This window comes from Leiobunum rupestre, chromosome 3 (assembly GCF_980474605.1).
Source record: "Leiobunum rupestre chromosome 3, qqLeiRupe1.1.hap1, whole genome shotgun sequence".
NCBI classification, from domain to species: Eukaryota; Metazoa; Arthropoda; class Arachnida; order Opiliones; family Sclerosomatidae; genus Leiobunum; species Leiobunum rupestre.
The window spans coordinates 73,766,032-73,838,120 of NC_143386.1; the positions used below are offsets into that span (position 1 = coordinate 73,766,032).

At 35.5% G+C, this 72,089-nt stretch overlaps 5 protein-coding genes and 1 long non-coding RNA gene across 6 annotated transcripts; 1 reads left to right on the top strand and 5 right to left on the bottom strand.

Annotated features, from left to right (window-relative positions):
- Nucleotides 1-728: 728 nt before the first annotated feature.
- On the bottom strand, nucleotides 729-2,079 carry LOC149954593 (uncharacterized). The gene is made up of 2 exons (XM_090169973.1): nucleotides 1,655-2,079; nucleotides 729-1,389 (listed from the first exon to the last, which is right to left on the bottom strand). The coding sequence occupies exons 1-2, from the start codon at nucleotides 2,077-2,079 to the stop codon at nucleotides 729-731; spliced, it is 1,086 nt and encodes a 361-aa protein (XP_090026099.1).
- Nucleotides 2,080-2,094: 15 nt separating this feature from the next.
- Nucleotides 2,095-5,002, bottom strand: LOC149954594 (uncharacterized). Its single transcript, XM_090169975.1, has 5 exons — nucleotides 4,714-5,002; nucleotides 4,563-4,661; nucleotides 3,852-4,446; nucleotides 3,413-3,599; nucleotides 2,095-2,523 (listed from the first exon to the last, which is right to left on the bottom strand). Exons 1-5 carry the CDS (start codon nucleotides 5,000-5,002, stop codon nucleotides 2,095-2,097), a joined length of 1,599 nt encoding a protein of 532 aa, XP_090026101.1.
- A 171-nt stretch (nucleotides 5,003-5,173) lies between these two features.
- Nucleotides 5,174-6,253, bottom strand: LOC149954595 (uncharacterized). The gene is made up of 2 exons (XM_090169976.1): nucleotides 5,609-6,253; nucleotides 5,174-5,497 (listed from the first exon to the last, which is right to left on the bottom strand). The coding sequence occupies exons 1-2, from the start codon at nucleotides 6,251-6,253 to the stop codon at nucleotides 5,174-5,176; spliced, it is 969 nt and encodes a 322-aa protein (XP_090026102.1).
- A 218-nt stretch (nucleotides 6,254-6,471) lies between these two features.
- LOC149954596 (uncharacterized) lies at nucleotides 6,472-8,690 on the bottom strand. Its single transcript, XM_090169977.1, has 2 exons — nucleotides 8,570-8,690; nucleotides 6,472-8,519 (listed from the first exon to the last, which is right to left on the bottom strand). The coding sequence occupies exons 1-2, from the start codon at nucleotides 8,688-8,690 to the stop codon at nucleotides 6,472-6,474; spliced, it is 2,169 nt and encodes a 722-aa protein (XP_090026103.1).
- A 16,212-nt stretch (nucleotides 8,691-24,902) lies between these two features.
- LOC149954597 (uncharacterized) lies at nucleotides 24,903-43,469 on the top strand. Its single transcript, XM_090169978.1, has 5 exons — nucleotides 24,903-24,930; nucleotides 26,225-26,442; nucleotides 27,043-27,338; nucleotides 30,885-30,997; nucleotides 43,108-43,469. Exons 1-5 carry the CDS (start codon nucleotides 24,903-24,905, stop codon nucleotides 43,467-43,469), a joined length of 1,017 nt encoding a protein of 338 aa, XP_090026104.1.
- A 26,014-nt stretch (nucleotides 43,470-69,483) lies between these two features.
- LOC149954598 (uncharacterized) lies at nucleotides 69,484-70,318 on the bottom strand. Its single transcript, XR_016479797.1, has 2 exons — nucleotides 70,140-70,318; nucleotides 69,484-69,697 (listed from the first exon to the last, which is right to left on the bottom strand). It is a non-coding gene; the product is annotated as an uncharacterized LOC149954598 (long non-coding RNA).
- Nucleotides 70,319-72,089: the final 1,771 nt, after the last annotated feature.

The window sequence follows — 72,089 nt, forward strand, 5'->3', positions numbered from 1 at the left end:
AAACAAATGCGCCGAAAGAGAAAACGCGATATTTATTGAAATGACTCGCGGATTCAATTTAATACCAAGTATTAACTAACAAAACAACGTTTATTTTACAAATTCACACAGCACACTTTTTTCCGTTCGTAATTTACGAAGTCTCCTTCTTACTAACCCTTCGTTCTTTTTTTTCCCATCTCCACGATGCCCCTTACCCTCTTTTTCCTAGAAAAATGGGGGTCCAACGGCATACCAGAAAGGAGGTCCATTATTACAATAGGACAGTTTCCAAATATAGCTCAAGGTCAACCGGTTTTAGCCTCGTTTAGGAAGACCTTTGCTTCCGTATATTCACAGAACAAAATAACAAATACCAGAAGTAATATACCACCATTTTTAACATTCCCGCCCGATGAACTCTGAAGGAGTTTATAAAAACATTACATAAGTCCGATTAACCTTAAAAACACCAAATTCCTTTTTTTTTTTCAAATCTCTAAGTTACACAAAAGATTGATATGTCTCTTCACAATTATTCCATTTGGTAATTTCACTGAGAATTGCCTAATCTTTTCATCTCGTCCTTGATGAACTTCTTCTATTAGTCCCATCTTCCATGCTTGACGAGGAAGCTTGTCTTCTCTGATTAAGACGACGTCACCTATCTTCATTTTTTCTCCTTGCTTCGCCTGGCGCACCTCGTGTGCTGACTTCAGATCCAGTAAGTATTCCTTTCTCCATCGATTCTAGATGCGGTCAAGAAGAGTCTCCTGGTAACTCCACCTTCTCCGTAAATTGTCTCCGTTGGAGTCCGTTGACCTCAGACCTTCAGTTGGTAGGGAATTGCTTCGGTTTGGGATAATAAAATGGGAAGGGGTGAGTGGGGAAAAATCACCGGCGTCGTCGTTAATGAATGTAAGCGGTCGAGAGTTTATTATATTTTCGACCTCTGCTAGAACTGTACTAAGCTCTTCAAAGTTCAAAAGAGCCGAGCCCAAGTTCTTCCTTAATACTCGCTTCGTCGAACGAACCATTCGTTCCCTCCATCCTCCTGTCCAAGGTGCTAGAGGTATGATATATTTCCACCTTAGTCCCTTATTGTTGCAAAACTCCTTAACTTTCTTGTTGTTGGCTATAGTATAGAGTCTGGCTAGTTCTTTCTCAGCCTTCTTAAATGTTTGGGCGTTGTTTGAATATACAACTTGTACGACTCCTCTTCTCGACATGAATCTTCTTAAGGCCAGTAAGAAGCATTCCGTAGTAAGATTAGATACCAATTCCCAATGTATAGCTCTTGTCACCGCGCAAGTAAACAAAGCTATATACGCCTTCGTGGTTGGGATTTGGCCTTTTCTACCTTTCATCTTCTTACTGCGAACTCTGGCGATATCCCTTATGATTAAGGACCTGCAAAGTCAATACCTGTTATCGCAAAGGGTTACGACTTGCCGACCCGATCTCTAGGAAGAGGAGGTGTTTCTTCAATTAAAGGCTTAGCCTTCCATCCAAGGGCGTATCCAGGATTTTATTTCAGGGGGGATTTTGAGGGAAAATATCAAGGGGGGGGGGTGCTGACGGAAGTTTAACTGATTTAAATTAGGCACCCCCCCAGTCATCAGCATTTCGGGGGGTCGGGGGGGGGGTTGAACCCCCAAAACCCCCCCTTAAATACGCCCTTGTCCATCTCCGACATGTGATGCACTGGTTGAGGGCCTTTTTCGTGGCTTGTCTACCCTTGATAATCCAATACCTTTCTCGAAGTCTGGTTAAAGTAGTGGACAATCCGGCGTGTATCAAGTTTTCATGTTCCTTTAAAATGATTAGTTCCGTTAGTCGGTTCTTGTTCGGCAAAATTATTGGATGTCTTTCTGAATAAGTAAATTCTGTTTCTTGTAACCTTCCGCCAATTCTCAAAATGCCATCCTCATCAATAAAAGGGTTAAAGGTTGCAGTTTCCGAATCCTTTGGAAGTGGCATCTTCTTAATAATGGCTTCTAGATCTGAAGGAAAGGCAAGTTTCTGAGTTTTAGAAATCCAATATCTTTTCGCCGCCTTGATTTCTTCTGAAGTTAATGTTTCAGACTTTCGGACATCCATCTTCTTAGAATTCTTCTAGAACGGCTTAATCCATGCCGTTACCCTGAAGACATAATCCACGTCGCTATAGTCCTCGAGTTCCATGAACATTGACTCGGATCCGACTAAGCATGGGTTTACCGATATAGTTTTAAAGCCCTTTCTAAGTTCAAATTCGGCTTCCGGTTCTATCGGATCGTCATTTTCAACTTTATCTTTCTTGATTGGCCAATATTTTTCTTCCTGGCAAAGCCAATTAGGTCCTGGCAACAATAGGTCACTGTTGACCAATTTATCCATTCCTATCCCTCTTGTTAAGAGGTCCGCAGGATTTTCCTTGCCGCTAATGTGGTTCCAACTTCGGGGCTCAACCTTCTCTTGAATCTCTGTGACACGATTGGCCACAAACGGCTTCCATTTTCGGGCACTGCCTTTTATCCAATTGATGGTGATTGTCGAATCACTCTAAAGGTATACGTTTTCATACTTAATCTTGAAATTACAATTGATTTTGGTTTTCAATCGAGTTTCTATCAGTGCCGCCAACAATTCCAATCGAGGTAAGGAAATCTTTTTAATTGGAGATACTCTTGATTTAGACGTAACTAATGTTACTCCGATCTGTCCATCCTTCGTCACGTGTCTTACGTAAATAACTGAAACATAAGCTGCTTCACTGGCGTCAGTATAACAATGAATTTGTAATTGCTCTAATTGATCTTCTGAATGCTCAGAGAAGTATTGTCTCGTTATCCTCAATAAACTGATTGTCTCTAGTTCAGTGGTCCAATTATTTCACTTTACTGCGAGGTCTGTGAAAACGCGACTAAATATGAGTTTCAACTAAAACGATGCGAGTACTGAGAATATCTAAAGGTTCCCAAGAAAAATATAAGTCGGAGTATAATTCCCAGTAAATCTGGACTCCAACAAAAAAATAAGACTCCTATTCAAGTCAAAACCTTCACAACGACTCTTTTTTATTCTTCCAAAAAATATTATTTCAAAACGCGTGAAAATTCAAACTTTAACCGTCGACTAAAAAGCGTGCGAAAAATTGATACTAGAAAGTTGTATCTCCTCAGCGCGTGTCTATTTTTAAAGACAATATTATAAACGAATATTATTTATACATTTGTTTTAGCTCTGGATTTTTAGGCAATAAAAAACGAAAATACGATAATACATATCAGATGCGAAAAAATACAATTTTGTTTGTTATAAGTAACTGAGCCAATATGAAGTGGGAAAAAATATGTTTTAACATAATCCCCCGAAAAACGTCCAATTAAATTTCCAATTTGTAGAGTAGTTGAATTGGTCGGCGTAGTCGTGTCTTGTCATGCAGTCTTACTATACAATTACGAATGCATCCATCTGCTCCCTTGAAAGTTTCGTCGATGACTCCCATTTTCCAGCGCAGCCTCGGTTGCTTGTTCTCGGTGATGATAACGACGTCTCCTTCCTGAAGCGGTTCCGTCGGTTTGTTTGGTGTGCGATGATGCGCTGATCTCAGCTGGAGTAAATATTCCGACCGCCATCTACGCCAAAAACCATCTAGAATTGTTTGACGGTATTTTAGGCGTCGTGTTAAATCTTCCTTGGTAGCTGAGTGTCCGGAAAATTGTATCGATGGTAGACTGGTTATACGGTCGCCCAATAGAAAATGTGCGGGCGTGAGCGGTCTTGGCTCACGAGGGTCTTCCGAAATAGTAGTGATAGGGCGGAACTTTATTGCGGATTCTGCTTCCGCGAGAACGGTCTCCAGTTCTTCGTGCGTCAGCCTTGCTCACCCAAGTACTTTTCTCAAAGCTTTCTTGATCGATGCCACTAGCCGTTCCCAGAAACCACCCCACCAGGGGGCTCTGTCTGCGCTGAAAGTCCATTTAATTTGATGGTTGGCAAAGAATTGGTGTGCTTCAGGACTGGCTATATTTGCGAACAATTCACTTAGATCACACTTGGCTCGTTTGTAAGTTTTCGCGTTGTCAGAGAATACGCGTTTTACTAGTCCTCTCCTAGCAGTAAAGCGTCGGAAGGCAAGCAGAAAGTTATCTGTAGTTTGGTCTGATACGAGTTCCAAGTGTACTGCGCGAGTTACTGCGCAAGTAAACAATGCGATGTAGGCTTTTTGACCATCGCAACAGTATAACGGTCCAGCGAAGTCCATACCGCAAACTTCGAATGGCGGAGCTTGCGTAGTACGTACTTCCGGCAGCGGGCCCATGATTACATCTGACGCTTTCGCACGGAAGAATTGGCAAATGGTGCAAGATTTTAATATACTTTGCACTGTTTTTCGACTTTTCAATAACCAGAACTTTTCTCGTAAAACGACTGTAGTGCTTGTAACACCAGCGTGCATCACTTTTTCATGTGAGCTTTGCACTAAAAGCGTGGTATACGGGTGATCCGGTGCGAGAATCCATGGGTGGGTCTCCTCGTAGGTTAGGCCGCTTCCCTGAATTCTGCTATTCACACAAAGTAGACCATTTGCGTCTAACTTAGGGTTGAGTGTTCGACTTCTTCGGGAAATTGTTCTTTTTGTGTATTCTTTATCCAGTATATTTCGGCTTCATTAATTTCCTCAGCTGTTAATTCTTCTGATCGCATACATCTGTTTCTGTTAAAGTAATTTTGAATATATCGAAATACCCAAGCCGTTACGTGGTGAAGGGTTTTCAGTGTGCGATACATTTTGATGTTTATAGGGTGATCGCTTTCTTGTTGATTCGTGACTTTGAGAGCATGCATTGTTACGTAATTCTTCCTGTGGTTCTTCAGGTGTCTCGTCGTTGGTAACAACGTCCCTTACCAAAACCTGTTCTTGTAAAAACGTCGGACCGTGCCACCAGAATTCGTTATGTGCTAGATCGTTCATTTTACAACCTCTCGTTGGGAGGTCTGCGGGGTTTTCCGCACTTCTGCAATAGCGCCAATTCATTGGGTCCGAAAGGGTTTGGATAGTGCGCACCCTATTAGCTACGAATGGCTTCCATCTGGACGCCGTCCCTTTAATCCATCCGATTGCAATTTGCGAGTCTGTCCACAAAAAAATTCTGCTAGGTTTCGTTTCAAACGTTTTCATGAGATGGTTGGTCAATTCGGCGCCCAATTAGGCTCCCATCAACTCGAGTCGGGGAAGTGAAAGTTTCTTCAGAGGTGCCACTCTGGATTTGGACGTAACCAATGTTGATCGAATTCCTCCATCTCTGGTCTGATACTGAAGATAAACGACGGCGGCGTACGCTTTCTGACTCGCGTCAGTGAAACAATGAAGTGTGACGTTTGCGATGTCCAATTTTTCGACCTCATTAAAGTAATATCGTGCGATTTTGATTTCTTTTAATTCCTTTAGTTCGCTGCACCAACAATCAAAGACACCTTTCAGCTCAATAGGAAGGGCCTCATCCCAACCGATTCCTTTCTCCCAAAGTTTCTGGAAAAGAATTTTCGCCCGAACTATGAAAGGTGACAAAAGTCCAAGCGGGTCAAAAACCTTGGCCACGGATTTGACCACCCAACGCTTGGTGCTGGCTCAATTCTGTACAAAGTCTAATAGTTCTTTAGTGTCAAAAATAAGATTGTCGCGTACGCTGTCCCATGAGAGTCCGAGGGTGAAATTGATAGGCTTGTCACTGTTAGTTTCATCGTCCCCTTCATAAAGAAGTTGTCTCAACTCAGAGGAGTTGGTTTGCCACTTCCTGAGAAGCATTCCCGCCTCGCTCATAACTTCTTTGGCTTCAATGATCAACTGATACGCGTTGCTAACTGTCTCCGCACCAGATAAAAGATCGTCTACGTATAAGGAATCGTCGATAATTCTGAAGATTTCTGTTTTCGTTTCCTGATATTTTCTCGCGTGCATACGTATAGTGGCCGTTAATAGATACGGACTAGATGTGACTCCAAATGGTACTCGTGCGAATCTGTAGATTTTAAGTCTCATAGTTGCTTTTGGGTTCTCGACATCGATCCATAGAAATCTCAATGCATCGCGATCTTCTTCTCTAATTTCAATTTGGAGAAACGCCTTCGCGATGTCTCCTGTAAAGGCAACCTTGTGTTCACGGAATCGTATAAGAATATCATAAAGATCCGGGTTTAATTTCGGGCCGACTTCGAGACAGTCATTCAGCGAAGTGGTTTCGAACGCTTGTGAAGATGCATCGTAAACAATACGAATTTTTGTCATTTCGCTATTCTCTCTTATTAAAGCTCTGTGTGGCATGTAATAAACGAGTTTACCTTTTTTCATAGTAGGTTTAACTTCCTCAATTATGCCGTTTTCAAGTTGCTCTTTAATAATTGAATTGTACTCTTTCAAAATAATGGGCTGCTTACGTAGGTTAAAGAGTAAATTCGAAGTGCGTTTGGAGGCGACTGAGTAGTTATCTGCGAGATTAGATGCGTTTAACTTCCACGGCAATGCAACAGAGTAGCGACCGTTTGCGTAGGTCGTAGTTTCCTCAAAGTTTTTTGTATATCCTCCTTCGAGTGGCATTCAGGTTCGTTTTCCACGATACCAAAGGACTCCAATTCCCAGAACTTGCGAAGTTCACTCGATAGTTTATCATCTTGCTTCTCTTTAACGTTAACACGCATAATCGCCACATTGTTAATGCTGATCGCTCGTGAAGCGACTTCTACTGGACCTTGTAAAGTCCATCCAAATGTTGATTCCAGTGCGGTTAGGAAACTTCCGATGCGTTCGGATCTTCCGCTTGCTATCGCCCATAGATAGTCTGCTCCAATTAGTACGTCAACTGCGTGCGAGTCTTGAGTATTGTTGTTAGCTAACGCTGCATCGGCCAATAGAAAGCCTCTTCTTTGGAATTCTTCGGATATATCGGGTCCTGGAAGTGAGAACACTGAGCCACAGATTTCGGGAGCTTCGTACGCTTCGATTATCACACTTTGTTTTGGATCGTGACGGCTTCTCAACCGCAGTCGTACTCTCTTTCTTTTCACTTTTTCTGGTCTCGTACTACCAAAACTGCTCAGCTCCAGATGGTCTTCGCTCACGATTTCAAGCCCAAGTTGTCTCGAAATACTTTCTTTGATGAACGTAACATGACTACCATTGTCAAGAAGGCAGCGCACCGGTAAATCTCCTTTATATCCTGGTTTCTGAGCTATGGCTAGAGCTGTTTGTAGTAAGACCACTTCTTTTCGGCTACTCGTGACCGCGGCGGACAATTGAGTTATTTCCTTCACTCTCGTTAAATCTGATTGCGAGACTGGTTTTGAATCACTTTGCGTTTGTAATTTTTCATAAGCTTTGTTTTCAACTTCTTCACAGAGGCTTGTATGATGACGACGGTTACATTTTCTGCAACTTCTAGCGTTCATCCTACATTCTCTGGCTTGATGATTTTCCCTCAGACACACGAAACATCGTCTCTTACGAAGTAGAATGCTCTTCTTGTCTTTAACAGTAAGATTATCGCACTCCGTAGTAGAGTGATTAGTTTGTTCACAATAAAGGCAGGGTCTTCTCTCGACACCTGTGGTTAAGGCGGCGGCACTCGAAGGGTTTTGGTTGTATCCGATTTCTTTCCGAAAGTTGCGATAGTGCGGCGGTTGCGTATGTTTCGTTTTCCAACGCGTATTCAGCGGATGCGTATTGTGAGATTGCGGTTTCTCTGGTTCAGCTGATTTACCAAGAACGAGGGCCCGTTCTCTACTTGCGATTTCTTTTTGTAGAAAATTCAATAAATTTTCTACTTTTAGAAGCTCTTCACCAGCGTGGTGTCGACTGAAGGCTAGTGTGATGTCTTCGTGCAATCGTTGTGTAATTATAGGACAGAGGAGGCTCCCATATGACTCATCAATAACTCCGAGAGATTTCAGACTTCTCACTTGTACTTGGCAACTGTCGTACATCTTCCTGAGGCCAGCGATGTCGTTTGACCTTCTCACACTTGGCAGGTTTAATAAAGCGTTCATGTGCTCGCTAATTATTATGTCCTTGCGTCCAAATCTCTCCTGCAGTACGGCGACAGCGTTGTCGTAGTTTTCTTCCGTTAGTGATAGCCCTTCGACGGCTCTTAAAGCGGCTCCCTCCAAATACGATAGTAGATAACTATATTTATTTCTTTTCGATATACCCTCAGCGTTGTGGATGACGTTTTCGAAGTGTGTCCAAAATGATTGCCACTCACTAATAGTTCCGTTAAAATGACAAACTTCCAGCTTCGGGAGTTTGACTGTTGTTGTTGGTGCGATCGGAGGGTTAGGTCTTACCCTCCTGCTCGATCCGCTCGCGGTGCTATCATCATCCGAATCACTGCTATTTGAATCGTTGAACTGACGACGAATACGACGCTCATCCTTCTTCTTCCGTTCCACCAAACGTTTCGCTCGTACAATAATAATTTCCAATTCGTCGATGTATTCTTGCGAATCTCCGTGGTCTGTTTCCAACTCGCCCTCCGTTGTAAATAATCCAACCAGTTCTTCTTCGTAGTTTTTTAAAATTGCACTTTTTGAATCAATACCATGACGTAACCTTCTAACTTGGAAACATCTGGCTCCTCCAGTTCTATTTCTGTCGCGACGAGGTTCTTCACTTTCGTAGCGGCCCTCTTGGTAGCCGCTCGTCTACTCTTGATGACCTTTAAGTCGTCCATCTTGTAATTGTTGATAGGTTCCGATGATCAGCGATATCTCTATACGCTGCGGATGGCAAATTCTTTGCTGTAGAATCCAACTTTCACTGAGTTCCCGGGTTTCGGCACCAAAATTATGTGAAAACGCGACTAAATGTGAGTTTCAACTAAAACGATGCGAGTACTGAGAATATCTAAAGGTTCCCAAGAAAAATAGTAGTCGGAATATAATTCCCAGTGAATCTGGACTCCAACAAAAAAATAAGACTCCTATTCAAGTCAAAACCTTCACAACGACTCTTTTTTTATTCTTCCAAAAAATATTATTTCAAAACGCGTGAAAATTCAAACTTTTAACTAAAAAGCGTGCGAAAAATTTATACTAGAAAGTTGTATCTCCTCAGCGCGTGTCTATTTTTAAAGACAATATTATAAACGAATATTATTTATACATTTGTTTTAGCTCTGGATTTTTAGGCAATAAAAAACGAAAATACGATAATACATATCCGATGCGAAAAAATATAATTTTGTTTGTTATAAGTAACTGAGCCAATATGAAGTGGGAAAAAATATGTTTTAACAAGGTCCTGAGGTATTTCTTCGTCCCAGTCCATTCCTCTTTCCCAGAGGTTCTGTAAAATGATTTTGACGCGTATCGTAAACGGCGTTAGGAATCCTATTGGGTCAAAAACCCTAGCTGACGCTCTTAAGATGCATCTCTTCATTGTGCAGGCCGATTTTAAGTATTTCAATAGTCCGTCTACTTCGAAGTAAAATTGATCTTCGTGGTAATCCCATGCCAGTCCGAGTACCTTGGAAGTATCTTTTGAACCAATGAAGGGTCTCTCTACCTGAGTCTCATCGACGAATTTTTCTTCTTTCCAACGTTCTTAAAGTTCCTTGGAATTTGTCAAGGTCATTCCAGCGTCTGCCAGTATATTCTTCGCCTCTTTAGATATCTCGAAAGCCATTTCCACATTGTTTTCCCCAGAAGCATCAGTTTCGATGCATTTTCCAAAATCTTATTTAAATGTTCGTTGATAGAATTTTCGTCCAAATTTACTCCTATTAATATTTAAAATGAAATAGTGCTTTAGAATTGTTTGATAAAAGCATAAACGTGTTTATGATGCATTCCTGATAAAGGCATAAAATTTCATTAGATAACCCAATATTATATACCTCACCTTTAGTTTTCTTTCATTTAGAAACTTTTTAGAGCTATAGGCAATAAGGCATGGTCCATTATTGTTTTAAAACAACAAAACGCAAAAATATCTTGTATCTTGAAAACCGCAAGTCCAAACCCACGGCGCAATTTTCACTAAAACTTAACGTTCTAACTAGATGACGGTGGGGTGGCGGTGTGGTTAGCACTTTCGCCTCGCAGCAAAAGGAACCGGGTTCGATCCCAACTTGTGGCACTGGGTGAAAACTCGGAACAACCCCTTCTACGTTGAGTTTGCAAGTTCTTTCCCCACTGGTTTAAGGGGTTTTCCCCCGAGCTCTTCGGTTTCCCCTTCCATAAAACCAATTGAGGTTAACGGTAACAGTTAGTGTAGGGGAGCTGTTGGCTCGCGTGGCATGCAGGGCTGGCCACCACCCTCATTGTACGCATTGTAACCCGGCCACCTGATTTAAAGGCTTCAAAAGTCGCTTGATGACTTAGGAATAAGGTGGTGCCTTGCTGATAACTTATAAGGCTTTTCTCGCATCCCCCGTCAAAAAGGAAATCAAATAATTAAACTTGTTTAACTTTGCCATCGGTTTGTCATCTACCATAGCCTTGAATCTGAAACTTAAATCTTAACGGGCCAGCTTGTTTTCGAGGCATGAATAAATGTAATACGAAGAGTGGTTTTTAACTTACTTTTTTATCCATATATTGTACATTACCTTTAGACCAACTTGTTATTTTCACGCCTCGAAAACCAGATGTTGCGTATGAAAATTGTTAACATTTTTCGCTGTGGCCTTCCACTCTATGTGAGTGCTGCTAAGTGAGGAACAATGGTGGTTTTGGCACTTTCTCTTTAGACAAATTCTATAAAATAAATCTGGAACACCTCTAGAAGGGGCTATTTCTTATAAGAATTTTTCGAAAACCACTATTCTTTAAGTTAACATTATAAGAAGCTATGGGACGTCAGTAGACAAACTTTCTAAATATCTAAGTCTCTAAATGTTACAAAGCTTTTGTAGTTCTATAAGAGATTCTGTATAGATTCTGTAGAAAATGTTTTATAAGGCTGGAATATCAAGCGTTGCTGTTGGGAACGGGAAATTACAGCAAGAAATCACTATTAGGATTATATGTCCGTCCAACTAATAGGAGGTACAATTCTATAATTTTTTGATAATATATATCTCTTAAAAAATGACCATATCTTAGTCAAGAGAAATCCGCTTCTTAACGGCGTCGAAGAAAATGTAACTGAAAACCAAATTTAAACTTTCCAAAAGAAATATCTTGAATATATTAAATTGGTCGTGTAACAAAAATATTTCAGTCAGTTTTTGATAATATGTAAATAATAAAACTGAGAAAAGGTTTTAGGGTGTGGACTTTGAATCGTTTAAGAAAAAAACAAACTGAAAACTTTCCAACTAATTTCTTAGAGGAATATATTAAATGTGAGCCCACCTTTTTAATCTTTACGAAATGATATTTGGAATCAAATTCGTTCAACTTAAGTAAAATTTTATAAGATTTATAAAACTTTGACCTACAGGAAACGGTCTAACTGTGTTATTTTTCTAAATATAGAGTTCGTGACACTTAAGCAATTTAACAAATATTACATTGGATCAATTTCGATTTACTTTAATGTGATGCAAATCGCTACATGTATTTCCTCTTGGAATATTAAACCGGCTTTTGAAATTTAATGCATGAAAAAAGAATAAAATGCAAACGATTTTTTCATAACCTTATAAAAGCCTCAAAGGAAAACTAGTTTTTATGCTAACAACGTAGGAATCTTTTGAATCTAAGCATCGGCCTAAGTGCCCTTAAAAGAAACTCGATTGGTTGCAGTCATTCAATAGTTTGTCGGTTAAAGGGAAAGCAATGCATCTCAGAGTCGCAGTTCTTCCTGTATGTAAAATTTTAATTTATAGCCTCCACCGAAATTCTATTTTTTGTATAGTCCTTAAAACATACCCGTGCAGCCGGTGGGGGCCCGGGTTTTTAAAACAAGGGTAACCTTCTCATTGACCCTCATGCAGCGTCGTAGCTAGGGGTTGGCCAGGCGGGCGGCTGCCAGGGGCGCACTTTGCAAACCTACAGCCTGTAGGCCGCTTTAATTAATTATACTTCCAAAGTTATTATTTCGTTTCTCTTCCTAGAAAATAATGCGCTCATGACCTTAGATACGGAGCTGCCCTCGTGGGACCCGGAAATATGGTTTAACTAGGCCTGCTCTCGATTGGCCTGCCCATAAGCATGGTTTCCAAAGCGGTAATATTGAGCGTAGGGAGCTGTAGGCTCGCTTAGCATGAAGAGTGTGGCACCGCCCTCCTACAATAAATAATTTTTCCACCAGGAATAATGGCCTTAACAGTCACTCGTTTACTTTGGCCTTGCTGATAATTGTTATTTATTATTAAAAATTCGGGACTAAAATGGCTGCTTTCAAAAATCGTTGGGTCTTTTTAATGAGTGTCTACAAGTTGCTGCGATACCTCTTGGGTAAGCCTTACATTCTGGGTGTTGGGTATATCATCGTATGTGGTATGAAACAGGGCCACGTTAAACAGTTTTTCCCCCTGGATAAGTATAGGATTAGCCTTATTTAAAAATCCACACTTATATTATATATTTTTACTATTAGTTACTCTTGATTTTGTCGAGAAGTAGAAAGTACAACCCAAATTACAGCCGCAATTAGGCAGTAGTTTTCGTTAAAGAGTAATTCTCATCACTACAATATAGTTTATAGTTCGAATTTAGGAATAAAGTGTACAATTTTACAAGTATTCACCTCTTGGTTTGGGTATTTAAAGTTAGTCAATCGGTTGATTCTATAATTGCTGGCGAAAGAAAACTTAATTAGTTTCTTTATTACAATGAAATTACCTAATTGGTTTCAAATAAAATAAATTTCCGAGAATAATTTTATCTCAAGAAGTTTCACAATTTTTGTTATTCTCGATAATAATGAAGCACAAAACAAGTACATTTTTTCAATTGCGTGTTCGATATGTATATATTTTGCAAATAAAGAAGATGATTACATTTAATTTAATCTAGAAATAAAGCTGTCTATCAAAAATATGTAATAACTTAACAACATTTTTCTATTGTAGGAGCTGAGACATGACTGAGTTGACGTTAAACTTAATTAACTAATTTTGAACACTTGCAGAATGCATGAACCTTTAGCAAGTTATAAATAATCATAGTTTTAAATAGAAAATCACCTGTAATACTAAATATTATATCCTGTATAAAAGGAGTTTGATAGTTCTTCCAACGAAGTGGAATAACAAATGTTTATAGAAACCATAAACTTCCACCTTTCTCCTACGGCAAACTTTAAATATAATTAAAAAATAATAAAATATAGTTTTGAAATTTCAGATTCCTCCCTTCGGATATCTTCCAACAGTTCAACAGCCATTTCTCACTGGACCAGTACCTACATTATTAATTGCCCTACAAGAGAAGCTCAATTTTTCGTAAGAACCCTGAGAAAAGTAAACTTATATTAGCGAACTAAGAAATATTTTTGGGAAAGGTTTTCACGATTAAGACATTTAAACCAAAGCCGCAATGTTTGAGAGTGATCGACTGATGTTAGGAAAAAATGAAAGACGCACACTTAGAAAATAATCATTATAGAAAATGAAATTTAGAAACCCAGATTCGTTCCCACTGAAGTATTTGAGGAATTTGCAATGTTCTTCTCGATATTTTTTGCGTTCCTCATATATTCACGCATTTATATTTAGTCCAGAATAGTTTGTGAGGCTTAGTATATTTTCAGAGATAGATATGGCACGTCTTTAAGGTTTAATGTTTTTATAGAAACAAACTTTACATGATTTTACCACGGCTCGGACGGACGAAAATCTCGGCTGTATCACACGATCATTTCTATGGAAGGCACCGGAGCTTCCAGAAGCCTCCTTAGACCTTCCAAGTGGATACAAATATAATTTCCGTTTGAAGAGATAAAGCAAGCCAAATATGATAAAAATATTAAAATTCATCATTACAGTTTTGACGAACTGAAGCAACAAACTACGCGACCTTAGTTGTTAGAGCTAGATGGAGTTAGTTAACGAACTATCTTTTCAGTGTTTATAAATCCACGTAACGGTCAAATCGATAAGTTTTTTATTTTTATTTTATTCGATTGTAACGTGTGGGCCAGTTTAGTCCTATCGTCCATCTGATTAATCAGGGTGAGATAAGTGTAACGGCCATGCCAACGGGGGGATACGTGGGGTCAGGGGCGTGGAGACCCGTGGCGGAAGTATTCCGACCACCTGTTGGGGGATTGGTAGTCGTCCTCACTAGGCCATCCACAAACTCTGCCTCCCAGACGCCTGAGATTACAGGAGTACGCCACTACTCCCGGCTATCGATAAGTTCATATTGTATATCCCAATTTAAAAGGCTCCAAGAGCGTTTGAAATTTAATGGCGTACCGCCAATTGACCAAGAATGTATTTAATTAGATAATCACACCTATAGATAATGAGTAGGTTGGAAATAGGGGGGAAGAAAATATAACTTCAATCGCATCGGAAGGCGACAGTTTTAGTAAGTCAATGAGATACCGGGTTGATATGATTTAATTAGGAGGAAGGAGTTTACTCTTAAAGCATGAAGGGATTGGCAGGGAAGCTGAAAATCATCTCAACATTATCCCTTATTATAAATTAATGCCACTTTATAGTATTTGTATATTTTTTAAACTAGGAATCTTATACACATGTTAAATGATAGGATAAACTATCAAATGGTAATAAAAATACATCCGATCAATGAAGCACCGTAGTTTGAAATTCTTAAACATCAGCAAGGTTTTTTATGGAATTATACCAGTAAAAAACATGGATGCAGCGAGTAAATAATTTCCCAAAGCGGTAAATTCAAACATTGGCTGGCTCTGCCATTTAAAGACACGGTCATCTGAGCATTCCGCTATAACGTGAGGTAAAGAACCAACGATTCTGCGGCTTACCGTGATAACAGGTTTATGGTGGCATACTTGGCAAGTTTTAAACAGAAGTAGTAGACACTAACACTTTCCTGACTAAAATCCAGGCGTTCACTTTCCGCTTCATAAGATGAATCAAAGTCATGGTCAGGTTCACCATAACTTCATAATGAAAACAATGGAGAACCAATGGGCTCTGTTGCTGTTTGGGATAAGAGACCTGATATTCTTGTTCATCTTCATCAGTCATAAAAAATGTCTTCAGTGCCACCACACTTTGTTGACTTGGCAGAAGGAAAAAAGATGATGAAATCTCCAAAATCATGCACTGAAGACCTAAAGAAACTCCTAGATCTAATTCGTCATATATCAAGTAGTCTTTGTTAATTTCTAATATATTACCAATTGTGTTTACGCGCTTTGCTTTATGTTTTTAAATTGGTTTGACATGTGTTGCAAAAGACACTGCTATTATTTACAAAAATTAATGATTTGATCTATAAATGCAAAAATTACTTACTGTAGAAGTATAGGAATGAAATTGTTGCGGATGATCTATAAAAGCCAACGGCAACACATCTTCCCCCGATGTCGGGCCACCTAGCTCACTGCTTGCCGCTGTTGAAATGGGTTCAGTGCCAGACACTTTAGGTTCATTTAATCCCATTCTTTTGAAAACATTTGGACCAAAAATACTCGGAACTGAATTTCTCTTTAGTTTACTTTGCTTAAAGGTGGCGTTTCAACATAAATTGAAGGATTACAATCAGATTGGAAGTGAGTCGAGCATACCCGGCCACCTGAATTAATGGCTTCAAAAGTCGCTTGACGACTTAGGCCTAAGGTGGTGCCTTGGGTATTAGCCTAGCTGATTATTATTATTATTTATTATTATTCCAATCATTTGATTTACCCAATGCTTTTATCCATTGTACTCTCGTCTGATGAACTTTTGGAAAGTTATGGCTATTGATGTTAACATTTTCAAGTTAAATATCTTAAAATCGAAATATTATAATAAGAAAACATAATTAAACCTTCGCGATACGTTAGTAAACCGAATGATAAACAATAATTCTTCGATAGAAATAAACGTTAAGTTTAAAAAAGTTTATACATATTATAATTATTTTTTAATTTCGAAGAGAGGTTGCAATCGAAGCAGCTGAATAAAAATAGCGAAACGCGCGGACATTCGATCTTTCCTGTATTTGGAAGACGCCTAAACTAGACCTGGGCTTTCATCAGCAGGAATCTCTAAAACACACAGAGATTTGAATAAAATAAATTTAGTTTAAATTATTCGGACGAGTGCAGATCTTTATTAGGCTTAATTTTAAAATATATTAAAATTAGGTAATTTTTCCTTAAAGTTATGTTTAATGTAGAAACTTTAAATAAAAAAAACGAAGAAATAAATAATTTCGCTGGTTTTTAGATTATTTAACCTTTCTACGTTTCAGACTGTTAGTGCCATCTGGTGAGAAGATAAAGATCAATCTCTAATGGCGTTATCCCTGTGAAAAAATCTTATCCGTTGACAAATGGATATCGTTCCACTATCTGGCTATTGCCTCTTATCATGGATGATTTTCACTCTAGGGAGGGGACGCCTATATTCGTTTAGGGGGAAACCAATTTTACAAGTAAAGGGAAAGTATCTTGTAATACCAAAATGGCTGGTCGGACGTAACGAAATATGGATGCGCCCAGAAGAATTGGTTTTAAAAGAATATACTTCGATAAGTTAATGGAAATTATTGCAAATTTAATGAACCAATATTTTTGAACCCCGTGAGGTCATAAGTTTATTTCTTACAATTTACAGATACGAAATTGTAATTCCTTCGGACCTGTGCACCGTTTCGGCCCAACTTCCTAATGGCAGCTGGACGGGCTTCAGAGGATCAATTGACAAAAATGTTCGTATAAATTAAAAGTATTAGTTCTAATCTCGTAAGTTTTAAGTTATGCCTTCACACCATGTCCGCCATTCGCACTCACCTCTACTTGGGAAATATCGGGCTGTATTTCATGAAGCTCCTCTCTTTCCGGGACGTGTTTTGACATGGTTTCCTCCATGACCAAACACGTGATTGTGACAATGGTGGACATAGTGAGCTGAAATGACCAAGATAGCACCCCCGATTTGGCGCAGCACAAAGACTATCGTTACAAAAAACCGTACCATTCTACCATAAACCAAAAGACGGACAAAATATCAAAAATCACTTACATGGGCCACAATTTTGAGTAAATGAAGAACTCCAATTTGTAATAAGAATAAATTGATTGTTATTGGCATTATTTCTTATTAAAATTCATGGTTGAATTTTAATTATTAATTTTTAATTTATGTTATTGATTTTCTTATTTTAAATCCCGCGGAATCATTAATAATGTGAAATAATCATTATTTCAGGAAACTGATATTAGTTGGGGTCCAGAGGTTTTCGTTCCAGAAATGCTGCGAGGAGTGCGTTTGGGCAACCCTTACTACTACTACGCTTTCCATATCTTCGCATCGGCGGGGGATCCGGCCGAAGCAGGTCTTTCGAATATCGTTATGACATTCGATTTAAAGGTAACCACTTTTACTCATACCGGAAATCAAATAAATCTTAGAAAATAAGTAATTAATTTCCTTTTACTGCAAATGTTATTCGCGTGAACATTGTATTTTCGCATTTAGAGTAGCTTCAGGGTTGTTGGCTTCCTTAGTTCCAAAACCATTTTTCCACCCTCGTTAAATTAATATTATTTAATTAAGAAAGTGATGTACAGTGAGATAAAACATAAAATAAGTGTGACTGAATTCGGTTTTCCTTTAAGTTAAATAATCCCCAAAAAGGTTTGGAATATATGTAACCAGCGGTTTGCGGTTTTCGTTTGCTTAGCTGCCCAGATGCTTTGTCACTCATTGGTGTAAGCAGGGGTAATGACATAGGAAGTATTTTGGACCTGGGGTGGCTCACAAAAAAATATTCCGTCACGGAATTAATGACTCACCCAGAGGGCGGTAGAAGGTGGTAATGGTTCCCTCTATGACGTATGGAATTGCATCGATTTCTCTTTATCAGAGCCTTCCACCATCCTCCTTTTATTTTCTGCACGAAGTTGACATTTGTCTACGCTCAGTGCTGTATTGGCAAAAAAATTACGCCTGCTTGGACATGTCTACGGAAACAGCTTTCTAATCATAAAGGTGTACTTTGTTCTGAGAAACAGGTACAGAACAATCGAGACGGAGCGCGGAATATCTTCCGTACATACAAGATCGCCAAGGAACCTCACAAAATATTGATACTTAATTTAAGTATTCCCCCCAGTAATTAAACTGTTTTAGAACATGGTATCTTAGCCTACTTAACTACACAATAATAAATAAATACACCGAAATTCTTTAATCAATGTTGTTCATGGGCTAATAATTTTGAAATTTAATATGCTAACGAGTCTATTAAGTTTTGTTAATCTTTCAGTCGTAAAGACTAAAGAAAATAACCATATATATTAAGTAGAAAATATCGCTTTTTAGTCAAGAAAATACATGCACTAGTTTATTTGTATACCCCCCGTACGGTAGATGAAGAAACTACAGAGTAACATTCTTTTTTGAGACGTCTGGGTGTTCGTATAACCATGGACTAACAAAACGTAAGGACGATTTCCAGACCAAATTTGGCGGCTTACGATCGTTAAATGTGCGCTCTGGCGGCATTTCTCGGCATTACCGACAAACTGAGTCAAGGAGATGAAATCGTTGGAAGGGGAAGGAAAAAAAGTTGAGAAACGTGTGAAAAATTTATCCCCTAAGTCCATGCCTTAATTAAGCTGCCGCGATTCAAGTTATTTCATGGAGTAATTTTTTACCCCTCCGAGGGGACTTTGTACCCTAGGAGGGGTTATACAACCACCGTGTCTGTCTTTGGGTCTGTCTGTGGGTCTGTCTGTGTGTCGGTCTGTGGGTCTGTCTGTGGGTCTGTCCTTAGACCAAGAAACACAGGGACGTCGCACGGTAGATATTTCGCGCCCGAAGCTTCGTTGCGGCTGCCTATTTCCTATTTCTCTCGCGCTGTGTCGCTAGTAGCGAAGGTGAGTCAATTTTTATTGGCTATTTGAGTCACGTGCACAGCCCTACAATCTGTCAGCACGCGGCCTGCAACAGAATGGCTCCAAAAAACGAAATTTCCGGTATGTTTTTTAATATTTGTGTCCCTAAAATATTAAAAAAATATAAAATAATTTTAAAATATGTAACTCTTATCTGATTATTTTTTTTTCAAGTTCGTTAATAAACGTTATTTTTATCTCTCATGGATGGCGCCTATTGACTATCTGTATCACCTAACCCTCCTCTCCCTACCGCAGCCGCAACAAAGTCCTGCCGAAAAATAAAGCGTTGGGTATGCTATGAGCGAGACGTCCCTGTGTTTCTTGGTCTAAGGTCTGTGTGTCAGGCCTGCGAACGCGTTCGCATTTTCGGGGCAAAGGGTAATCGCTGCGTACGCAGTTTCTTAGAATTAGGGAAAAGGTTTTTCCAAAAGGGCCCGTTTTTGTTGTCATTGGGTGTAGTATAAATATTTTTCAATTTGCGTTAGTACCGGGCGGGATTCGAACCCGAGCCCTCCTGCACGTCAGGTGAGCATTCTTCCGAGGAGAGGTATATTTTGGCTTGCCAACTTGTTTAAATGAATTTTTCGTCCCATACATTTGAATCTTTGTTATCAATATCCCCGGAAAAAAGAATAGTAAAAACGATGATTTAACTGTTTCTGATAATTGTAAGTGAATGTTTAAACCAAGGCTTAGTTCACTTTGTAAAGTTTGTATATTTTAAATTTATTTTACCCATAGCAGTGTTATAAAAGGCCATCTTAACGCTTAGGTAACATTGATTTAAAGTATAATAAACTGCGAAATTTAGTCTTTAACCATACATTAATAGTTTAATTTCCTTTTATATGATGATTTCCAAAATTTTAATTTATATTGTAACTCAATTATAAAGAAAGCCAGCCTAAAAAAACCGTTAGAACTCGACTATTTGTCTCGACTTAAAAAAAAATTGCCGTGGAAAGATGGCAGTACCTTTTTCCGTTTTGACTCGGCTACCTTCGGTCGCGGAGGGGTAAAAAGGGGGTCGACTTTTAACGGAACTCTGACGAGCCTTTCTTAAGGAGATCGCCGCCTGCGAACCGTCTTTACGTTTTCTTAGTCCATGGTATAACTAGCCGTTTCCCTTGCAATTGGCAGTTCCGGAAAGGGTCATTCCACGGAGGTTCGAACACAGAGGGAACCATGGGTCGTCCGATTTTAATGAAATTTTACACACGGTAAATTGTGGCTAATAGAGGGCCAATTGTGAAATTTTAGCCTAATTTAATGAGTGGTCCGAAATTATAGACTTTTGAAAATACCCCACGTTTTTAAGGTTTCGTTTGCGCAAAAGTCGTACCCCTAAGCGTTATGGTGAATAAAATTTTTGCGACCAAGGCTAATATCATGCGAATCTCGTCTCTTGGACAATTCATAGCGTTGATTTCTAAAATGCTAACAAAAATATTGTATCTGTAACGGTTGTTTAAAAAATCGAACGTTTTTCAAAATATTTAGTGCAAGGGGGGTCAACTTTGAAGCCAAGTACTGAAAAAGAGCATACTCCGATTTTAATGTTTCTTCTATATATTTATAGCCATAAGCCTAAGCTTTTATATGATGTGCAATATGTTTGTGATATCGGGGCGTTAAGGTCCCAAAACCAAACAAACATTATTTTCATGAAAAACACGTTTTTAAGAAAAAAAACACCATATTTTTATTCAGCTCTGATAAATTTTATTTAAATTGAAATATAATCTGTGCATTCGCTATGCAAATTTTAGGAATTTTCAACTTGGTTGACTTCCGTTGAGATGAAGACAAATTAAAAACCAATTATATCCAACTTAACGAAGATAGATGGTGACCTTTTTTATCCCGGATTATATCGGTCGTTCTCTTCACTAAAATATTACTACTTTTTTTTTACCTCTTTTATCTTTATTTTGCCTGCTCTAGATTGTGCTAGCTATGTTACTTGTTCACAGAGTGGCCAGATTGGCGGTTTTCCGCCCAATTTGGGATGTTTGAGGATGCTATTGCGGGAAAGAAACCTTTGGGCTGGAGGCGGTTTATTGGGCTAGTTTCAAAAATTCGGCGAAGTAACGCCGTACATTGATTTTCCACTTCGACGACCTGTACTAGTATTAATTTCACAATACACTCTTTTAAGCGCGTCTTACTCTCATCATTTCCTTCAAAGGCCGCTTCCATAGCCATGCTACACGTTACAACGTAGCTCTAACGTTGAATTCCCCCCCCCCCCAAAACCCGTTCTTGGGCGGGAATTTGGGCTATTTTGGGAGTTTGGGCTCGTTTTCTAGGTGGTTTGTGCGAGACCCAAAAAAATATTCTGGAAACTCAAGTTGTTCATACGGATTCGAGTTTCATCACGTGTTGTTTACTACATCTATTTTCTAAATTGTTAATTGTATGGAAGTAGAAAACCCATTAGAAATGTGTGCCGTTGGAAAATTTATTCAACAAGAATGCCACAAACTAAGTACCATTGACGATGAAACTCAGTCATTAATTGTGGCTCTATCTGGTGTTACCGATGAAGGAGCTGTGCATAATTTATGTAACCATCACTTTGCAACTCTAATTACCAAATATGCTCATTACCAACGAAAATGCTGCGATCCATTTGATATGCACAAAAGAAATATCACAAGTGAGTTCTATCTCGGTTGTAGCTAATAGGTCGATGTGAAATGTCAGTAGGTAAAAGTTTCCTTACCTTAAAGGGAATATAACCTTTGAAAAATTAAAGGGGTCTTCCATAAAGATTCCTTTGCAGGTTATATTCCCTTTAAGGTAAGGAAACTTTTACCTACTGACATTTCACATCGACCTATTAGCTAGAACCGAGATAGAACTCACTTGTGTACACCCCGAAACCGCTTAGAATCGATTTTAAACGGTTTCAGGCAAGATCGAACGGGTTGAAAACCAGTAACCAAAGCGCTTTTTGAAGCAATTATGAGGTGTAAGTGTGACCGAGGCTTAAGTTTAGGCGAATGGGAGGGAAGACGGCGGAACAGACGACGTTACGATGTAGACGGCTGGTTTTCACTAAGACAAAACCGTCGCGACGGTGGGGGTGACCGTCAAAAAATTGTAATAGGCCTAACGGGGATTTTAAAGTTGACGCTCATCGTCGCGACCGTAACACGAGATCGAGCCACAATTAATGACTGAGTTTCATCGACAAAGGTGCTCAGATCTGTTATTCCTTGGGTTTTACAATGGCTTAGTTTGTGGCATTCTTCTTGAATAAATTTTCCAACGGAACACATTTCTAATGGGTTTTCTACTTCCATACTATTAACAATTTAGAAATAGATGTACTAAAAAACACGTGATAAAACTCGAATCCGTATGAACAAGTAACATAACTAGCAGAATCTAGAGCAGACGAAATAAAGATAAAAACGGTCAAGAAATAAGTAGTAATATTTTAGTGAAGAGAACGAAAGATATAATACGGGATAAAAAAGGTCACAATCTATCTTCGTTAAGTTGGATATAAATGGTCTTCATCTCAACGGAAGTCAACCAAGTTGAAAATTCCTAAAATTTGCATAGCGAATGCACAGATTATATTTCAATCTAAATAAAATTTATCAGAGCTGAATAAAAATATGGCGTTTTTTTTCTTAAAAACGTGTTTTTCATGAAAATAATGTTTGTTTGGTTTTAGGATCTTAACGCCCCGATATCACAAACATATTGCACATCATATAAAAGCTTAGGCTTATGGCTATCAATATATAGAGGAAACATTAAAATCGGAGTATGCCCTTTTTCAGTACTTGGCTTCAAAGTTGACCCCCCATGCACTAAATGTTTTGAAAAACGTTCGATTTTTTAAACAACCGTTACAGATAAAATATTTTTGTTAGCATTTTAGAAATTAACGGTATGAATTGTCCTAGAGACGAGATTCGCATGATATTAGCCTTGGTCACAAAAATGTTATTCACCATAACGCTTAGGGGTACGACCTTTGCGCAAACGAAACCTTAAAAACGTGGGGTATTTTCAAAAGTCTATAATTTCGGACCACTCATTAAATTAGGCTAAAATTTCACAATTGGCCCTCTATTAGCCACAATTTACCGTGTGTAAAATTTCATTAAAATCGGATGACCCATGGTTCCCTCTGTGTTCGAACCTCCGTGGAATGACCCCAAACTCAACGCCGGCTTTTCGCGGAAAACAATTCAAATTAAAATTTTGCACCATTTAAGTGTGTCAGAGTTGGTATCTCTTCTTTCTAGAAAAAAATTTAGAAATAGACAGGTTATCGAAATAAAAGATCGAAAAGAAAAGAAAGACGGAAGAAGAAAAAGTGAGGTTATAGATGGAAAAAGAAGAAAAAAACACGTGCTAAATTGGAGAAAAAAGCTTTACTTAGGGCGTGAAGAATGCAGCGGCTAAAGATAGAGTTGAGGCTAAGAAAGACTTTTTGACCACAGAACCTATTGCGAAAAAATACAGTCTGTCAATCTTGCAAATTGCGGTGGGTTAAATAGAGAGGCAAATGAAATGTGGGTTTGTTGCCAAATACTGGTACTCTTGAAATGATCAAGTAGAGAAAGAACGCACTGAAAATTTTAAGCACCGTTGTGATAATTGCCTCTTCATCATTTAAACAATTTATATTATTAACGATATCAAACTTTATTTATGTATTAAATTTCACTATTCTGTCAATTTTTAACACTTTAAATTTTATGTCAATGGAATTAAGGGATTTAGGCTACCACTTGACCTACCAATGATGTCTTCCTTATTCGTATTTAAAGAATGTCCGGAATTAAAAGCGGGTGGGCGATAATTAGAAGCCAGTGGACGTAATGAAAAAATTAAGCCTCTAAGTCGGAATTAGAAGTGAATTTCCAAGATTAGACTACTCTACTAGCTAAAGGAAAATGGCTTTTCCTACCTCAGCTACTAGTGTTCATCGCTGGAAATAGAATGAAGTGAGGTACGAAAGTTCAAATTGAGAAATATACAATCGAATATTTTACAGGAGTTCGTGTATGAGTTAAATCTATTTTAAGAAATTACCCGGATTTACAAACCTATGTTTTGTAAAAGATATAAGGCTTTCATAAGTTTATAATCTACTAGATCGCTATAAGTGAGAACCCGCCATAAATCTACTGTTAAGAGCGATTTATCTCATAAAAAATCAGAATCGGTATACGTGACTCTCTGTGACGAATTTTGGCCTTATCTTCTTCAACTTCCGTTGATAGTGTAAATGGCTATCGACATGGATACGATACGACCAGAAGCGCACAGCTAGCACGCAGAGCGGAACTGGCCGTAACGACGCTTGGATTTTGGAATAATATTCATTATTTTCAAAATGAACAGGAATTGTTGTAAAATATTCGTAGCTTAAAGGTTTTCTCTTCGTGACAACTTGCGTTAGGCTTAACGAGCTTCGATCCCGTCGTTGAAACTAAACCGGATTTTACCTTGGATTAATAATAGTGTTACCTGGATAAATATCTGATATGGATTTTAAGACCCCGCTCCGCGTAGCGTTAAATTCTTGATAAATAATAATAAATCTCGTGCTTTTTTACTAGGCCTAAAAATGCGTTTTGATACAAGCGCGATTTGCCACTTCGATCTTGGATTGCCCCGCCTCCAACTCACATCGGCTGACGCGGCAAAATGCACGCGTGTACTGTAAAATTATATATCCATTTAACACTATTATAAATCAAATATTTCATAGGCAAGCTCGTATTTTGATTTTTGACTTCGACGTCTCTTGGGAGAAATCGCTGTTAAAGCATAGCTTACGTACGATTCTAACTTATAGGGAGCTGGTACTTATAAACTTATGCTTTTAGCTTTTTTTTAAAAAAAACAATTTCCTTCTTTTGACATGAAATATGAAAAGTAATCGTCCCCGATCAAGTCATTCAAAAACTGGATGTATGAGGCCAGATCATTCGTGAAAAGTAAAAAAATTATAATTTTCTTTTACAATTTATTACAAAAGTATCCACATAAAGCTTACATATTTCAGTGCAATGACTATTGAAATCAAATTACTTGTAAGAAAATGAAACTGAAAACAAGAAGGTGATCAGTCCCTTGTATTTTTAGTCCAAGACCCCCCCCCCTCCCGGTTCCAACGCCCCTATGCAGCGGCAGGGCATATGGAGGGCTACTGCCCAACCAGAAATTTCTTTCTAATATAGCAAGTTTTCTCTAGCTTCTAAAGCTAGAACTCCTTCTGCTCCCCACCGCCGTATTGCTAGCTTTGCCTACGGCCTCGCAAACCCAAAAGCCATTATTGTCGAAAGCGATATTATAAACATCTGCTTGTACTCATTTAATATGACATGGTATACTAATGAATCATACAACTAACAAGTGTAAATGGACACTACGCTTCAACTAATGTCACTGTCTGTTGCTTGCAGATTTGGTTTGTTTTATTGGCCCTGTTGTTCCTCCTTGCAATATCTTCTTCAGTTTTTGACTTCGCCACTGATTTCTTCAACGGTATTAAGACGAAAAATAAAAAAGCGGCCATCGAGAACAATTTCTGGATGTACTTAGCGACATTTTTCTTAGAAGGTACGCGGACACAAAAAACTAATTGTATCATACGTAACATATCAAAAATAAATACCTCTGGAAATATCTTGATTTTGGTATCCGTTCCACCGTCTAAACTTACGATACGATCACGCTAGCGATTGCAACCAGACTTTATTGTGAATTTTCTTAGCTTTTATTGGTCAAATCTTGCATGTGAACCGACACAAACTGGGGTTAAAGGTCGAGTGTCAGCGGTGCTTTAGACAGAAAAGGATGTTTAAAAATTTGGTTACGTCAAACAGTGGTGGTGAAGTAATTTCAAACACCACTCAATGCATTGGAAGCTCATATAATAGTGGCCTGAAAATTCTCAGATAATTAAACGGGCGTGATTTATGGATTTTCGCTAGCTCCGTGTTACGTTAATACGTTGATTCGGAACTAAGCGTCTTTTTTAAAGATCTAATAGCGTTATTTTATGGGGAACTAGCTTGGTTATATGTATTAAATGACAATTTGTCCAAGATCTTCGGTGAAGAACTAAGTGACGTTTCTTAATTTACATTCGAAGTAGCTTAAATCGCACCCGTTTCTCCAATATAGTTTATAGATTATAGTAGTAAAGAGCCTTTATACTATTGTTACATAATTTCAAATTAAACGAAACTTTACACATTTACATGTTAATTGTCTATCTATATTAAGGAACACCAAGAGCACCCACAAATCAGAAAAATCGTTTCATCTTTGGAGTTTGGTTGATGGCAGTTCTGATTATGGTGAATGCTTTCACTTCTCTCTTCAAGTCGGCCCTGATGATCAAAGGACCCGATGACACCATGTACACTCTTAAGGACCTCTCGGAAAGACCTGATCTCACCGTTTACTTGCGCAAATCAGGATACGAAGAGAAATTCTTTGAAGTTAGAGCTTCTTCTTACTGATTAACCACCTGGCTCGCTAAGCCAATAGGTGCCAGTTTAGCCGCCTCGAATCAAAAGCAGAATTGAACTGCCATGTCATCGTAGACCAACGCATTCTGACGCGTTACGCCATGTAAACTATGGCGTTCAAAGCGCCATCTTTTCCAGTTCCTGTTAATGAAAAATCCGCTCTTTAACATGGCGTTACCTTTAATGTGTTTTGTATGAGGTATTACTAGATATCATAGTTAAACTGCTCCTTTATTTATTTTTATTTGAAATGATGTTGTTTTGTTTAATATATCTATCTTGTGGAACTCCTGGTCAATAGCAGGAAGTTAGAAAACTCTTACGATGACCCAGTCACAGGGTCATCAGGCACTAACACGGTCATATCCTCACCATATACGACGATTTAAATTTATCGCGAGTTTAAAAGAACAAAGGCGAGCCCTTAGGAAAATCATTTAAAGTTGAGTTTCTATTAAATTATTAAGCCTAACATCTTGAAAACATTACGACCGCAAAGTTGATTTCACAAATCCTAAATATTCCGTTAGTCAATCATTATTTGAATTTCAATTAATTTCTTTATCTCAGGAATCACCTTTGGAAAGAAATAAACAAATCTGGAGAAATATTTTGGCCCAAGACAAACAGGGCCTTAAACATGGCAGTTACATTTTTCAAAGAAACTTGTACGATGTAGTCAAAGCGGGAACTGCAGTGTTAATGTCGCCGATGGAAGTGACAAAAACTGTGGCGCAGACGTTCTGTCCCGCGATGGAAGGCACACGTCGTTTCTATTTCATCCGAGAAGAAGCGTTTTCCGGCGTTTCCGCCTTCTACACGGCCACCACTTTTCCGGATGATTTATTTAATGAAATAAATAAAAGGTAAGATTTCATAAATTATCAGAGATAATATATCTCTAAGTGATAAGTTTACATTCCCCTTTCGCTACTCTACAGTAAAGGTCGATCAAGTTGTGATTTTTTAGCTAATTCCTCCACCAAGAATTTATATACTTTTATATAGGAATATACTATGTTGACACGATTCGCGGGCATCCGTGGCACGAGAGGTGCCAAAAAAAAAACAGTCGGGCCGACTGAAATCAATGGGGTCGGCCCGTATGCTGATTTTCATAGTCAGGTTACTGAACTTGATGTCCGAGCCAACGGCAATGGAAACTGGTGGATTATTAGCCGACCCTAAAATAACTAGTCATTTAGCAGGCGACTGAGATACGGTTCGACGCTTTACCGACTTCGAGACAATTCATAAAATATTTATCATAAAGTAGTCGGCTAAGAATCGGTTTTGGAGCTCTATAGACTCACAGCCGTCTCAAAAATGACTACCTGTATAGTGGTCGGATATGAAACGACTTTGAGACATTGTTGACCCCAGCCTACTAAAAAACGACTGCCTAATAAGATAAAAATGGCTATAAGTCAGAGAAATTCCGGACACCCTGTATACACCCTGGGTGTATATTAGTTTTAATGATATCGGATGATTATCGAGAAAATTCATAGTTCCTACACAGAACTTGACTTTCGATGAAATTATCTTAACGTTCGTTTTCAACGGAAGCAAAACTTAAAAGATGTCGGATTAATACCGACCGCCTTGCAATAATTGGTGAAGAGTTTCACTATATATTGCAATGGACTACTCGCATATAGGGCACCCTGGATGGATATTAATTTACTTCATATCTTATTAATTAAAATATTCGTTAGCAATTAGTAAAATTTATTGTTTAATAATTTTAAAATATAAAGAGAGACGACAGTCGAAAACAATTAACATATATTACATAGGTGTTACCTTATACGTTTGAAACCTAGCTATCAGTAGCTTTTTAAAAACGGCATGTTTTTGGAGGCGGGATGCAATAATAAAAGGGCACAGTTCAGTTTCCTCTTTGAAAAATACTACTATACAGGTAGTATTACTTGAGTTAGCTGAGAGTCGACAAAGAGTTTAATCCGTTTCATATCCGACCACTATAGTAATTTTTGAGTCGGCTGGGAGTCGACAAAGTGTCAAAGTCGTTTCATATCCGACCACTATACAGGTAGTAGTTTTTGAGTCGGCTAGAAGTCGGTAAAGCGTCGAACGGTATCTCAGTCAACTACTATCTGACTAGTTATTTTAAGGTCGGCTAGCGGTCAAACTTCGACTGCTTGCCTTTCTATTGACTTTCACCACCTCATTGCCAACTTCGACTCCTAGCCGACCTTAAAATGGAAACCCAATGCTACTGGTGCTTCTAACGTGTTGGAAGAAGTCCTTCTTAGGGAACCAACGAGATGCCAGGGTGATTTAATTTGTGCAAAAGCTTACTTTTCGAGTATGAGGATTATTCGGAGTAATGCTAAAAATTGTCTCAACCTGAAGTATATTAAGTAGTAACTATTGGTCCCAAAAGTACTCCACTTTCGGCTACTGTTGTAAGAAATCAAACTTTGGCGCAAAGTGAAGCGCAAAAATACTTACACCAGAAACTATTGGTCAGTGTAACAAAAGTGCTACATTTTTGGGCCCGAAAAAATGTGGCAAATCTACAATATGACGTGAAATGGCGGTTTTCTAAACAAGCATTTCACCGCTTCAAAAAGTGTGTTGCATTTTTAACGTAATAACAATCTAATAATTTGCTGCTAAACATTCAAAAAACGAAAATAAAGTGGTTACCTTCATTGCAGTCCAATTTTCGTAACTTTCTGTATTTAGAAACAAATTAGACCAAAACAAATTGCCCATTGCTATAATTACACTGGCTTTAGTGGTGTGTACTACACCAGATAAAATCTAGAAAATTTGGACTACACTTTCCGATACACTGAATACTCTTACGTCGTTAGTGTAGCCTATAGATTCCACGAAATTTTTTCCTATTTAACGAAACCTTAGACCAAGAAACACAGGGACGTCGCACGGTAGATATTTCGCGCCCGAAGCTTCGTTGCGGCTGCCTATTTCCTATTTCTCTCGCGCTGTGTCGCTAGTAGCGAAGGCGAGTCAATTTTTATTGGCTATTTGAGTCACGTGCACAGCCCTACAATCTGTCAGCACGCGGCCTGCAACAGAATGGCTCCAAAAAACGAAATTTCCGGTATGTTTTTTAATATTTGTGTCCCTAAAATATTAAAAAAATATTAAATAATTTTAAAATATGTAACTCTTATCTGATTATTTTTTTTCAAGTTCGTTAAAAAACGTTATTTTTATCTCTCATGGATGGCGCCTATTGACTATCTGTATCACCTAACCCTCCTCTCCCTACCGCAGCCGCAACAAAGTCCCGCCGAAAAATAAAGCGTTGGGTATGCTATGAGCGAGACGTCCCTGTGTTTCTTGGTCTAAGGTCTGTCTGTCAGGCCTGCGAACGCGTTCGCATTTTCGGGGCAAAGGGTAATCGCTGCGTACGCAGTTTCTTAGAATTAGGGAAAAGGTTTTTCCAAAAGGGCCCGTTTTTGTTGTCATTGGGTGTAGTATAAATATTTTTCAATTTGCGTTAGTACCGGGCGGGATTCGAACCCGAGCCCTCCTGCACGTCAGGTGAGCATTCTAACGCAGAACCACGGATACTTTGTACACTTCACTGAAAATTAGAAACTCTTCCGAGGAGAGGTATATTTTGGCTTGCCAACTTGTTTAAATAATGAATTTTTCGTCCCATACATTTGAATCTTTGTTATCAATATCCCCGGAAAAAAGAATAGTAAAAACGATGATTTAACTGTTTCTGATAATTGTAAGTGAATGTTTAAACCAAGGCTTAGTTCACTTTGTAAAGTTTGTATATTTTAAATTTATTTTACCCATAGCAGTGTTATAAAAGGCCATCTTAACGCTTAGACGAAACTGGTGTGTTTTACAATGAATAAGTTAGCTGATATTTTTAAATTTTTAAGCCATTTTTATTAAATTTTCATTATTTGACTATTATGATAGTGTAGCGTAACAGTTTATTGTAGTTCAATTTACTTTTAATATATTCGTAATTATGGAGAGAGAACAGTTTACACAAGATCGTTCCGAGTAAGAAACTATTCACCACAAAGAAATTCGAAAGCCACCAACGGATGTTTGACATTTCCAACATTATTTATATCAAAAATTCATATTAGTTTAGTTAATTTTAATTATTCAATCTTTAAAAGAGATTAGTCATTTTCTACGTCCGCCCGTAAAACTGTAGGGATAGCTGACCTTGTAGCTAGGCCAAGACATAACAGGAGTAGCAATGAGAGCCGTAGAGAAAGCCCAGATATTTTCTTTGTCTGTCTGGAAACTTTGCAGCCGTGATACGCCTGCCTCGAAGGTCACTTCTTTCTTTATTTACGCGTGTTCTGTTACAGATTAATATTTTCTTCTGGTTTTATATCTAGGGGGTGTTGTTGTTCACTAAATGGTTTTATTTGTAGAGTTCGATGGATCGTCGAAGGCAATCTATTTCCTCGGTGGTTACAAGAATCGTACAAAAACTATTCAAGAAATTGCTTAACAACTGAAATTTCTATCAACCATGAGAATATGGGTTTGGCGTTTAAACATCTCAGATCGTTGTTTTTTCTTACAATTTGTTTGCAGTGCTCCTGTTGCTTTGTGCTTTTCATTGAAATATTACACTATAAAATACTCCAATTTATGAAATAGGATTTGATGCTCAAGCAAAAAGAGTTAAACATTGGTCATAGCACTCACCTCAATGAAAAAAAGTACAAAACAATGATGTTTCGATGAAATTACAATTTGTATATTTGTTCACAGTAATATTTATATATATACCATAAATTTTTCTGGCGATATTTATTTAAAAAATTAAATTTATGACATAAGATACCTATTAAATGAAGTGCTTTTACTAAACCTTTACTCTAATTATGGAAAAATTATTTCCCTTTCAGGAAAGAGTATGAGTTTAAATTGACTTTCGACTTTCTTAAAGATAGTGCATAGAAAGATCGGCTGCTAACACGCCCTTCTGTTAAGGATTCTGACAGAAATCTGAAATTAGGTAATACACCATAAATATGTAGCTTTAAGGCCTCGAAAATTAGTAATAGCGACGCTTTCAATGCCTAAAGGGGTGCTCAGACTATACAACTTTTAAAGATCTATTAATTTGGCCACCAAACATTCAACTAATTGGCGCTGAGTTCAGCAATGGGAACAGCTAACGTTGGTACACTTTTTGGTGGACCAACAAGCAACGTTTTACGTTAGGTGACTGATTTTAGTGTTAAAAATTTGCTTGAGACAGTGGCGTAGATAAGGCCCCCGCAGACCCCGCAGTGCGGGGGGCCCCCGGAGCTTTAGGGGCCCCCTAATTTTATATCAAAGTATATACTAGATACCGGATAAAATTCCGAATATTGTTTTGCGGGGGGGTCTCGCGGGTCTTAGCTACGCCACTGGCTTGAGATATACCACTTTATGAAATTTAACCAATGAAATAAGGCTTTTTCAATATTCTTAATTTTATACGACAATAAAAATAAGAATAATTTTTTAAAAAAGCCAAATGGTAAGCCTTCGTGCGAACAATTGTTGTTATTGTTCTCCACAAAAATTGTTTGGTGAAAAATTGCGAAGAGCGTAGGTTGACCAAGTAATTGGTATATCGGATATGAACAACTAATTTGACTCCCAGAGAATTGCAAAGTCTGAAAGGTACTTTAGTTTCAAAACTTGATGTCTCAAATAATATTTGAGAAAAAATATAATTTAAAAAAGTGTTACTCAATTTTTTATTGATTAAAAATTGATAATTTGAAACTGTATTTACACTATTTAGAATATTTCAATGTAAATGTGATTATATCTTCTTTAAGTTACTTGGAGTTTTGTTATTAAAGACTCTCGTTCAATTGTGCTAAAATATTAAATTTATAAATCAACGACCTCTCATTTTATGTAACTGTTCTCGTAATTTCGAATAACACGTTCCATGACACAATTTTTAAGTCACCCTCGAGTATTGTTGGATGAAGGTTGTGGAACACAATGATCAATATTGTTTGAAGATAAAATAAGCGAAAAAAACAGTTTTATTTGATTATTCACATGACATGGAATTTAGGTAAAACTTACTTTAATTGTAGCTCAACATAACATTTCATGGTTTAAATTTAAGAGTTTGACGGTGGAATGTGAAATTGTTTCTAAAAAGAATCCTAACAGATGAACAAAGAATGTGTAGGTGGAACCTTATTCATCTCGATTTTCCCAGAAGAAAAACCACGCCCCTCGCCACTTTTGCAGTTAAGATGGGACAATCGAAAGCTTTCTCACCATGTACTGGGGAATCATGAAAACAGAGGCTATAGTTGCCGACGCATATTCTTTGTGAACCTAATTATTATTTGAACATAATTTCTATCACTCTTCTTAAAATAGAGAGGAATTTCCTATAGCTTAAATATATACTGTCAAGCTTTGCAGTTTTTGAAGCAAATCCAGTTTCATTTGACCGTACACTACGCCGTTGGTAATTGCCAGTCCCAAATACGATACCATTTCAGCCTTTCTCAATTGTTGTGGGTATTTTAACTTGTAAAAGTTTGGCTTGAAGAGGGACCACTGTCCGAAAGCTCACCGTGTTTATTTTATTGTAAATAAATTTTAAAACTTTTAGTCATGAAGTATCCTGACTCTTTATTATTTTAATAACTATAACGCCATGACTTTAAATCGATTTAAAATTAAAGATGAAATAAAATAAAACCGTGCAAAATATCCTTATTAATCCTTAAAATATATTTTAAATAAGATTGGCAGTACAGGGTTTATAAGAAAAACTTTGGCGCTCAATTAATGAATTTAATTATTCAAAATATTTCTGAGCACTTTGAGCAAAATATCTGTTCTTCATTTTGTGCCTTTAGATTTACTTTATGCTCCAGTCGCGTAGTCAAGGAGGGCTGTCAAACCCCCCTTGTACGTACCTTTGACTGTACTAAGTGTTAACCCCCTTCTCGACCCCTCTGAACCTTTACATAGTGCTATGATATAACAATAATAATACATAAGTAAACCGTTTAGTGGGTAAAATCAAACCACTTATGATTGATAAATTGAACGCAAAAATTGTAAACCCGAAACGGTTTTTTAATAACCTATAAAAGGTTTCATCATGGACTTAGCAATTTCTTATGGACTTAACTTATTCCGTTTCGTTTCAATAATGTAATTATTTTTGACGTTTTTTATCACACCATGATAAAACCTTTATCAAATTAGAAATGTTTTAGTGGCCAAGTTAGATCTAAATCGTAGAACTTACTTTCTTCTTAGAAATCCAATTAATTTCAAATAAATAGTTTTTAATGTTCATTCATAAAAACGGCAACCCATACAAAATTTGGCACAAAATCCAATCCAATTTTTATTTTATGATTAGGAATTAAAAAACCGAAAAAATAGTATTGTTTCATTTAGTTTTCTCGCCAAATAAGAAGATCAACGGCTTGATAAATGTCATTTTGTTGGCTCTCAGACCATTCTAATATTTATTTCAAGGAGAGATAATTCTTTCCAGCTGTCAACACACACATTTATAGATTTAAAGCTACAATCTAAAAAAATAAAAATAAAATGTTTAAATTAAAACCAGTATTGCTTTTATTTTTGTAGATTAAATTGAGACTTAAATATTCAATATTTTCGCAGTTTAAATTGAGACTAAAATTAATATTATATTTGCAGCTAATAACATGTGTAAAATAACCCTAGCAATATAAGCTTAAATTTAATCTTAAACAAGACTAAATTTAGAGGAGGAATATCAGACTTAAATTAACCGTTATAAGGAGTCTTAAATAAGACTTTTGCAGATCTGAAATAAATATAAAATAAAGATGTATTTGGGACTGTGGCCGTTTCAAAAAGTCTAAGATAAGTTTTATTTTGGCCAACTTCTTTGAAACTTAAACCAAAATATAGCAACTTTAAATAAGTCTCGATTTTCACTCTAAATAAGAATGATTTAAGTCTGAAACAAGGATGAATTTGGGACTGTGGCAACTTAAAAGGAGTCTGGTTTTATATTTAAAAATACAGCTTCGATTTTGGTACGGGAATGTTCAAAAGAGGAAAATTAGTTACTTAAAATATAAGAATTGAGCGATGCCATCTATTCGCAACCGAAAACTATCACTATCATGATTTCTTTGGGTTGCCTTCGAAAACTAGATAGGTAGCTTAACAGCGTTTGGCCGCCAGTAGCGTGGGGCTTTTTATATTACGGAATTACGCGTACCGTTAATATTAGCTTTTATTAAAATTGAAGACTAATAAGTGTTTTCTTGATGTTACCACAGAGCAATTATGACTACCAGATTTAGCCATTTTTCTCTAATTTGACAAAAACAGAGGCTACCTCATTGGTGCTACCCCCGAGGAGCACATAAGGCAGCGCCAGCTACTCTTTTCGGTCGCGAACTCCGAAAACCATTTTAATTGTGTCGAAATATTTCCGTAAATAAATTTAAATATATTGAGCAACATTCAGTTAAATCTCATCTAAAAGTATGTAATTGAATTTTTACTTTAAAAAAAACCAGTTATCTGGGAATATTTTTAGAAGCGTGAGATTATGTTTGACAGCGTTAACCGTTCAGACTTCTGACTTTCATTTACGATTTTAAGGGAGTGCTTTTAGCTTAGAATTTAATGAACAAAATCATTTGTATCAAGTACTTTAAGCAAAGAGAAGGAATATTTTAATTTTGATAAACTATAAAAAAATTGCCAGACCTATTCGCGATGTAATATTTCCATAATCCAAAAAACAGATTTTTACCAAAATTGTGCGCATGATAAAACAGGAATAAATATTTTTAAGTGAGTTTTGACAATTTAAGGACACAAGGAAATATTTTATGACCTAAGGAAACTTTCTACATGTATTCTATTTATCAATTGAGGTAAATTTGTATTAACGAACTAATTTTAAAAGAAACTTGGAACCACTATTTGGTGAGTTTTGAAATATTTTAAAATTTACCATAATTGGAAACCTTACCTTTATCTTCCTTAAATTTATTGAAGCAAATGATATCGTACATCAATTTAACGCTTTGAAATATTAAAAAACAATTTGCATTCTGGGTGGTACACGCTGTTACTTTGTCAAACATAACCCTACGATCCTAAAAATAATCCTTAATAATTGATTCTAAAATTTAACGTTTCAAAATAAGAAAATTGTAATTTTCATTTTTAAAATATGAAATATTTGAAATACCAAATGGACATTTTTAAGGACAATTGACTAAGGGCCTGGTGCAGAGACGTTTTTAAGAATCGCAAAATAGCGATTCCTTGCTAAATTAACAGAAAGGGGGCGTGGTTTCGGAAAATCGCGAACTTCGCTCCAAATCAGTGTGCAGAGACATCGCGATCGCCAAATAAACATGAATACGTTCTGTTTATTTTGTGAGAGGTCTACGGCAGTCGCTAGCCGCCCAAAAGCTCGCTAAAACAATGGCGGATTCCGGTACGCAAAGAGCTCGGGAAATAAATTGGAAAGTAAACGCTTTTTACCTACTTTAATAAGATAAATAATACAACACGATAGATAAGAATCTTTTAAATTATAAAAATTTTAGTTTCTAGCTCATTATCGCTTTCCGAAAAATGTTTTTGTCGAATTATTGTCAGAGCCAAGGCCTAACCACAATCACGTTTTACGAAACACTAAAATAAGCCAGCCACTCTTAGCAACTTTACAGGTAAGAATAAATTATAAAAGGGAATCTTATACATTACTACTTTGGCTGTATTCTAAGCCTTGGTTTATTTATAGGTCCTTATTTGCTGGTAGTGTATGCAGTGGGTTTAAACTAATGATTAAGTAATGCCATGGTGAATTGGTTCAGTGTATCAAAGATCTTTAGCTATCAACAAGCGTTTATACCAATTCAACTACCGAGAAGAAACCTTTCCTCAGGTAGACTAGGAGTTGCGATAAAAGATGTATTGGAATATTCAAGTTTATTTGGCATGCATCAAGAGCGTATCGAGCCAATTTGATGTATTACCTTAAAAGTGTTTGTCAGTTAATTATATATACACGCTTATATCATTTTCTTCCATTTTTTCCTTGACTAGGCTATGTAAATGCCAGATAATTAGGTAAAACAACAACTTATATAAAATCAATATAGGATATTTAGCTAGAAATTGCTTGAGAAAGTTACCAATTTTTGTACACTCGTGAAATTGCTGTTTTTTTATTTATAGATTTATGTTATACACACAGAGGAAAAACGCTGTTTTTTTAACAGCAAGGTACTGGCGTCCGTAGATGCCAGTAATGTGCTGTTTTTATAACAGTGAATCGACATTGTTAAAATAACAGAGGAAATGATTGTTTATTTTTAAACAACTTCGCTGTTTTTGCAACAACATTTTGGTAGATTTTTAACATCAAATTCAGAATAATAAACGGTTGCATATATTGTTCCAATGGTGTTTGCTACTGTTTGGTTAACTGTCAATTACTGTTTTTTTTTGTAAACATCTCGCTGTTTTTGTAACAACATTTTGGTAGATTTTTAACATCAAATGCCGTATAATAAACGGTTGAATATATTGTTCCAATGGTGTTTGCTACTGTTTGGTTAACTGTCAATTACTGTTTTTTTTTTGTAAACATCTCGCTGTTTTTGTAACAACATTTTGGTAGATTTTTAACATCAAATGCCGTATAATAAACGGTTGAATATACTGTTCCTATGGTGTTTGCTGCTGTATGGTTAACTGTCGGTTACTGTTTTGTTTTCTAAATACCTTGCCATTTTTATAACAGCTTTATGCTGCATTTTAACATAACCTGCAGCTCAATAAACCGTTGCATATATTTTACAATGGTGTTTGCTGCGGTTTTGTTAAAGGCCTAGTTTCAGATTATTTCATCCTCCAGTGTCGGTCACCTCGTAATTAGGACTTCTCAAGCGCATTGTCACTGCTGACAATTTTGACAGCACTAACAAAACCGGACTTAATTCCTCCACATGGAGATATAGGGAGAGCGAGCGGTCCCGTCGCTATAAATGGTTTGGTTTTGAGGGGGAAGAGAAAAAGGTGTTTGAATCGTTTTTCGAGTAAGGGGGGTGAACCTTTAACTGTCGATTATTTTTTTTATTAATACCTTTCTGTTTTTACAACAGCTTTTTGCATCACCTCCAGTATACTGTTCTAATAGAGTTAGCTGCTGTTTAGTCAATTACTGGTTTTTTAAATACCGATAGCTTCATTAATTACAATGCTCACTTTTTCTTGGAGCTGTTTGCTGTTTTAAGAACAGTAGATAGTTACTATTGCAACTATTTAGGCAATGTATATAGCACGGTGTCTGCTGTTTTCAAAACACTTTATTGCCAAATTAACGATAACTTAAAACTGTTGAATACAAATTTGTTACTACTGACCATTACAATACGCAGCCCCTCTAAAACAGTCTTCAGACTGTTTTAGAGGAGCTGCTTTTAAAAAGTTATATTATAAATAAGAAAAAAATCTAGCGTTTTTAAAAAAGTACATATTTTCTAAAAATAAAAAATAAAAACAGAACAGTCGTTTTGAAATTTTATTAGATTTTCTAACACAAATTTAGTAATCTTCTAAATTTCTGGAAATTAAAATAAAGTATATTAGTGATTTTATCAGATAATTATGACATGTTAATAATTAACACACTTTTCATTGGTCCAGTCGTAGTTCCGTATTTTTGTTATTAGAGATAGGACCTTTGAGTTTGTTGGAGGTGGCTTTTAAAATCCCTTGCACTTTTCATTTGGATTTATTTTTGCCACATATTTTAAAATCATAGATTAAATATATTAACAAAATGCAATTGTGAGAAGTTTATAAAACTTCCCAAAAATACTGTTTACAATTAAAACATAACTTTACCTCTGAAGGAATTCCAATGTGCATTTGCACTCTTCCGGGTACTCTATGTTCATCGTGTATTACCAAGTCTATCGAAGCAAAACCTTATTTACGTCCGAAAGTAGGTAACGAGATTGTCCATGAACCACGGCGATCTGTTTTAAACATCTCTCCGACCGAAGCCGAGAGCCCGACACAGCAGTCTGACAGTGTCCCGTGAACAAAGTTCAATGCTAGACTAGCGGTAGCGCGGTTTTTACCCGCTTGCACTCGATGTTAACTTCCTAAAAGCTTTATCTCGAAATCGAAACTACAAATAACGCCGTAGGCCTATGACGCATCCTGTAAAAAAATTCCAAGGTTTAAAAGATAGCTATCCAACGGCAAAAGTAAAAGAATTAATCTAAGTTGTCACTGCAGTGAGGTTCCGAGCGGTACATTTTTCCTTTTTAAAACATTTTTGATTTTGAATACGTATTTGAAAATATATGACACGAAAATCATTTTTGATATTTTTGGCATATATTTAGTATATTTTAAATTTTGGGGATTGTTTAAAATTAAACTATTACAAATTTTCTGCGTCTCTCCGAAATCCCCTTGTAAAATTTATTTTATTATACCCCATAAGACTTATATCAAGCCCTCGTGTTACCAAACAGGAAAAGAAATTTACAGAAATCATTAAGCTGGTAAAGTTTTTTTTAACTTCTAGCGCGGTTGTGGAACGGTTATTTAGCACAATCATAAGTAACATAATAACAATAAGAATGACAATTAACATACATTTTCATGTAACCAATTTTCGGAGTTATTCAGAGCCTCCTGGTGTCGAAAGTAGGCTAGGCTTGGAATACACTACTACCCAGGAGTTGTAAGTTCAACTCGAAGCTGGGCGAGAGTGTCAGTGATGAAAATATGTTTCATTATAAACTTAGCATCGAATCAATAGCCAGTGTCGTACTTATTGTTATTATGTTACTTATGTACAATGAATAACATTAAAACTGAAAAAAGAAATGCTTTTATAAAATCCGACACTTTCAGCGTTGATGCCTATGAAATACGGTATGAAGCGAAGAAATGAATGGATTGTAGACTATTAATTTGAACCAAAGCTAATAGTCTTATATAAAAAGGTATCGCAACTAGTAGTGAATCAGTTGAAATTATGCATAATGATAAAATTGTACCTATTAATTAAAGAAAATAAATGTCTCGAATGAAAATAGCACATAATAAAGAAATTTTACGTATTGAATAAAATATAAAAAGGATTTTCCCGCTTTTTTTAGGGATTTTTTGGGGGAAGTTCAGTTTGAGTGACTTTTGGTCTTCAGCGAGTGGAAGCCCTGCTTTGAAATCTACGTGTTTAGTGGAATGTTTTTTGTACTTTTACTGTTTATTTTCGAGTTTTCATAACACAATTGGCCTGTAGGCTACTAGGGATTGATTTGGTGAGGGGTTGGTTTTTAGGAAACTTTGTACAGTTGCGCTTATTAAAAACAAGGATCGTGTAAACTAAATACAGGTTTTTCATTCAAACCACACCAACACTGCAATACTTGGTTATAATGCACGAACTTTGCATTTTTTTAATGTCGGTCTCTTGAAGCCTAGTCTAAGCTATCTGTTTATTTAGTGCTGATTTTTCTATCAATCCGCGCAGTAAGGTTAGCTGTTAGGTAAGGTTAATTTATTCCAATTAACTTTTCGCGCCACCTAGTAGTGATTTTTGGAACCTGTGGAAATCTATAGGGGCACCTAAAAATTTAAATAAATAAATATCGTGCTGTTATTTAAAAAATCTTGTGCCGAATATTGAAATATCGCGCTGACATTAAAATCTCGTCACTTTCTCGTGTCGAGTTTTAATCTATAAAAATATTAGTTAATTTTTAAATGCTAGGTGTTTTTATGATAAATATATTAGTTACAGTAATTTTTTACTAATCAATAAAGCTCGTGACTTATTTCAAATAGTTTTTAAATCGCACTCTTTTATTTTATCGTCAGTCTATTTTATTGAGGGAACGTTATATTTAGTTTGAAGTCACGTGCTGTTGCTTTGGCTGCAAGGTACTGTTTCGCTCGAAGCTCAATTTGAGGCAACATACTGTTTCGTTTGAGGCAACATACTGTTTCGTTTGAGGCAACGTACTGTTTCGTTTGAGGCAACGTACTGTTTCGTTTGAGGCAACGTACTGTTTCGTTTGAGGCAACGCACTGTTTCGTTTGAGGCAACGTACTGTTTCGTTTGAGGCAACGTACTGTTTCGTTTGAGGCAACGTACTGTTTCGTTTGAGGCAACGTACTGTTTCGTTTGAGGCAACGTACTGTTTCGTTTGAGGCAACGTACTGTTTCGTTTGAGGCAACGTACTGTTTCGTTTGAGGCAACGTACTGTTTCGTTTGAGGCAACATACTGTTTCGTTTAAGGCAACGTTTGGTGTATCTTGTAGCAATTTACTGTTCCAAAGGGAGTAGTGTAATGTTTATTTGTATACCATTATATTGTTATTTTTGAAAAAGCTTACTGTTATTATTACACCAATTATTTTTGTCTCATAAAACACTAACGCATTGTGAATTTAACTGCAAGTTGCAATAAAGTATCGCAAACCACAAACTATTGTTTTTTGAGAACCCATAACTTTTAAATTAACAGTATGTAGAAGTTCTTTTAAGTGCTACAAACTGTGATTGCAAAAAACAGCATAATGTTGTATAAAATACTGTTAAAGTTGTATATTTTCCAAAACAGCAGCATGCTTTTATTTAAACCGTAGTATTTACTATTGTTTTGACAGTAAGGGATGAGTGTGTAACTAGATTTATTTTAATTGCTATCATTTAAGTTTTGAAATAAATATTTTCCTAAACCAAATGATACGGCTCATTTTCTAACAGAGAATTCTTTTCGGAAAATGTTGGCTTATAATAGTAATGAATCTTATTTTCACTCGTTATTTTATTGGTGTACCAACCATATCTTTAAACTAAAATAAGAAAACCATTAAACGGTGTAAAAAATGCAACCAATTTAATAAATAATAAGAGTAATAAAATTATATAATTAGAAGAAACTAATTTTCATGCACTATTTTATTGCTTTAAGAAAGATTTTGGATAACCTCTCATTCTTCAGAAACTGATTTGCTTTCCCTTCGGGGCTATATTATATAAATATATTTTAATAAAATAACGGATTTAACTATAATAATTATAAACCTAATAATAAAATTAGATAAAGAAAATTATTAATTAGAAGAGCCCGGATTTCATCGTCAAAATGCAAGCCAACCATAACCACGTGATAGCTTTTTGCGTCAAAAATCGAGCTCTCCTATTGGTCCGTGACTTGGGTAAAAAAATTCGTAAAAATAACAGCGTCGCCGATGAACAGGAATCGCTAAGACGTCTCTGCACCGCGATTTCGATTGCGAGGATCGCAAAATAAACAGCTCGCTAAATCGGAATCGCTAAATTGCGATCCTGTTAAAATTAACAGGAATCGGAAAACGTCTCTGCACCGGGCCCTTACTGTATTATTTTGTATTGAACGAAATATTTTAGGTGATGAAATCGACTACTGATCCTTTGAAGATGATCTAGTTTCACATCAACTCAAATAGTTTCGCAAAATTTGCATATTTGACTATTAGTTCATAGTTGATGTGGATAAAATCTCGTTAGAATCGGCAGATTCGTGGTTGCATTTAACCTTAGACCAAAAAGAAAAGGACGGCTAATAATAAATAATCAGCTAGGCTAATACGCAAGGCACCACCTTAGGCCTAAGTCATCATGCGACTTTTGAAGCCCTTAATTCAGGTGGCCGGGTTACAATGCGTAGGAGGGTGGTGGAAAGCCCTGCATGCCACGAGATCGAGCCAACAGCTCCCTACACTAACTATTACCGTTAACCTCAACAAGTTTTTATGGAAGGGGAAACCGAAGAACTCGAGGGAAAACCCCTTAAACCAGTGGGGAGAGAACTTGCAAACTCAACGCAGAAGGAGTAGTTCCGAGTTTTCACCCAGTGCCACAAGCTGGGATCGAACGTTGCTCCTCTTGCTGCGAGGCAAAAGTGCTAACCACTCCGCCACCCCACTTCTTACTCCGTCACCCCACTTCACAGGCGTGATTTAACAGAGGAACGCTGTCGCGACTCCATAGTACCATCTTTTGCCCCACGATGGCGCTAGCGTAGAGAGGTCCGAAATCATGGCTCCTAAGAAGAAAGTTCATAGACCCAATTTGGTCTCAGTTAAGTTTAAATATTTATATTTAATTGATAAATTAGAAATTTTTAGAATTGCATTTCCATACATTTGGAAGAACCGAAAAAGTAAATATAATTACTTACTACATTAAGCCTTGGACTCTTTTTAATTACAGTATTATTTTTTAATTTGAGCTAGGCAACGTAAGGAAAAGCCAACCGTTCGATATACACTATTTGGTTAGCATCCAATTTAACATTTACATTATAATCACATTAGGTTAGTTTTAACATTTAATTTACAGAAACAGATTTTGTTTGTTGCTTTGAAAATATGATAATGAAATCAATAAACAACGTAACATTGGCAAATAAGCAATTTCACACCCCAGAAGTCAAATACTGGGCAGATTTCCTAAAAATATTATGTGGTATTCCACGCAAAAACTATTGGATGGAAACACAAAATAAATTAAGGACAAAAAGGGCATAGTAGAAATGAAAACATTTCTTGACAATATACAGGTAAATCTCGTCATGTACGATATGCTAAACTTTTAAAGGGTTCGGATAAATTTTCAAGTGCTCTTAAGAGATTCGGTGTTAATTTAGTCCTGGATCAGTATTTCATTGAATTTCTGACTGTGGAAAACCAGCAGCTGGTTAAAGATACCATTTATAAAGCAAACCCAGAAAACAAACAAGTGTTGTATTATGTGGCTGGATCAGTCATGTCAAGGTTAAAAAAACAATCAAAAGAGGGCGAGATGCTGGTCATGACTTTAAAAGCAAGTGAAGAGGAGTTAACTTTGCCAAATGCATGGACAAATAGCCAGGATCGTGGAGGGTTATTACACCCATCAAAGTGCTACCTAGAACTTTTTTAGTGCAATTGTTGATGCAGTGTTCAAGTATTTTGATAGATCATGTTTCTCAAATAAGAAACAACAGGCCATAGTTGGTATTAAAGAATCTGAGAGGATTTCGAGCCAGTGGGTAAATTTTTCCAAATATGCAAATATATCAGAAAAAGGTTCAAAAATCCTCTTTGATTTAGCAATTAATACATTGCTTAAAACGTTAGCAAATGGGGAAATTAAGAAACTAAAAAATCATTACAAACAGAACACTTACGAAAAAAAACCAAGCCAAAATTAATGTTAATTCTAAAACTAGGTTAATCTTAGTTGAGCACGCATGTATTTTTAGCTATGGTACAGTATGTTCAGGTGTTGGTCCTTTATCTCCAACAAAATGCATGGGGCATATACATGTATTTTGGCCAAAATCGCTCCTATTGAGCCAAGAAATCCATTCTTTATATTTCTCTATTGGATTTGGCCAAGGAATAAAATGTATTCAGTTCATGTAAATCTTATTATAATGCCTAGCATCGCTTCTTTACAACTTTTAACTACGCATATTTTTTTACCCATCTTGAGGACTGTCTAAGCCTTGGTTGGAAAAGAGTAGAATTGTTTTTGGTCTCGAGATGGCGCTACCGTGCAGTTTGAAACCGTATAATCCCATAATTTCAACCCCCTCAACTCCCAGTCGTGACAGCGCTCCGTCGTCGAGAAAAGCGCCACGAAAGCTAAGCCTGAGCCGTCCCTTTCTTTTTGGTCTAAGATTTAACGTTGAATGATGTGGTTCACTTTCGATAATACACTACACCTCAGAGAACAATATACAGTGGTAATTTGACAAGTAAAATATCCCTCAGAAATTCAAAACTTCTGAAACTGGGTTTAAGGTTTTTAAAGTAAGGTTAGTTCCGGAAAACTTAACTACAGCATAATAGAAACAAACCTAGAGAGATGTGGTTCAAATGTATGTTTAGATGAAATATCTATCCTTAACTAATTGATTACACAAATAAAAAGACGTTAGCTCGAGTAACAGAACGTTTTTGTTAAAATCTCGATTACTGGAATGAGGAAATATATCATTATTCGAGTACTCCAAAACCCGATTCGATCAACCCTAGTTTTTAGTAATAAACTACGAGAAAGGAGAACAAGATAGTCAAAAATTATTAAGCCTTGTGATATGTCATGTTGTCATTCGGAGAGAGAGGAGCGCGCGACTAGTGTAAAAAAGTCCAAAATGACAAAATGTGATTTATCTCAAAATCGATTATGCGTTTCTGAAAAGAACATAAAGAACTTTACGCCAAGCTGACTAGCTCCTAAATATAAACTTAGGATCATCCGGTGGAACAGTGAATAAGGCAGGCTAGCGCGTGATAATTGTCTTTCTGGTTTGGAATTACACTGTTAGTTTCGGAATCATCAGTTCATTCTGTTGCCACAGTTTTGTGGTTGTTATAGGTATTGGGTTTGTTCTCAGACATACATGAGCCAAAGGTTTGTTGTGTGTATCAGTTGAAGAATGATAAAAAAGTTACTTAATGATATTTAAAAAAAAATACAATTCTGCGAGCTTTCGGGTACGTGACCCGGTTTCCCACGAATGGCTTCTATTTTTTCTGTAGTTATCATATCCAATGCATGACGATCTTCTCGCTGTTGACCTTCCTGTATTGACTTATTCTATTGGTCAGCGGAGCCCCGACTAGGGCTGCCATTAGCTCTGATCTGGGCAAGTTTGTTCTCTTGAGACGAGTTACGTGAGACATTGTGGTAACTAGGCTTCTTAAAACGTTTCCGTTGCTTAGGGTGGCTCGTAGATACACCATCCCCCAAAGGCTGCTTCGCATCTAAACACAGTGCAATTGCATGTCTACTATGGAAGTTCCTTATTCATTTAAGAAGCAGATCCTGGATGTGGATATTAATCTAAAAATGGGTAGCTTCGAGCACCACGAATTTCATGCCTTGGTAATATCCTTAGGTAATTCAACTTCTTTTCTTTTAACCAATCATAACTTTTGAAAAATAATCTCGACTCGAATGGTGAAAGTTGGACACCTAGTGGAGATAGTGGAGAAAAGCGGAAGCAAGTACAAGCAGAGTAAAGAAATCCAGTTACTTTTTGATTCTGACATCTATTGGAAAATCCTAACGGGAAAATACGAAGGGATTGAAGTAGGTCTCGTCGCGATGTAGTGCTTATTTGGATGGGTCATTCAAGGAACAACGACCATAACCTGCATACCAGTTTATACGTAAACTGACCACATACACCCATGCAGTTTCTGTGATCATGATAAATAAGAGATCATCTTAAGCGATCTTGGGAGATAGAAACACTTGGCATAAGGGATTCTCAAGGAAAAGTTCAAGATCCGATGGACGAGAAAGTTCTCGCTTTCTTTGAGAAAACGGTTTAGTTTAAGAATGAAACGTACGATTTCCGGAGGGGGGGGGGGTGATAGACCAAAATAGTGGACAATTTCAAAATGACAAAATGAAGGTTAGCCGTACTGAAGAAGATTTTTAAGCGAGACCCTCCCTTATTCGAAAGGTTCAGAAAGACCCTAGAAGCTAGAGTATAGATAGAGTGGAGGCATCGACATGGTGCTCGGAGAGACGCACCAGTCCTGCTTCCTCTGCTACCTTTCCCACCAATCGGTTATAAGAGAGGATAGAGAGACCACTTATGTCTTTGTGAAAGTATAAAATGTGGTACATCCAGCGGTGCTAGATGTGCCACTGTATGCCTTAATAAATGCGTGTGCATACATAAATATCGCAGAGATACAGACATAGAGCAAACCACTTACATAGAGTGGAAGGCCCTATGGCAGCGCATGAAACATTAATCCTAACGGGCCAACATGTTTTTTAGGCACGAATAAATATAGATCGATGGTGTGGTTTTTACATTTTTTATAGTATAACCTTACTTTTTTATCAAGATATTGTACATTAACTATAGGTCAATTTGTTAATTTTACGAAAACCAGACGTTGCACACGAAAAGTGTTAACAAATTTCGCTGATATCATTCCACTCTATGTGAGTGGTTTACTCTTTGGATACAAACAACAAGTATAGTTGCCCAAACAATAAGTATTGTGAGGCTTATGGTATCGATCATAGAATTAAAGGTCATTAATTGTATTCACCACTATCAAAAGTTCATATTGAAGCAAAAATACTACTATTTCACACTTCTCTCTTAAAAATAAACGATATTTTTGAAGTAATATTTATTTGCAAATCTATTGTAAGTCTTGCCTTGTAATAAATTTGAAATAAAATACAATCTTTTTATCGTTCTGTAAATTTATATATTTTTGTGGTTTTTTTAATTTAACTACTAATTACGAGCATATTATTATAAATATTCTGTATTTCAAGTTTACTGAGTCTTTCTCCGTTTACACTTTGAACAATCCAATATTCTGTATTTTTCACCAAAGGATTTGTCTTTCTCCGTGTACACCTTGTACAATCCAATATTATGTATTTTTCACCAAAGGATTTGTCTTTCTCCGTGTACACCTTGGACAATCCAATATTCTGTATTTTTCACCAAAGGATTTGTCTTTCTCCGTGTACACCTTGGACAATCCAATATTCTGTATTTTTCACCAAAGGATTTGTCTTTCTCCGTGTACACCTTGGACAATCCAATATTCTGTATTTTTCACCAAAGGATTTGTCTTTCTCCGTGTACACCTTGGACAATCCAATATTCTGTATTTTTCACCAAAGGATTTGTCTTTCTCCGTGTACACCTTGGACAATCCAATATTCTGTATTTTTCACCAAAGGATTTGTCTTTCTCCGTGTACACCTTGGACAATCCAATATTCTGTATTTTTCACCAAAGGATTTGTCTTTCTCCGTGTACACCTTGGACAATCCAATATTCTGTATTTTTCACCAAAGGATTTGTCTTTCTCCGTGTACACCTTGGACAATCCAATATTCTGTATTTTTCACCAAAGGATTTGTCTTTCTCCGTGTACACCTTGGACAATCCAATATTATGTATTTTTCACCAAAGGATTTGTCTTTCTCCGTGTACACCTTGGACAATCCAATATTCTGTATTTTTCACCAAAGGATTTGTCTTTCTCCGTGTACACCTTGGACAATCCAATATTCTGTATTTTTCACCAAAGGATTTGTCTTTCTCCGTGTACACCTTGGACAATCCAATATTCTGTATTTTTCACCAAAGGATTTGTCTTTCTCCGTGTACACCTTGGACAATCCAATATTATGTATTTTTCACCAAAGGATTTGTCTTTCTCCGTGTACACCTTGGACAATCCAATATTATGTATTTTTCACCAAAGGATTTGTCTTTCTCCGTGTACACCTTGGACAATCCAATATTATGTATTTTTCACCAAAGGATTTGTCTTTCTCCGTGTACACCTTGGACAATCCAATATTATGTATTTTTCACCAAAGGATTTGTCTTTCTCCGTGTACACCTTGGACAATCCAATATTCTGTATTTTTCACCAAAGGATTTCTTTCTCCGTGTACACCTTGGACAATCCAATATTCTGTATTTTTCACCAAAGGATTTGTCTTTCTCCGTGTACACCTTGGACAATCCAATATTCTGTATTTTTCACCAAAGGATTTGTCTTTCTCCGTGTACACCTTGGACAATCCAATATTCTGTATTTTTCACCAAAGGATTTGTCTTTCTCCGTGTACACCTTGGACAATCCAATATTCTGTATTTTTCACCAAAGGATTTGTCTTTCTCCGTGTACACCTTGGACAATCCAATATTCTGTATTTTTCACCAAAGGATTTGTCTTTCTCCGTGTACACCTTGGACAATCCAATATTCTGTATTTTTCACCAAAGGATTTGTCTTTCTCCGTGTACACCTTGGACAATCCAATATTATGTATTTTTCACCAAAGGATTTGTCTTTCTCCGTGTACACCTTGGACAATCCAATATTCTGTATTTTTCACCAAAGGATTTGTCTTTCTCCGTGTACACCTTGGACAATCCAATATTCTGTATTTTTCACCAAAGGATTTGTCTTTCTCCGTGTACACCTTGGACAATCCAATATTCTGTATTTTTCACCAAAGGATTTGTCTTTCTCCGTGTACACCTTGGACAATCCAATATTCTGTATTTTTCACCAAAGGATTTGTCTTTCTCCGTGTAAACCTTGGACAATCCAATATTCTGTATTTTTCACCAAAGGATTTGTCTTTCTCCGTGTACACCTTGGACAATCCAATATTATGTATTTTTCACCAAAGGATTTGTCTTTCTCCGTGTACACCTTGGACAATCCAATATTATGTATTTTTCACCAAAGGATTTGTCTTTCTCCGTGTACACCTTGGACAATCCAATATTATGTATTTTTCACCAAAGGATTTGTCTTTCTCCGTGTACACCTTGGACAATCCAATATTATGTATTTTTCACCAAAGGATTTGTCTTTCTCCGTGTACACCTTGGACAATCCAATATTATGTATTTTTCACCAAAGGATTTGTCTTTCTCCGTGTACACCTTGGACAATCCAATATTATGTATTTTTCACCAAAGGATTTGTCTTTCTCCGTGTACACCTTGGACAATCCAATATTATGTATTTTTCACCAAAGGATTTGTCTTTCTCCGTGTACACCTTGGACAATCCAATATTATGTATTTTTCACCAAAGGATTTGTCTTTCTCCGTGTACACCTTGGACAATCCAATATTATGTATTTTTCACCAAAGGATTTGTCTTTCTCCGTGTACACCTTGGACAATCCAATATTATGTATTTTTCACCAAAGGATTTGTCTTTCTCCGTGTACACCTTGGACAATCCAATATTATGTATTTTTCACCAAAGGATTTGTCTTTCTCCGTGTACACCTTGGACAATCCAATATTATGTATTTTTCACCAAAGGATTTGTCTTTCTCCGTGTACACCTTGGACAATCCAATATTATGTATTTTTCACCAAAGGATTTGTCTTTCTCCGTGTACACCTTGGACAATCCAATATTATGTATTTCTCACCAAAGGATTTGTCTTTCTCCGTGTACACCTTGGACAATCCAATATTATGTATTTTTCACCAAAGGATTTGTCTTTCTCCGTGTACACCTTGGACAATCCAATATTATGTATTTTTCACCAAAGGATTTGTCTTTCTCCGTGTACACCTTGGACAATCCAATATTATGTATTTTTCACCAAAGGATTTGTCTTTCTCCGTGTACACCTTGGACAATCCAATATTATGTATTTTTCACCAAAGGATTTGTCTTTCTCCGTGTACACCTTGGACAATCCAATATTATGTATTTTTCACCAAAGGATTTGTCTTTCTCCGTGTACACCTTGGACAATCCAATATTATGTATTTTTCACCAAAGGATTTGTCTTTCTCCGTGTACACCTTGGACAATCCAATATTATGTATTTTTCACCAAAGGATTTGTCTTTCTCCGTGTACACCTTGGACAATCCAATATTATGTATTTTTCACCAAAGGATTTGTCTTTCTCCGTATACACCTTGGACAATCCAATATTATGTATTTTTCACCAAAGGATTTGTCTTTCTCCGTGTACACCTTGGACAATCCAATATTATGTATTTTTCACCAAAGGATTTGTCTTTCTCCGTGTACACCTTGGACAATCCAATATTATGTATTTTTCACCAAAGGATTTGTCTTTCTCCGTATACACCTTGGACAATCCTAGATTCCATATTTTTCGTCAAGTGGTAAAAACAGTCCCGAATTTTAAAATATGTTTAGAAATAAAATTTTGAAAATTAGACATTTTGACCTATATGATAACATAGATGACCTTGAACCATGTCTTCAAGGTCAGTGAAAAATCATCTCGAGAATCGTTAGATTTGGAAATTCGTTCCAAATAGAAAGTAGTTGCTCATCATATTTTATATCTGAATAACTTTGGCCCGAATTCATTTGATCAATTGAAAGCCGAAAAACAAGTTGGTCATCAAGTAAACAATGCTAAACTGTTTACAATAAAAATTTAATAAACCCAAAAATTACAAATATGGGCAATTAATCGTTGAAAATATTACTGAAAACCTCTGCGGAATAATAAACATGCTCGAAAGTAGAATAAGATTTAAAACTTCAAGGTAATCATTAAACTTTCTTTTCAAGTCATTCTAAATTTACAACGATAACTAAAGGTTTTTATTGTAAGTTAATGTTAAAAACGGAACTCAACTGATATTTTACGATAAATCAAAAATTACATTTAAATATGAAATTTAATTTGATTTGAATTCTTGTTTTAAATAATTTATAAATTAATTCTACAAGAGGTATTAATATGATTTTATATTAGTATAATTGATCTTCGGAATCTTCTTTGTCCATACTGCTTTCTTCATCACTTTGATCAGCTATGTTATCTTCTTCACTGTATCAGTAACTCTTCAGCTTCTTTTGGCCATTGTTGACATTTTTTGTTTGGCAACTTCCGCCTGCTTGTGATGAAGGGGTCGGAACTAATTAGAAACGCGTTGAATATGTCCAAGTTATTTTTTTCCCGGCTACATTTCCTAACAAAATATTCACGGTATTTCTTGAAATCTTTGTTGCGAGTTTCGAATGCCTCCTCTCTTAATTGCCCAATAGGAAGCAATACGTTCGATATAATTTATGGACCATGTATTTAGTATTTGTGCAGTGTCGGTGGCATATTTTATTTCACGTGATTGTAAGCTCACGTATCTATTACAAAAAAACAAAATTATTTCATAAAAAAAATCTCCCATTGACTTAGCATAGTTTAAAGTTGAATCGACGAACTGTAACGAAAATAAATTTTAGATTACTTGGCTTTTTTTTACAAATTAAATCATATCAAAGCCCATTTAGCATAAAATGTGACGAAGAACACTTTCCTAATTGAATTTTTTTTTAATATCCATTATGGTTCAAAACATAAATTTCAATAAATAGAATATTCGTGAACAGAACATATGTTATGTCCGATTCATAATAACTTTCCTGTAGCCAGTTTAGCATTATTTACTTGATGACCAACTGGTTTTAAGTGTGAAATTTTTCAGCTTTCAATTGATCAAATGAACTCGGGCCAAAGTTATTCAAACATAAAATATGACTTTCTATTTGGAACGAAGTTTCTAAATCTAACGATTCTCGAGATAATTTTCCATAGACCTTGAAGAAACGTTTCAAGGTCATCAATGTAATCATTTTTGATTGTTCCCCAACACTTGTTAAGTGCCACAAAAATTAGAAATTAGTAAAGGAAACGGTTTTGATGATACCGGCATGGATCGTTTTTAAATTGGCCACCCTTTTTAATTTCATATATCTATTGAAAATTTGTACAAAAATAGAAAAAGGCAAATATCGGCAAAATATTTAATAGATATTGTGATAAACAATGAACATTCATGAATTTAAATCAAAAATTGTAACTTAATCTACCTAAATTCATAACTAAAAGGAATATATTAGTTAAAGACCTTTAACGTCGTTTTCCAGAATTAACACTATTTGAACTACGCGGCTTTGTAAAACTAAACACTGCAAAAAAATATCCTAACCTTTAAAATCAAGCCTGAATGTTTACCAAAAACTATGCAAAAACTCTTACTTAAAATTTCTATAAAAATCAACTACTTCCAAGGAGCCTGGTGGATAATAAAAATTTTGCAGTCAAAAATCAAACACCGGTAAATTGTGCGGTGGTTTTTAAACAAATGTTATAAATTAAAAGAAAATTCATACGCGCGATTTGTTTTTTTGACTTTTGGCCAGGTTTTGAGCTCAGTTTTCCCCACTGTGCGCCCGTACAGTAAGCCAGTTATTTAGAAATCGTTTCCCAAACTGTAGCCCTAGTCACACAGCTGTTCTAGGAGTCATAAGGCAGTTAAAAAATTTCGGCAACATCAATACAAGGTTCCGTGGACAAGGCCGAAACAACTTTGATCTGGAAGACGTTGTCCTTGCGTACCTCCATGCATATACTCGATCAAGCGTTAGAGCTTAGAAAAATTACATGGGTTTGGCAAATACCTACGTCTAGAGCGTTCTAAACAGTCACAATTATCATTTTTAACGAGCATTACAGAATGCAAATATGCAGTGCTGATACGAATTCTGAAACTTGATTATTATCAAAACTGAAGAAAACAAGTATTATCAGCGTATTTGACTAATGTCCAAGTGGTTAATTCCAACATTTGGAAAATTTTAGTTTAAAAAAAATGGAATATTAATCGATAAACTTGTTTTTCTTACGACCTCATAATAGGCGGATTTTTCAAACCAAGTTAAAGCCTTTTCACACGAGCCAGCTTTTCCGTCCAACTAGATGAGTCAACTTGAGTTGAGTCAACTAGTGTGAATAAAAGTTTGATGAGTTGATCCACTAAAAAAGTACGCGAGATAAAAATGGATCACTGATCCATTTTTGCTGACTCAGCATTTTGATTTTAAAAGTTGACTCGTGTGAAAAGGTCTTTAGAGTCTGTTCTTTAACTCTCTTAATAAAACCTTGTGTCTCCAGCCTACTGGTAAGAAATAATGTTTTCCAAAACTATGAAAATTGCCCCGATTATCGTGAAAATTCAAATTTAAAACGATTACTAGTTATTGAATACCCCCGATACTTCTACAATACATAGTTTTTTCGGCAAACGCTTAAGAAAAATAGCTTAAGAAAAATGCATGGAATACAATTAAGTATTAAATGACTATAAAAGTCTTTGTGCAAGTGAAAAATGCATCCCACCCCGTGTTTCTAAACGTGCCATGTATGTCTTTCTAAATGCGTGTGCATAACTGGATTCTGCAGAGATGAAGACGGAAATTGTGTGCTCCAACAGTAAATATTGTGAGGCTAATTGTATCTAATATCGAATTAAAGGTATATTTTAATCACCACTACAGAAATATTTACTTTTGTTCGCATTTACATTAACGATAAAATACTATAATTTCAATCATTGTCTTTAAAAAAAATATTTTAGGAGTAACATTTATTACAAAACTATTGTAAGTCTTATCATGTCATTAAATTTAAATAAAATATTACCTTTTTATCGTTCTGTTAATTTATATTCCTTTGTGCTTTTTTTAAATTTTTCAATTAAATTACAAGCCTACGTGTTAAAATTTCAAAGCGCCTTTCGCCATTTGACAGTTTGATTTCGCAAAACGTTAATTATTGAGTGCATATCTCACTGTTAAAAATAAAACCATTCGTTTTATAGCGTAATAAAATAATAAGCAAGTCTTCCTTTTCTGATTTTTGTTAAAAAAAAAACGTGTTCCTCTTAAATCACATCACAAATAACTATTTTTCTGAAAAACACATGTACAACAACTCCGGAGAAGGCTTAACTTATAGAATGGAAAACAAGTCATCTTCAGACATAACGAATGTAGTCAAATACGAGGTTCAGCGTTATGACCGATAAGGTCTGGCCTGGGTCATGTTAGCTTGAAAGTGCTGTCCAAGCATACTCGATAACACGAAGACGGTCACTTACCTTAATTTATTATGGAATGCGCTCTACCATAAGCGTAATCCACAAGTATTTCAGCTTGTCGATGACGGTGAAATCATTAAATTGAAGGTTCTTAACAGGTCGAACCTCTTAACAGGCAGAGGAGGTTAGGGTGCTGGGGAAACGTTTGAAATAGTTCGATAAAATTTTTATATAATGTAACTCGTATTCCAACTCTCCATCCTATTAATGTATATGTTTAATATAATATCTTAAAAGATATTTTGGTTTTTCCAAAAATGATGGTAAAGTTCATTGGAATCCATAATAGCAGCTGATTCTGGTCTATAAATCAATTTATATTTCTCATTCTGTATTATACGTGTAATTAAATGGGTGTAAAATATGCTCTTTGTTTATTGTTTTTTATTTAATTTTATATTTCTTTGTATATAAAATGAATTTTGAAATTTTACCATTAATTGACTACGTGTAAAAAACTTCTATCGGCTTTTTTATAGTTCGATTCAATTTGTAAGGGGTTATTATTTATTTTTATTTATTGAGTGTATTGTTCACCGAGTAAAATTATGAATTAAACATGTACATTCGCCGTAGTATGCTCGTGGGGTGGAAAATTTATTTTTCCATGGTAACGCGTTTTAGTAGACCATGAAATTAGGACGCCCTTGGTGGTCGAGTGGTTATTTTTCAGCATCGTGCGGTGTTTTGTCTCGTGATGTGACGTAGATTAATATCAAGCTTCCTTTTAAGGCTTGGCTTAGCTTCAACCGAAGCTTATGACGCTACGAGCAAGCACCCAATGGTTCCGTATATCCTGCTAAACCACGCTTATGTAACACGCATAACGGCTTAAAATATATCACCTGTGGTTCCCCACCTAGGAATACTGACCTTCCCAGACTTGGAAACAACGATATTTTTCTTTATACTAATAATTATAATAATCAGCTAATCTAATACCTGATGCACCGCCTTAAGCCCAAGTCATAGAGCTTCTTTCCGTGCCTTTAATTCAGGTGAGCTCAATTTGTGGCCGAGCTCAGGTATTTTAAATAAATAGTGTGAGCCTGAGACGAGACCGATAAGTTTCCACGTTAAAGCCGAGCCCGAGCTGAGGTATTGTAGAACGCATATTGTAACGAGTGAGCCAGAGCTTGAGCCCCTGTTAAAATACAAATTACTTAGAGCTCGAGCTTGAACCCATTTTATGATTCACGTTACTTCGAGCTCGAGCCAGAGTCCGTATTAAAAATTAACGTATTAAGAGCTCGACATAATATTTGAGCCCGAGCTTGAGACTGATTTTGGTAGTTTTCTGATCTGATGTGAGCCCGAACTCAACTCACGATTACGATTGAGCCCGAGACCGATTTTAATACTGTTTTCGTATCTAAGGATGAGCTCGATTTTCTTCCAATTCACGATATTGTTTAGCCTTAAGCCTACGTTCGAAATTTACTTTGGCAAAAAAAGCGTTAGAAGCTAGCGCGGCCAGTGCCGTCTGGATTCCCGAGCTCAGGGCTGCCTCCCACTGTCTTCCATCAAGCTCGAGCTTGAGCCATTAGTAGTTTGAAAACATATTGAGACCGAACTCGGGTCCCCCATTTTATTAGTAAGTAACTATAGTGAGCCTGAGCACGAGATCAGATGTGGAATTGTAATTGTTCCGAGCCCGAGACCACCTGTCGATTTTTAAATAAAGTGAGCCCGAAACTGCCCTTAAATTTATAACAACAGTGAGTCCGAGCCCGAGACGGTTTGTAGGTGTTTCTTATTTTGTAAAAATTTGTTTAATAAACTTATTGCCTAGTTATCTTTAATTTGATGACATATCAAATATAATGACACTCATTAACGAACTTTTCACCAAACGTTTGAAGAAAAGTATTATTTTCTCCAAACTTTTAGAAAGAAATGTTGTAAACTTGAAGGACTAAAACTGACCCAAGTAGGGTTCCCTCAATATCTTAAACCAGGAATATCATTCTGAAATCATTATCGTTTGCGCCTTGTTTAAGTCAAAACAATTAACCGATTTTTTTATTGAAAAATCTTGAATAAAGAAGGACATTTTATAATATCGGAAATGTTGATATTTTAACTCTCACACATACTAAAAATTGTAAGCGATCAGTCATAAGAACCTTCCTTTTCTTCTCCATCAACGTATCATTTATATAACCCTAAACAAAAATAAGCCCATAATTAAATTCACTTGTTATAATGCACTTGATGCGAAAAACTTCGTTGAAAACTTTACAACATTATCCTACCTCCAATATCTACGCCACAAACAAAAAACATCTAGAAATATTCTGTAGAAAAATTTCCATTTAGTCAAAAAACCACTACCACCACAATGTCACCACTTTTGTGAATTAGAAAGATACCAATCATATCAACGGTTTTGAGATTCGGATATACAAAGCTACAGATCCATATTAAATTTATCCATTTTCTCCCTCACCGAGTTAAAAGAACTGTCTTAATCACAAAAACCATGGAAAACGTTGAAGATACGAGTGTGACAAAGCAGGTGTTGAGGTTTTCCACCCGAGACAGTAAAATATGTTTAAGGATGTTGGAAATCATTATAAAAAATGGTATCGCCTAAAACATAGATGTCAACCACTAAAAAACAAATCCCACCACCGTCATCACCCCAGAAGTCCCTATCGTAGACGTCGTCCTATTAGCCATCAAAATGTTGAACACCCCATTTACGTCGGGGGACCCGGTTAACGGACAATGAAAAAATTAAAAAAATTAAACTATGAATTACAAAATGCGGTGGAGGTAAAAAAAAACAAATTATCGACAATTTAATTATTTGAATTGTATTATATTGATTTTTATTTTAATCAAACCTCTTCAAAGCGATAGATTTTAACAAAAGTACTAGAAAAAATTCGTGTATATAAGAACCAACACAAAATTTTTATAACCCCTATTCGCTTTTTAAGCAGACAATCGCCACATTTCCCTAGTTCTCGTGCAGAAATGTTTTCTTGTGCGATATGTACTAAAGAGTTTAGTCTGTCGGACGCGGTAAAACGTCACGTGAAGGAAAAGCATGAAAATAGTAAAGTTAGTTGCGACCGTTGAGGGAAATCATTCACCCAGAAAAGTAGTTTGAAACGGCATTATCTAATTCATCAAAAGGATGTGTTATCAGTAACTTCAGCAGCCGAGGATCTTACCATCCTATCAACATCGAGTAGTATTCGTCCCCGTCTCAACCTGCGCCATCTCCCATCTACCCCAATCCACACCACCTCCCACCCAGTCTATTCCATCCATATCTTCTTCGTTCACCCCTCCCACTAACCGGGATGACGATTACATAAATGTTTATGAACTTGGTGAAAATCGAGGATTTTTCCTTAGACGCTGAAGTATCAGGAACTTTTTGGGAGGTGCCGTGACCTGTTCCCGCTAAACACCGTCTGCAACATTTATAGACCAACAAAGTCTCATCTGTCAAATCAAATACTGCCTTATCAATTATTTAGAACGCCGTGTACTTAAGAATGGTATCAAGTGGTATTTTAAATGTTTGAGCAGACCGTTATCAAAATTTATAAATTACAACGGACAAACATTTCATAGTCATAATTGTTTACATAGATTTTCTGGTTTTAAATCCCAGTTTAACCGTAAAACCGTGTGTAGCGTGGATGATACTCAAAGGATAAAATTACCGTTCAAAGCACCCGTTTTACCGTTGAAGAAGATTGAATCGAAACCGAGGGTTCCTTTCCTAATCTACGCAGAATTCGAATCGATTCTATAGGCAGAATAAATACGTGTTTACTCGATTCGAAATAACCGTCCCCAACTAAATTACATGAACACGTTGCCTGTGGTTTCTGTAACGTTGTTGTAGAACCTAACGAAGAAAAAATAAATTTCTTTCTGTTACATTTTTTATTTATTTATAGGGCCAAACGCTCCCGTTAGTTATTGAGGTTCAGATTTGGTGGACGTTTTCCTAAAAATTTTGAAACTGGATGAAGAGTATAATTAAACTGACAAGGAGACTACCCGTGGTGGTTATCACCGATTTTGTTGAAACTCGGGGGTTGGGTAGACCTTATGGTAGTATGAAAATTCGCAAAGGGAAAAGTTGCAATGGGCTTTAGTTTTCCTATGGCAACCCAAAATGTTTTTGACCTCTCCATTTAAAAAAACATGGGATTTTCTAGGTTACTCAAATTTTGTTAAAATTGAACCAAAATTTATCAATTTTAGCCAAAATCATTGATCAATTTTACCCAAAATAGGTCAAATTAATCTTTTTGGGTATGTTTTGAAAATAAAAAATTTAAAATTTTAAAGTAAGTAACTACCCTGTGAAACCGAGAAAATCCCATGCTTTTTTAAATGGAGGTTTTTTGGTTTTGAAAAATCAAAAACATTTTCGGTTGCCATGGGAAAACTAAAGCCCATTGCAATTTTTCCCTTAGGCAATTTTCATACTACCATAAGGTCTACCTAACCCCTGAGTTTCAACAATATCGGTGATAACCACCTCGGGTAGTCTCCTTGTGAGTTGAAGGCTAATATTCCAATGGATCTTTCTCCAGAGGAGATAGAAGAAACTCGAAATTGCGTCAAATGTTATATTTGTGATGTTGATTTCAAGGAGGAACCTATTCCCGTTAGAGATCATTGTAATTGAAAAATAATAATTATCATTTCTTAAAACTTTTAGGACGATTTCGAGTTATGGCACACAACAGTTGTAATCTGAAACCCAAAATTGTGAAATTTGTTCCTGTGAGAATGCGTAACTTATCACACACACACACATCAGTGTGTCAGAATTTATAGCCCGGTGCACCTAGTAACAGAGACCATACCACCGGAGGCCTATCACACACATCAGATAAATTTAAAGATAATTTATGTATAGATAAGACGCGCATTTGATAATGCATTTGGTAGCCAATATTGCCAAAAAAGGATATGGCCATTTCCGGGTTTTAAACCGATTTTATCCTTTGGAACAAGTTGAACTACTCTTACGCAAACAAGCGCACCTCTACGAGTACATGAACTGTTTCGAGAGGTTTGACGAAACTCGGTTACCCCCACAAGAAGCTTTCAACACTTCACTTACCGAGACGAACAACAACGTGGAAGAAATTTGGAAAAGATTCATTATTTTAACTCTCGTTACGTAAAAATCTAGAACATAATCTTATCTTAATAATTTGAAAATCGCGACGGATGAAGGGGTTTTTGAAGTCACGTGCGACTACGACCATAAATAGGTGGCGACCTATTTCAAATCGCGCGACTGGAAGCTTTAATAGTTCAAAAAGTGGGTGTACGTGGGAGGAGCTCCTTTTAAATATTTTGAAGTTCATTCTGTGCGGCAAAATTATATTTTAACGCGTGAAACACGGCTTTTGCCAGTAGATATTAATTTTCTTACGGAATACTCATGATATAAATAACTGTATTGAATAAGGACTTAATAAAATCAAGATAACAATACATTACTTTATTTACAACTTAAAACAATAAAAGTTGTCCAACTTGACAAAGAACCTAGTAAGGCTCGAAACGTTGTGTCCAACTTTTATTAAGTTGTAAATAAAGTACTGTATTGTTATATTGATTTTATTAAGTCCTTATTAAATACAGTTATTTATCTCATGAGTATTCCGTAAGAAAATTAATAACTACTATTACTACCATTAGTAAAATTAGCGCTTCCATACGGCTTTTGCCAAGTTTTTTGTGGGATTATCGCGCAGTTGTTCAGAAACCGCGTTAACATAAAGTCTCATTCGATTATGATTTTTAATGCTACTTCTTGTTTCTTGAAAATAATGTAGGTATCTCTTTGTTATCGACTTTAGCAAACGCTTAGCGTGAAGGAAATTTTGACGTTTACAAGCCCCGGGTTCACAAGGCAAGCGGTGCCATACATGACCAAATTTGAAGTGGATCCATACCTCTTAGCGTACACCATGCAATGTGTTTTGTGCTGTCCCGACGATTCCCTAGACGGTTTTATTTTAGAAGTGGATTTAGAGTACCCGGAAGAGCTTGACGATTTACAAAATGATTATACTCTAACCCCTGAAACTTTTAAAATTAGGGAACACATGTTTTCCAAATATTAAAACCAAATGCTGGAAACAATGGGTAGTCCGATTTTAGACACTACTCCGAAACTAACCCCTAATTTATACGATTAACTGAATTACATATATAGTTCATTACCGAAACCTTAAATTTTGCATCTCGAAAGGAAATAAATTATTACGCGTAATTCGTATATTAACTTTAAAACAAAAAGTCTGGCTCAATCCCTACATTGACTTTAACCCCGAAAAAGGTAAAACTGCTACCGCCGAATTTTAAAATAATTGTATACATTTTTAAATAATAGCGTTTTTGGGTAAAACTATAGAGAATCTTCGTAATCATATAAATTTTGATTTAGTAAACACTTAGAAATGACAGTTAAGAAAGCTTCCTCACCCGCGTTTAAAAAGTTTGGCTTGTTGGAAATGAACAGGTAAAAATATATCCTTAATAGACCTATACCGAGTGTTTGGATTTGCTCTGAAAAGGCATTTTTCTCAAAAAATGTTTAATATAAACATTTGAAGGATTTTCGTAGTACGTTAGGATTTGTACATTTCATGAAAATTGGAATAAAAATCGTTATTTCGAAAATGTTTATTTTTCACCGGTAGTTGTTATGCAAAATGTTTCTATGATGAAGTCGTAGAGCATACTCGAAAAGGTAGAAATGAAGTTGGTTCTGTACGAATTTTGCATTTTGAGGTCATGAAAAATAACAAGTTGGTACTGTGAGGCAATAGGTTTCTTGTAGGACATAAATGTAATAATTAAAAAAACATACATCTTCTGTAGCATTTTTTAACAAAGATTAAATTAAACTTTTTTACAAAGTTTAGCCGAGTATTTCACAATAAAACTTCTACGTTAGACAAGATTTTTTAGGCAAATGAAAGATTTAAATTTAGTATATAAAAGTGGTGCATTTTGTAATAGAAATAATTCTTCTTTTTCAGCATATTTTGAAATTGTTTCAGGTCGAGTCTTAAAAATACCATCGGTAGAACAACATTGATCTATCCACTGTGATTTTTAAATTTATCGAAAGCATCTAAAAGGCTTACTCTCGTTCTTACACCCTCGGTGGTTTTGCGTTTAGTATTATCTAAATTAGTCCCGTTTATTTCCATTCCAAAATTAAATACACCCACGAGGGGTTGAAGGCTTAGCTACAACACGTAACCACGTTAACATTAGGCCTTCGCAAATCTTTCCCGCCAATACATTTTTGACGAGTCACGGAAAACGAACGTAAACGCGAAGCGCCATGACGTTGTTGTGGCTTTCCTAGAAACTATCGGAATATCTTCGTTCTTTCCCCAGTAATAGTGCCCTCCCAAATTCTACGTCACCTCTGACGTTTTTTAAAATTGCTTTGCCCCTCGCGTATCACCCCTTGCCAGTTCCTTTAACGTTCTTATTCTTATGAAGACCAATAGGCAAAAATATCCTCTTTAAGGTGGGGTGACCTTTCTAACCCGGGTCAGATTATTTGTAAAAAACACCCAATATTGATAAAATATCCAATTGTCCGTTGTTGAAAAGAGCATGGACACCGACATTGATAATCCCCAAGTTCAGAATTCAGTGTTACTCTAGCACACGAACGGAACAAACACAATTAGAAGCTTGAAAACACATAGAGTGGAACTTGGAAAGCTATCAGCGTAACTTGTAAACACTTTTTATACGCAACATCTTGTTGTCGAGGCGTGAAACTAACAAGTTCGCCCATTAGGATTAATGTTTCATGTGCTTCTATAGGGCCTTCGACTCTATGTGACTGGTTTACTCTATGGTACGTAATAATTAAAAAAAAGGATTCTTAGAGAACAAATATCTATGTTCTTAAAATACAACACACTGGCGTTTTGTGAATCGGCATAACATATTTTTTCTTTTGAAAATGTTAAAAAAGGTTTAAAAGGGCTATTTTAAGAATAATATAATGAACGGTCTTTCGCGAGGCTACTAAAAGTGAAGCCATATGTCAGCTGATCAGAAAAAATGAAAAAAGTGAAAATGTCAAATAGCAGGACCATGACTATTAAGCCTATAAACCAATTTAAAGGACGGCCCTGTGCCGATTGTTAACCAAGCACTAATACAACGGAAGAGCAGCGTCCACACGTGATTTACAAAATAAATTAGCAACAAATGTGGTGTCTTAAAATTGTATTTCAGCTCAAATTTTCCATTTTCCACGACGAGATCGCCTGTTGGAATATAAAAAAGTAGAAGTAAAAATTTGTGTGTCAATCGTTTAATAGAATGTTCTTGGACACGCGCGATTTGGCAATGAGGTGAGAGATGCAATAAAACAAGAAGTATTCGTTACTTGACACATAGGCCTACTTTCTTTTCACTGTATAATCCTGCTCCATAAAAACCTGTTGAGGTTAACCGTAATAGTTAGTATATGGCACTGTTGGCTCGCGTGATATGAAGGGCTAACCACCACCCTCCTACTCATTGTAACTCAGCCACCTGAATTAAATGTTTTAAAAGTCGCTTGATGACTTTGGCTTAAGGGGATGCCTTGGGTATTAGCCTATCTGATTATTTATTTATATATTTATCTTTTCACTTTTCAAGGGCAGAAAAAAATTATTATTACTCTTTTTTTTTAAATTTATGAAATCTTTCATTAAAATTTTTGCCTGATTTATTTGTTTAAGGACGAGGAAGCCACCAAAACGGTAAGCTTTAACTTAAGACTTACACTGGTGTTTAGGTGTGACCACTGGGGCAATTCCCAGGGATTCCATGATTTATGGGGGTCTCTTGCAGGGATACTGATGGGCTTATAGGTGGTTTGAAATCTTTTTAAATCGGTTTTAATTTTTGCATCACCTTAATTTAGTCTTAATACAATGTGTCGACAGTCACATAGTTATCGATAATATCTACGTTCGTATTGTATTTCTTTGTAAACTTTATTAATAACAGAAGTACCAAATGTTTTACAAGAGAAGTGTTTATCTAGGACGCCAAAGTGAGACATCTTCTTCGCAGGATCGGGACATCACGTCTTAACATTAGTAGTAGAAGGTAAGTCCCTTTTAACGAGTTCAATGACCGAAATCCAAGATGGCGGCCGATAGCTTTGAACAGTACTTATGTTTCCCAACCTGCGTTAACTGGTTTTTCCTTGTGGCCACACCCTTGTTTGGAATGTGGTAATACCTTGATTGTTCGAGAGACCCATTCACCAATGATGACGTCAAAAAAATTCAAAAAACCTGTTTTTGACCTTAAAAAGTCCGAAAACATATTTAAATTTTTACCCTAAATTTGACCTTGAAGATTACCTTTGACCTCGACGCTTGACCCCTGTCTACCACCCCTAAGCCTCTGTCTATCACCCCAACAAGTTTGGACACGATTGGACAAGCTCGGACTGAGATATCGGCGGTAATATTTGACCCCCGAATACTTATGTTAATTTACTTTTGGTGTCACATTTTTTGGTTTTTTCGTTTTTTCGCCATTTAAAATGCTAATTAGTTAATTGCGAGATGGGGAAACGAATTCGCGACCTTCGTTTTATAACCTTGACAAGTTTGTCTGTCATGTATCTAACTTACCCCTGTCGAAATAAAATACATATTTTAAAACACAACAAATTGCAATAGGCCTGATTCGTCAATATTCACCCAGTAACTTATGTTTTACCCCTGTTGAAATGAAACTTCAAATTATTTACTTTTGGAGATAAATAAATAATACAATAACGACATAATAAACAATCAATACATATTTTAAAAACACAACAAATTACAATGGCGCTGATTGGTCAATATCCGCCTGAGATATAGCCAATTTTGTTTATAATAAATAAAATAAAATGTATTAATTTTGGAGATACAATGTTTGACATTTGCAATACAAAGGTATAATTTTACCCAAATAGGATAGCTTGTTGGTTTTCAATAGTAAACGAATACATTCTAAAGTAACATAATCAAATAAAACAATTTTTTTAAATAATAAACTAATTACATAATAAACAATCAAAAACAATCAATACACAATTAATAAATATGTTAAAACCTTACAATGGGCTTGATTGGTCGATGACTATACACAGTAAACGAACGGGTATTTATTTGTGGCTAAATTAAAACAAAATTAAGTTTAATAATTTTAATTATTTTTAAATTAAATATTACTAACTTTATTTTGATTTATAATTTTTTAACTTTCTGTTGACCAGCGTTATCAGAAGCAGCTATATGAAAGTCTGCCGCATTGTGAACTATAAAAAATATCTATATATCTTTAAATTCATAAATTAAAATTACTTCTAGGATAGATCTAGTTCAACATTCTATTGCATTAGCCTTGTAAAACTGATTTGATAACCACCCCTAAATTATTGCCACGTGTAGAGTTTATCCACTCATTACAACCTTGTAAAACTAGTTTGGATTGTTCAACAATTTACTAACGATATCACACTTTCAAACGCAAAAATGTTTATAAAAATCAATTTTACCCTTATCTTGTCACATACATTATAACACATCTCCGCGGTAAAACGATAAAATTATAAACGCAGATCACGTTTCACAAGGAAACATTCAACAGAGCCAGTGAGAAGAAAAAACTGGTTTTTACAAACAAACGCTAGATATTAATAAAATATCAATTTATAAATCCTCTAATTTGAAAAAAATTGTAAATAAAAATGAATTGTTTTAAAAACAAAGCTTATTAACAATTTACTTTTTGAAGATACAATCGTTTATAATACTTAACAACTATTAGTAATAATAATAATAATACTTCTTTTGCAAAAGACTAACTGTATTGGCTACCAGGATATTTCAATAAATTAAATTTAATTATTAAAAACGTAAAAATAAATAAAAAACAGTATCATTTTTGTGTTTTTATATTGTAAGCGTAGTTTCTATAAATCAATTATCTGTAAAAGCTTTTATTATAAATTAAGATAAAAAATATAAGAATCATTATTAAAAAATAGCAAGATTTCACTAGTGAATTTTCTCAAAAATACTTTTATTTTATATTAATAAATAATAAGTGTAACCTTGTACACTATCGAATGTTAATTATAAAAACATAATTAACTTTTCATTATTAATTCTGTTTAATTTAAAATGTGCGTCTGATTTGATTTGTTAAGACTTACACTGGTGTTTAGGTGTGACCACTGGGGCAATTCCCAGGGATTCCATGATTTATGGGGGTCTCTTGCAGGGATACTGATGGGCTTATAGGTGGTTTGAAATCTTTTTAAATCGGTTTTAATTTTTGCATCACCTTAATTTAGTCTTAATACAATGTGTCGACAGTCACATAGTTATCGATAATATCTACGTTCGTATTGTATTTCTTTGTAAACTTTATTAATAACAGAAGTACATAAATGTTTTACAAGAGAAGTGTTTATCTAGGACGCCAAAGTGAGACATCTCCTTCGCAGGATCGGGACATCACGTCTTAACATTAGTAGTAGAAGGTAAGTCCCTTTTAACGAGTTCAATGACCGAAATCCAAGATGGCGGCCGATAGCTTTGAACAGTACTTATGTTTCCCAACTTGCGTTAACTGGTTTTTCCTTGTGGCCACACCCTTGTTTGGAATGTGGTAATACCTTGATTGTTCGAGAGACCCATTCACCAATGATGACGTCAAAAAAATTCAAAAAACCAGTTTTTGACCTTGGAAAAGTCCGAAAACATATTTAAATTTTTACCCTAAATTTGACCTTGAAGATGACCTTTGACCTCGACGCTTGACCCCTGTCTACCACCCCTAAGCCTCTGTCTATCACCCCAACAAGTTTGGACACGATCGGACAAGCTCGGACTGAGATATCGGCGGTAATATATGACCCCCCGAATACTCATGTTAGTTTACTTTTGGTGTCACATTTTTTGGTTTTTTCGTTTTTTCGCCATTTAAAATGCTAATTAGTTAATTGCGAGATGGGGAAACGAATTCGCGACCTTCGTTTTATAACCTTGACAAGTTTGTCTGTCATGTGCTATCTAACTTACCCCTGTCGAAATAAAATACATATTTTAAAACACAACTTAACAATAAAGAACCGATATCATATTAGTGTTCTATTCGGAAATGTGGTACTGTAGAACTCAGGATTAAACTTTTTAAAGGTTTAGACTACACTACAGTGAAACCCAAAATTTATTAATAGGGTGTGAATCACCAGATATTGTGAATCACCAGATATTATCTATCACACAGATAACACTTCTATTTTTTCGAGTTAAAAGTATAAGAAATAAAAGGTAATTGTCATGGTACATACATACGTCTTATTTTATTTATTATTTATTTATTTATGTTTATTTACTGTTTATTGCTTTGAAAAGCAAGTTTTCTAAAACCACCTCAATTTTTCAACCATTGGATAAAATATTTATTTGAACCGTGTTGTATTTAATAACATTTTTACATAATTTCACCGCTAGGTTTCATTATGGATTCATATTGTACCCGATTAATGTTTTTATTGCATTTATCAGAATTACGTTAACATAACATGAAATATTTGACTTTATTCCATATTGTCTTCACGCGTACAGATTTTTTTTTAGTATAACAAATTTGTATTTGTATTATTTTGGTTTAAAACATTTGGAGTTACACTTTCTGTTATAAAGTGAAGAATGCGAAGCGTTCGATTTCTTGAGATATTTATTTAAACAAAATGCTTGTGATGTTGGCTAAAACACTACTTTGATATAAAGACACTTAATGATATTAAAGGGAGTTTATAATTAATTTGATTCACTTTAACAAAACACTTGTGGCGTAGTAAATAAACATAAATAAATAAATAATAAATAAAATAAGACGTATGTATGTACCATGACAATTACCTTTCATTTCTTATACTTTTAACTCGAAAAAATAAAAGTGTTATCTGTGTGATAGATAATATCTGGTGATTCACAATATCTGGTGATTCACACCCTATTAATAAATTTTGGGTTTTACTGTAGTGTAGTCTAAACCTTTAAAAAGTTTAATCCTGAGTTCTACAGTACCACATTTCCGAAAAGAACACTAATATGATATCGGTTCTTTATTGTTAAGTTGTGTAATTTAAGAATTGAAATTATTAACACGAAAGAGTAATTTTATATTAATATTGAAAAGCATGTGTGAAATATTAATTGAATACGTTTTGCTAGAAGAGCCACCTGTCAGAGGTGTAATACGAAGAAAGCAACCTACTCTTCAATCAACTAAAGTCTCCAGATTCTTTATAAGATTTAATTTACTTTTTTAACAATTTAATATTTTTATCTCTACCAGTATTTTTTTAATTTTATTTGGCAAAATTTGCTTTGCAAACATAAAAATCGGAATATTTAAATTTTAAATACAAACAAATCAAATCAGACGCACATTTTAAATTAAACAGAATTAATAATGAAAAGTTAATTATGTTTTTATAATTAACATTCGATAGTGTACAAGGTTACACTTATTATTTATTAATATAAAATAAAAGTATTTTTGAGAAAATTCACTTTATTCTAGTGAAATCTTGCTATTTTTTAATAATGATTCTTATATTTTTTATCTTAATTTATAATAAAAGCTTTTACAGATAATTGATTTATAGAAACTACGCTTACAATATAAAAACACAAAAATGATACTGTTTTTTATTTATTTTTACGTTTTTAATAATTAAATTTAATTTATTGAAATATCCTGGTAGCCAATACAGTTAGTCTTTTGCCAAAGAAGTATTATTATTATTATTACTAATAGTTGTTAAGTATTATAAACGATTGTATCTTCAAAAAGTAAATTGTTAATAAGCTTTGTTTTTAAAACAATTCATTTTTATTTACAATTTTTTTCAAATTAGAGGATTTATAAATTGATATTTTATTAATATCTAGCGTTTGTTTGTAAAAACCAGTTTTTTCTTCTCACTGGCTCTGTTGAATGTTTCCTTGTGAAACGTGATCTGCGTTTATAATTTTATCGTTTTACCGCGGAGATGTGTTATAATGTATGTGACAAGATAAGGGTAAAATTGATTTTTATAAACATTTTTGCGTTTGAAAGTGTGATATCGTTAGTAAATTGTTGAAAAATCCAAACTAGTTTTACAAGGTTGTAATGAGTGGATAAACTCTACACGTCACAATAATTAAGGGGTGGTTATCAAATCAGTTTTACAAGGCTAATGCAATAGAATGTTGAACCAGTTCTATCCTAGAGGTAATTTTAATTTATGAATTTAAAGATATATAGATATTTTTTATAGTTCACAATGCGGCAGACTTTCATATAGCTTGCTTCTGGTAACGCTGGTCAACAGAAAGTTAAAAAATTATAAATCAAAATAAAGTTAGTAATATTTAATTTAAAAATAATTAAAATTATTAAACTTAATTTTGTTTTAATTTAGCCACAAATAAATACCCGTTCGTTTACTGTGTATAGTCATCGACCAATCAAGCCCATTGTAAGGTTTTAACATATTTATTAATTGTGTATTGATTGTTTTTGATTGTTTATTATGTAATTAGTTTATTATTTAAAAAAATTGTTTTATTTGATTATGTTACTTTAGAATGTATTCGTTTACTATTTAAAACCAACAAGCTATCCTATTTGGGTAAAATTATACCTTTGTATTGCAAATGTCAAACATTGTATCTCCAAAAGTAAATACATTTTATTTTATTTATTATAAACAAAATTGGCTATATCTCAGGCGGATATTGACCAATCAGCGCCATTGTAATTTGTTGTGTTTTTAAAATATGTATTGATTGTTTATTATGTCGTTATTGTATTATTTATTTATCTCCAAAAGTAAATAATTTGAAGTTTCATTTCAACAGGGGTAAAACATAAGTTACTTGGTGAATATTGACGAATCAGGCCTATTGCAATTTGTTGTGTTTTAAAATATGTATTTTATTTCGACAGGGGTAAGTTAGATACATGACAGACAAACTTGTCAAGGTTATAAAACGAAGGTCGCGAATTCGTTTCCCCATCTCGCAATTAACTAATTAGCATTTTAAATGGCGAAAAAACGAAAAAACCAAAAAATGTGACACCAAAAGTAAATTAACATAAGTATTCGGGGGTCAAATATTACCTTCTACTATTAGTCTACTTCATCAAGTAAATATTAAAAAATAGCGTATAAACCACATTTTTTATATAAAAAGGTTCACGCCGAATTGTTTTAACGAATTTTTAAAAATCAATAGGAGTTAGCGAAGGTTCATCTTGCAATCAAAAATAAGCTAAAGTACAGGTAGTTGAATACACACCAAAGAGGTATATTAAAAGCTTTTGGTTACACTTTTTAAAATCCCTACTTAATACGTAATATTATCCTTTAAAAAAAAATAAAAAAAACATTTGTTATTCAATTTATCATTTTACCTTTATTTTCTTTCAAACAAAATCTAGAATAAAAGACCTTTTTCGTAATATAATTTCATTTTCTTCCAGCAAACCAGCAGCCACGTATTCTACGGGTTGATTTACAACTAACTCTACGTTTCCTGGACAGAAGATGCAAAAGCTTCGAGGGAGAGCCAGATAACGGCTCCGGAATCAATGATTGTTTTCCTAGATTCGTAAACAAAAAATGTTAAAGGCCTAAGTACACCCTTTCCCGAAAAATGGTTTTTCATCCCCCACGTAACCCCTCTATTGAGTGTGACGGTCATTTCGCTATCCAGATCTTTTCATGTAAAAGGATTAAAACTGTCATTGAAAGCTTTGTCGAAATTTTCAACAGTTATAAAGCCTTGTGAACCGCGGAGTCCCCTTCGCTATCAAAAGGGGCATCAAGAAAGGAGAGGCAAAAATATATTTGAACCCATTTTGGATACAGGGGAATTAAATATTTGTAATTATACCTTGAAGATAAGTAATGATATTGATTTTTTTACTTTTAGAATAATATACAACGAAAATTAAAGATTTACAATTATATAAATTTAAGATTTCTGGAAAATATTTATATTTCTAAAACTGAAGATAAAATTTAAAATATAAATTGAATTACCTGAAAGCTGTTCGCTATTTACTAGAGCAAAAACACACGCCAAAAATATTAGAGATAAAATTAAAACTCTCATCTTTTTGTTATGGAGGGTTCACGAAATAGAAAGTTTCTTCTGTTACACTACGAAGTTTTCTTTCAAAATGGCGTTTTCACTTCGTTTACCTTTTTATATATCCACGTCCACAGAATCACAAAAGGATTGAAATAAATTTGATATATTTTGTCGGTGAACAATACACTCAATAAATTAAGTCAATAATTTATTACCCCTTGTATATTGAAATAGAATTTTATTAATTGTAAAACTTCGAAATAAAATAAATATAAAAATAGAAATAAATAAAAAACAGTAAACAAAGAGCGTATTTTATTTCAATTTAATATTGAGAATAAACAAGTTGGAAAGCCAAAATATACCTCTCCTCGGAAGAATTGTCCTTAGTGGTATTAATTTCCCGAAATAACCCTTAAAGATATCTCCGCAATTTAGAGTTATTTGTTAAAAATGTTATCCCAGTTCTATCCCGCCCGGTATAGAATTTTAATTATAATTAACATAATTGAGACGAAACGACCAATTTTAATTTATTCAGAATATCATAAGTTAAGTAGTTACAACAGTGAGTTAGACATACTATAACAATGCACAATTGAATTAAACCCTTTTTACAGTACAAGTTTATCAATTGAATATAATACAAAGCAAATTTTAATGAAAAAATATTTACAGAGGGTATTACAACGACCGTTCGCTTTTTAGTTTATAATTTTAACGGAATCGGGCCGGTTTTAATTAAACGATAGTTTATCGAAATTTTGTTAAAAGAATATTCCCTAAGGCCGCGCGATAAATTTACGAGAATAATTTCCCGTCGCCGTTAAATTGAAAATTTATTTGATTCGGGATTGCCAGAATTCTAATGTTCTGGGCGAGTGATTAGAAAATAAAATGGCAACCAGAATTATGCAAAATTATAAATGTTTATTTTTATTCAGAACAGTCTATGGAACGTTCTAGATTTAACTTTCATCAATAACCCAACACTATATATCCCTCCTACGTAATTGTACAGAACTGGTACTCAAGTGTCTAAGACTAGATTTGTCTTAGTTCATCGTGATTGAAAAATAAACCAAAACACACACTTAAGTAAATATCATAAATTATACTGAGGTACTTTGAATTTAGTTAAAATTACTAACTATAAACTCTGTCTTAATTAACAGCTGAGAGCTGTTCGCTACTAATTACTTCCAATCTACTTAATAAGCCTCACAGGTTGAGTTGATAATTTCTAGGGTATAATTAGGTTATTCCAATACAAAAATAATAACAATCAATTTTATCTTACAGCTGACTTGAGTTAGTTCACAATTACTTTAACACTTTCAGTCTTAAACACGCACTGTTCATACACTTAGTCCATTCACTCACGTTCCAAACGCGAAACATAATTAACTCTTTTCTTGACCGAAGACCGAACATACTAATTAAAACCGCAAAGTTACCTCATAAATTTTGACCGACCCCAGGACCCCGTCCTGTTGTAGTTCGTCTGACAGCCAAGAACTAAGAAAGACTAAATCGTGTATATTGACCGCAACGGCCTTATATACGTTTATTTTGTGTTTTTTAACCCGCCGAGATTTGACTTAAGTTCGAAAAATTGAAGAGGTTATATTTTTTACCCGGTTTGATTGATAATTCTCCACACGGTGGCGCTATATTATTACTTTGATATAGTTCCCGCGGAAGTTTTGAATAGTTATCCTTTTTCTAAGCGTTATTAAAAGATAAAAAACCCGCCTTATCATAATGGTTTCTTTACTTTTTATTTTCCTAAAGGAAGTCAATGGCTCGGCGGTAAAATATCTGCATTGTAACTATGCGACCCAAGTTCAATTCCTGAACACGGTCAAATAAATTAAAATACTCAGATATTTAATTAA

Coding starts and splice junctions, on each gene's coding strand:
- LOC149954597 (XM_090169978.1), top strand. CDS start 24,903: ATGTATGAGGCCAGATCATTCGTGAAAA. Junction 27,339..30,884: donor TTTAATGAAATAAATAAAAG/GTAAGATTTCAT, acceptor TTTTATTTGTAG/AGTTCGATGGATCGTCGAAG. Junction 30,998..43,107: donor TATCAACCATGAGAATATGG/GTTTGGCGTTTA, acceptor GACAATATACAG/GTAAATCTCGTCATGTACGA.
- LOC149954594 (XM_090169975.1), bottom strand. CDS start 5,002: ATGAATTGGCGCTATTGCAGAAGTGCGGAAAACCCCGCAGACCTCCCA. Junction 4,447..4,562: donor AGTCGAACACTCAACCCTAA/GTTAGACGCAAA, acceptor CCACGCTTTTAG/TGCAAAGCTCACATGAAAAA. Junction 2,524..3,412: donor GATGCATTCGTAATTGTATA/GTAAGACTGCAT, acceptor GTATACCTTTAG/AGTGATTCGACAATCACCAT.
- LOC149954593 (XM_090169973.1), bottom strand. CDS start 2,079: ATGGATGTCCGAAAGTCTGAAACATTAACTTCAGAAGAAATCAAGGCG. Junction 1,390..1,654: donor TGTCGGAGATGGACAAGGGC/GTATTTAAGGGG, acceptor TTGACTTTGCAG/GTCCTTAATCATAAGGGATA.
- LOC149954595 (XM_090169976.1), bottom strand. CDS start 6,253: ATGACAAAAATTCGTATTGTTTACGATGCATCTTCACAAGCGTTCGAA. Junction 5,498..5,608: donor CTAAAGAACTATTAGACTTT/GTACAGAATTGA, acceptor ATTCTTTTCCAG/AAACTTTGGGAGAAAGGAAT.
- LOC149954596 (XM_090169977.1), bottom strand. CDS start 8,690: ATGGACGACTTAAAGGTCATCAAGAGTAGACGAGCGGCTACCAAGAGG. Junction 8,520..8,569: donor AGATGTTTCCAAGTTAGAAG/GTTACGTCATGG, acceptor AAAACTACGAAG/AAGAACTGGTTGGATTATTT.